Source organism: Mastigoproctus giganteus, chromosome 11 (genome assembly GCF_048544385.1).
Source record: "Mastigoproctus giganteus isolate SK-2022 chromosome 11, ASM4854438v1, whole genome shotgun sequence".
NCBI lineage: Eukaryota > Metazoa > Arthropoda > Arachnida > Uropygi > Thelyphonidae > Mastigoproctus > Mastigoproctus giganteus.
This window is the reverse complement of record NC_143585.1, coordinates 36,791,883-36,858,839: the sequence shown is the minus strand read 5'-3', so window position 1 is coordinate 36,858,839 and position 66,957 is coordinate 36,791,883. Positions and strand designations below refer to the sequence as shown.

General features: G+C 37.0%; 1 protein-coding gene across 2 annotated transcripts; it reads right to left on the bottom strand.

The window, feature by feature from the left end:
* Window positions 1–6,705: 6,705 nt before the first annotated feature.
* Window positions 6,706–63,640, bottom strand: LOC150077911 (regulator of G protein signaling loco-like). 2 transcript variants are annotated; one of them, XM_090384826.1, is made up of 12 exons: window positions 63,318–63,640; window positions 41,060–41,213; window positions 33,319–33,405; window positions 25,240–25,386; window positions 20,860–21,115; window positions 17,852–18,024; window positions 15,945–16,145; window positions 12,037–12,234; window positions 11,727–11,820; window positions 11,119–11,258; window positions 8,889–9,117; window positions 6,706–7,354 (listed from the first exon to the last, which is right to left on the bottom strand). In XM_090384826.1, exons 2-12 carry the CDS (start codon window positions 41,177–41,179, stop codon window positions 7,227–7,229), a joined length of 1,773 nt encoding a protein of 590 aa, XP_090240952.1. In that variant the 5' UTR covers window positions 41,180–41,213; window positions 63,318–63,640; the 3' UTR covers window positions 6,706–7,226. The 2 variants fall into 2 exon arrangements, with proteins under 2 accessions (XP_090240952.1, XP_090240951.1); XM_090384825.1 differs by lacking the exon at window positions 63,318–63,640 and adding an exon at window positions 44,569–44,757.
* Between the last annotated feature and the right edge of the window lie 3,317 nt (window positions 63,641–66,957).

Here is a 66,957-nt window from a genome sequence, read left to right as displayed (position 1 = left end):
GGTCATAACCTGAAAAGATATCAGTCATATTGCATGATGGAAGAGAAGGGGGGTTGCCAGAGCTTTGCTCTGGAAACTAAATATGGGTTCCACCGCTTCAAGCCTCCAATAAGCAAATGTAGTATTGCACCAGTTAATGAGAGTTATCTATCATCTAGTGTTTCCTGGTAACACAGAGTGGGCAGCATTCCTCCACCATGTGGATGCCATACCTCTGTCCCTGATTATGTTTGGTTTGCGCCTGAGTGGTCACCTCTAGTATATTAGGCGTCGTCTTTCGAGACTTGCACGTAGGGCTTATACCCAGGGTTTCTAACAATCTCACCATCGTGAAATTGAAAGTAGAGGATTTGGTTGTCATAGAACGACCGGACTTCGCCGAAATTCACTCCACTTGATTTGAGTGTCACCTAAATATTAGTTCCAACAGCGTTTTAGACACCTAGATATCAAGCCCAGCTTGTCATACCTCTGAGAGTCTCTAATTGGATTTTAGACTTAACATAAAATCTTTTCGAACTTCCTTCCCTACTGTTATCATCAATATCCAACTATCTGAGATGCTTTTATATATTTTTGGATTGAAGATCAATTTGAGCGTCCTTCATATAGTTAGATATTTATTTTTGTCATCCAAGGTTTTTTAATTTTGTCCTTTCCGTGATGTTCCTTGAAAATTAACTCCTTTATTATTTCTGGCCTCTCGTAGTTAAATTTTTCTCCTAGGCATCCACCCTCGTTCGTGTAAATCTCTGTAAAACATAAAATAAAAGTATTGTTTATACTCTCACGGACAACCACATCAGAGGAGTTTAAATAAAGTATGAATACAATAGTTATTAGCAATTAGCAGTCGCGCGAGCTGCAGTCCATCAGAGCATGTGCTACTGCAATGCTGCTATGACCACTCGACTAGGTACGCGTTTGAAATCTCTGTAAGGGCCAGTTTCAGGCCTGACACTTTACCCGAATCAACAGAACCGCCGAGTTCATTTTCGTTCCTTGCACTTAACATAAACGGTTCTTTTAACTGTTATCACTCACTTTCACTTGTATGTTACAGTTAAGAGATAATACACTTCAATAAGTTTCAATATATATATATATATATATATGACCACTCGATATATATATATATATACGGCGCAATATGGTCTAAGTCGCTTATGCGCTTAAAACTATAACAACCAACAAACCTCCACTTTTCTGGTATATACAAATTTGTATATATATATTTCTTCCAAGTGAATCAAGCACTCCACCATCATTACAGAAGGAAAGTAAATTTACCAAAGTAACATACTAAAAAAGCTATTTTTGTCGTTTAAGAAATAGAGTTATAGTTGTTTTTTGCAGTTCAGAGCTCATGTGGATTATTTCCATTGGGTTTGCGTTTCCACTTTTAATGACAAAATTCCCTGAGGAATAGGAATAAATAGTACGCTAATGTGACTGACTGGTATAATGGATGATGAGCGTTTTGTATAAGCAGGCTCAGGAAAGATACTCAATTAATTTGAAATTTAGATTTTTTCTGTCTTTTCCTTTCCATCCTTCAATTTCATTTATGCAAAAATAGCAGTTGGTGACATCATTGTTTGGCTCTCTCTACACCATGGAGATGGCAAATGGTGGTGATATTTGGCGTTTATTTTTAACCAGTCTCTGAGACGCGAAATGCAACTAGTACAGCATCTACGAGAGCCCATTTCTTGTCCTGATCACCTAATTTTCAGCCAAAATAAAGTTCATATGCCTTCTTTAATAGAGGCATTATACAGTAGATCGTCTATGAGATTTAATTGTATAATCAACCTACAACAACATAACAAAAGATCACTAGTGAATTAGCGCAACGACGTGACATTTTAAAAGCACGTTCAACTGATCCTGACAGTAAAATTATAAAAAGAGCACGAATTTATTAATATGTAACAGCAGTAATTCACACACTTGTAACTCTGACTAACAGACCTGTGTGAGATGGTTGTTTTTTTGGGTGTTAGAAGCGTCAGCAACTTCAGCATTAGCATTAGTAGAGGCACATGGTGCAAGAAAGCAAGCTTATACAGCGTCAGCCAAAAAAAAAAAAAAAAAAACATTCCCATTTCACTGATCCATTCAGTCCAAATGTTTGTCTAGTTCTGCCTTGAATTTATTTAAGCTATCAACTTCCACAACAACAACAGATGGAAGTTTGTTTCAGCAATCAACGACCCGCTGGCTAAAGGAAAATTTTCGCACATCTATTCTACAACTCTTTCCTCAGTTCGAATCTATGCCCCCTCGGGTTTGTAATCTGAGCAAGAGGAAGAATCTCATCAGCATTGAGTCTGCTCAATCCATTCAAGGCTTTATACATCTCAATCAGATCACCTCGCAGGTGCCTAGTCTCCAGAAGCTGCAATTTGTAGAACTTAAGCCTTTCATCATAAGAGCACCCCTTTTTGCCCTTCACCAGTCTTGTTGCCCCCTTCTCTGTACTCGTTCTAGCAACTCTACATCTTTCCTAAAATGAGGATTCCAGACCTGTACGCAGTACTCAAGGTGTGGCCTGACCATTGTCTTATACAAGGGGATAATCGCCTCCTTATCCCTCCTCGCAAAATTCCTATATATCACTGACAAAACCTCATGACCCACTCTTGCAGCCTGACTGTACTGTAAGAAAACTTCATGTCTCACTGCACAATTATCCACAGGTCTCTTTCATTCTCCACTACCCAGAGTGTAACACCACATAGTTGGTACATATCTCTGGGATTACTCATATGCAGTACTTTGCACTTGTCAATGTTAAACTTCAGTTGCCACTTCTCAACCCATCTACCCAACTTTTTCAAATCCTGTTGCAGCAGCATACTGTCATCACTGTTATTAACAACCCTGCCAACCTTTGTATCATCTGCAAACTTTTACATTAAGCTTGATATACCTTCATCAGTATCATTGATAAATATACAAAAAACAATGGGCTTAACACCGAACCGTGAGGGACACTCTCTGTCTTCTCCCACTCAACCATCCTTATCCATTGTAGCAACTTGCCCTTAATGCCATACTGCTCCAATTTGTACAGTGGTCTTCCGTATGCAACAGAATCAAAAGCTTTCCTGAAATCCAAGTATGTATATGATATCAAAATTATTTTTTGCATCCAGTTCCTTTGTGACCACATTAATATCCAATCAAATTGGTCAGACAAGACAAACCCATGCTGTGTCTGAATTATTACGGCTGTCTTGTCTAGATAACCCTGCAATGCTTCTCTATTTTCCCTGGAACAGAAGTTAAACTATCAGGTCTGTAATTACTGGTATCACCCTTGGATCCCCCTTTGTGAATTGGAGATACATTTGCACATCTACATTCCATGGGGACATCCCCGAGTCCAAGGATGCTCTCATATTTAATTCTAAGGGTTTTCTTGCTTCCTCCTTTAATACAGTATAACTGGATAGATCCCATCTACCCCAGGTGCCTTTCTTATGTTTAACTTCAACAATTTCTCCTCCACTTTGCTCTCAGTTATTACAAAATCATTTAACTCCCTATTAGTGTTTGATAAACATCTGGCCCTCTCCTCGTTGATTAACTCCTCATGTATGAATGTAGATGCAAAATACCCATTTAGTTCGGCAGCTATCTGAGAATGATCACCCACAGTCAAACCATTGATATCAGGTGGACTCTTCCTTTTAGAGTTTATATAAGTAAAGAAGTCTTTGCTGTTTTTCTTTGCAGCCTTTGACAAAGATTTTTCATAATCTGCCTTCACTTGCCTAACCTGCTTTGTGAATTGATTACAGACTAGCTTGTATCTATACCATAGGCGTCTGCGTCACCTGACAATTTATGTGCATCCCATGCATTTTCCTTCTCTTCCATGGGTCTCATTAGTTCATCTGACATTCATTTGGGCCTGAACCTAGAGCAGTATTTCTTAGTTGGAACAAAAAGCCTAGTAGCTTCCAAAATTACTTCCTTGAATCCTTCCCATTTAGAATTTGCTGTTGGTAACATCATCAGTTGGTCCCACTGTACAGAACCTAAAAATCTCTGAGACCACTGTAGTCGCCTTTGCGAAAGGAAAAACCCTTCCCTTCACCCTTGATGGTAGTTACATCTTTAAGTAACTCTCACATCAGTACACTGTGATCACTGCCACCTAGTGCTTCCTTTATCTGTAAATTTTTATTGTATGAATAATCACTGGTGATAATGAGATCAGGAGTGTTGCTCTTTCTTGTTGCCTCTCTAACAAGCTGTTGTAGAAAACAATCATCCCATAAATCCACTAAAGCCTTGCTAGTGTCCACGTGACCAACCCACAAGTTCCAGTCTACATTTGGGAAGTTAAAATCCCCCATTATAAGACACTCTGATTTATTGGCCCACTATTTCTCTGTATGATTGTTCATCGTACTCATCAGAGTCATTAGGCCTATAACAAACTCCTACCTCATTTTTGCTTTCCCAGTGCTTATGTCACATCAAACTGACTCGACACTGCACTGTCCAGCCTTGTCGACTGGATGTACTTTCTTGAATTTTATGTGTTTCTTAACTAACAGCATAGTCCCTCCTCCCTTCCTATCCTGTCTATCCTTTGTACTCCCCAAATTCCAATTCTGCATCCCTTATATCTGAGTGACACCAGGTCTCTGATATCTCAACAATATCCGCCTTGGATGTCTTAATCAGCACTTCAAATTCATCAAATTTGTTTACTATACTGCTAGCATTAGTGTACATGCAAGCATATATGCACCTGTTCTTACTCTTAGTTACTCTAACACAGCCCATGTATTTACTTGTTTCATGACCCCCAGTAGTTCCTGAAATCCCCAGCAACTGGCTTTCTGGACTGCTGCTCATTCCAATAGAAACAGTGCAAGAATCATTTCTACCTCTGTCTACCGCGGCTACCGTTAACCTATTAGTTTGTGAATCCCCCAAGCTAGCAGTTTTCTGACCCACCTAACATTGCCTCGATAGCATCAGCAAATATTCTTGCACCCTTTCTATTTAAGTGTGTCCCATCCCTGTAACAACAATCTCTCCTGTTAACAAGCACAGACCACGCTGTGAAAAATTCTACCCCATGAGCCCTGCACAATCTCTCCAGGGCTGAATTGATTTACAAGGCTGTCATCATATACTTCCTCCTATCGTGTCTGGGCAGGATTGCAGACACTTTCAAATTTAATCCTAACTCGCGACTTTTTTTCAGCATTGACCTGTACTTGCTTAGTAAATCCGCAGATCTCCTACACTTAATGTCATTAGTGCCAACATGTACAACGACATCACCTTTTATGCCCTTAAAAGATGATATCTGCTCTACAACGTCATCAAATTTTGCCCTTGGCAGACATACCCTGGTCCTATTCCACCTATCCCCTTTGCACAATATACTGTATTTCCCATTTCCCTGATAATTGAGTCACCAACAATAACTAGCTCCTGTGGTACCAGCGCATTCTCCCCTGAAGGTTGCCGCTGTGTTGCCTGGTGCATAAGAGTGTGTTCTGGCATTGAGTTGGGCAGCTGAGAACTTGATGGGCCCCTCATTTTAATTCCTTCGATGGCATCCACCCAACTCTTCAAACTCTCATAGACGCCCATCAGAACGCTGAGTTGGCGCCTAATTTCTTCACGTTCTCTGCCCTAACACACACAAAATCCTCCATGGCTAGATCATGTCCTGTTCGAGAGAGATCCGCAAACATGTCTCATTTTGAAAATTTTTTTAGACTGTGATGCGTTGGAGAATCGTCCCTTACTGTTCTCCAGCGAACCACAGCACTTTTGCCACTTTGCACAAGTTGCTTTGTTGCTCTAGTCTGGGGCATGATTTCCGTTTAAATACGTAGGCAATATTGTTCCGTATATATTATGTCTGTAAATTGTATGTGCTCTTGGTCAATTTGCTGTCGATATGGTCATGTTCTGTGGTCGATGTGCTGGAAGAAAAACTGAGTTTTTGGAAGAAGTCCTGTCTGGGTGATTTGCTTTATATATATATATCCATCTGATATGCGGGACAGGTGGCGTAGAATACAAACTGATCACTGCAGCAAGCTCTAGAAAATTCTTTACTTCAGAACTTCTCAATCAGTAGTCTAACTATAAGATGAACAGATATACTAAAACCAGACTACGTGAAAATTATAATATGAAATATCTTGTGAATTAAGAGTTCTGTCAAAAAAACACAGATTGCACATTCGAAATCAATGTCAAAAATCCTCAAAATGCACCGTATTTATATTGAAAAACATTTCATGGTTATTCAGTGTTATTTGTTGAATGCAGGAACACCAACACTTTCTGGGTAATTTATTTTTTTTATTTCTCTTAAATCTACTGTTTCTGTACATTATGATTATGTAACACAAACTGGTCACTGGAAAAACATACTTTACATTCTTTTAACAGTAATAATAACCTATTTATCAGTGTATTTCTTTCAGTGTGAGAAGCACAATCATTCTTCTCAGCTTAACATTTTATGAAAATATTACTCTTGCTACTCATTTCAGTGAGTTTCTGAATTAATTTTATCTTATTAAATAGCAACAATGAATTTAATAAAGATTTAATTAATAATAATTAAACTATAATAAATAATATATACTAGATAGTTTACAGATAAGCATTATACTCATTAAAAGGTTCAAATTTTGAATTATTACTAGCACTTCAGTAAATGAATAGCTTCCAATGTTCATTCAATATTTGAATTTTCAGCAGTTGTAGCCACAAATCATTTTTTTAAATTAATCGTTTATTGCTTTTAAATATAAATCCTATTATCAAGAAGTTTCAATTTAAGTAAATAATCTGGCGATATTTGTATTTCTATAAAATTGTACAAACTGATATTAATTTATCTTTATTTGTTGTATTGTACGCACTTATTTAAATATTATTAATATTATTTAAATATTAAAAGAGAATTAGTTATCAAGCTATCAAGTGATTTTGTCACTGGGGGTCGCCTTGGTCTTTTGCAACAAAAAATATGCTGTAATGTTATCGTATGCGTTGTTTGTATTTATTTCGAAGTCAGTGTTTTTATTATTATTTTTTTTTTTTCATTTATTTACAACTACTTCTTGAAGTAAGTTTTAGTTGATTATTTTAGGCAACAGATAAATGTTTCTGTTATTATTATTATTATTCTTTTACGATGCACACACAGGCACATATATTTCAGTCTGTTAACACATCACTTTTTCTGTAGTCTGAGAGCTCATTACTTTTAGAAATTCTGGCAATTCGCAGTTAATTTCCGTTCCTCTTTGGTCATCGATGCGGCTCTGAGCTCGATTCCATACCTCAGACAAGTCTGAAAAAAAAAAAAAAAAAAAAAAAACTATTAATTACACATTCAAATATATCGTACACAATTCGTAATACTGTATATGAAATGTTTGATTTTGGAGTTGTTAACAAACTGAAAATAATTCATTGGTATTAAAAATTATGTACAAATGTAACAGTATTGCATACCAAAAAAAAAAAAAAAAAATTGAAACTGAAGCAGATTAGCAGCCATTATTTAATAAATTAGCATGAAATTTGAAGTTCGAAACGAACAGTAAATGCTTTTATTTAGGATTTACATTGATTAATATTTACTAGTAAAATTATTGTTTTTTTTGTTAATTAACCAAAACTTGGAAGAAAGATTTCATATGAACTGAATGAATCTAGAGTCAAATTCATGGATATATGAACACGGTACCTCTCGTGCTACCGCTATGTCCAAGCAGTTTATTAAATGCTAAAATAATCAGCTTTACAAAATGAAAATCAAATTCACTTAATAAGGTAATTTCCTTTTTGTTTTTTTCTTTTTTTTAGCTGAGCTAGATATAGTTCGTATCTTGAGCACTGAACTGAAACTACAGTAAAACTTCACTAATTCGGACAATTTCTGAATTCAGCTTAGATTTATGGTTATATTTTATAATTCTAGCATCTCCCCTCCCTTTACTCCAATTTACTAAGGTTCTACAGTAGTTCCCTATTTTTCGGAACTTTCCACGCTGCAAATTCAGACTATCAAAATGCCAGAATAATTACTGTATTAACAGTAAAAAAACAATAATAAAATAAAATAAAATAAAATAAAAACAAGTTTGGTAGCGTACATAGTGCTTTAAATTTTAAGTGCGTTTGATTTTTATTTCTTAAATTAATTTATTATTTTTCGATTTCCTATGATTAACAGATGTGAAAAGTAAATAATAAATTAATTTGTTGGCAGTTAATTACTAATTTTTTAACTAATAATATATAAAAGTATGTTTTCGAGTCACGAATTTTTATTTCCTCTTGGATTTTAATAACAATAAATATAACACTTATTTCACGTTTCTATTGCGCATACTGTAATCAACAAATAGTAATAATAATTCATGATTTATATATTTAGTAAACTGATAACAAAAAACAACGTCATCAAAAAAGCACTTTATATGCACGAACCGAGAATATTTATTTTTCTGGGCATCTACCATATTGCCAATTCATTCATCCAATCAGCGCACAGCAAAAAAAACAAAAAAAAAATGCCCATTGCTTTAGCTACAATATACGATATGTGGATAGCCTATGTAATATGTATTAAAAAAAAATTCTGGATTTCTCTGTCCGATTTTAATGAAATTTGAAATGATCGACAAACCTTTCTTTTTAGAAAGAATGGAAAAGAAAATACCTAAATATAAATAAGTCCCAAGAAGGACTCAAGAAGTCCAGTTATAACAAAAAATTTAAAATCTGAAAACAGAAAATCTTATCATCTAAGTGCTTTTAATATTACAATATATATTTGTATACAAGATCGAATGATGAAAGCAAGCCATTTTCCTTACCCGTTGAATCTCTAAAACTCATCGGTTTCCTTGGGGAGTGATGCTGGTGAATTAATTTTTCTGGTAACTGTATTCTTATGCCCATACCTTCATGAATAGAAGCACGATTACTGTACATTGATCTTCCTTTATTTTTTGCCTCTTTGTGAAGGTTTAAGGAGTTTCTCCTGACCAATCCCAGAAAACAAGACTTGTCATCTATACTCATCGAAGATATTCTTTTTTCCAGCTGTTGGAATTGCAAAAAAATTAAACACTATTTACAAGCTACAATACTAATAACAAAACTAGATTATTATCAACGGAAGACATGAGCTAATTATTCCAGAAGAAATCCCTGTTATTCTAATATGTGGTTATAAAGTCCTTTCTCAACTTTAAAAATTACTAACTCAAAATAATAAACAATAAAAAAATTGGTCGAAATTTGAGGACCTGTGGTGGTGGTTGAGCAGTTTTAGAGAAGCACCGTAGTAGCAGTCTCATTTTTTTTTTTTTTTTTTTTTTTGACAAATGGACAATTACTAACCTTTAGGAGAGGCTATATTCTAGAAAGTAGTGCAATACCGGGACAACTCGTTGCAAAGGAAAGTTTGTTCTTCCGAGAAAATTAAGACCATTCTATTACCTACGCAATTTAAATCCTGGTTATTTAAAAAACGGGTTAAAGGAAAAGATAGTACTACAATCATCTTTTAAAGAAAGAAATATTATCCTTTTTTTTTGCATGGATTCTTAAAGACAATGAGATCGTTGATATGAGTGCCAGATAATAAAAATAAATTTAATTTTTTTTAATTTAAAAAATATTTAAATGTAAAAATTTTAAAAATGCCTTTAATAATAAATAAATAAATAAACATAAAAATAATCCCATGAGATATTAATTTCATAGCCCCAGAGAGAGATGAAGTACTTGATAGAGTTTATCAAAGTTTGAGAACTGTCAAAAAATTTGCTGATTGGTGATTCTGTTTAGCGGACTGAACTTCTTGTTGGCAGAGTCAAGGTGAAACAGCATGAGATTCCTTACTTGTCTAGGAGAAGGATGGTGATTTTGCTTAGGATGTCAGTTGCTTTGTCTGTGAATACTTTGGAAACGAAGGTGATGCTAGTAGTAATTCTTCTGGTGCTTAGAGCTGTTAGATGAAAGGATAATCGCACAGCAATGTAATATACCGAGTGATATTATGAACTGGGTTGTGAAACGTTCGATAGCTTTTTATAATAATTGGTTTTGATAACAATCGTACTCATATTTTTAAAATTAATTGTAAATTCAGTTTTTCCTTAATTTCATTGCCTGAAATCTCGGTTTCGCAGTGACCAATACAATTGTAGTTTCAAATTTTTAATGTTAAACGCATATGATCACTCATATGCGTTCCTTATATATATTTTTCTTTTTTTCCAGTTAAAATTACAGTCACTTTTCGAAGTGCTTTCCGTCTTTCAGAATTCGGTTTCCAGCGCTCTGGTAATTTTAATATTCCAGTTTTGAAATCTTCCTACTCCTTTCGACACCACTTTAGGATTCCATTTTTCATCTTATCATTCGTCTTGAATTTCTTGCCTCCTTTCAGCAGTTCAAACAGATGGAAGTCACAAGATGACCAATCGAATCTGAAAGGAGAGTGGGAAGGAATAGTTACCCGAGTTCGGCCATCGTATTCGCAGTTTCTTTACCTCTATCGTTGTAAAGAAAACAAACACTCCTGGACAGAAGACCATGTCGCTTTTTCCTAGTTTCAGAGAGTTTTTTTTTTTTTTTTGTAGGAAATCATAGCAGTATCCAGCATTAATTGTATTCTACCTCTTTTAACGAAATCGGTATGAATAACAACTTTAGCACCACCATCTTTGCTGAGACCAGTCCCTGGAAGTTTTTAATGTTCTTCATTCTCCACTCTTTCGCCATCCTCCTTGAATGACTGCATCTTATAAAAGCTAAGAACCGTGACAGGCACGATTTACCCATACTGTGCTCGAAACCTCGGATTAATTTCAAGCCCTCCCTTACAAAAGAGTGACAATAATGAATTCTTCTGATGAACTAGAACCATGTACATGCGCCATCTTGTTTGGTACTGACATAGGCTGCTGTGACGACTGAACAACTGTTCTTTCATAAAGCCTACATTATAACGGAAAGAACTACATGAAAAAACATGATAAAAAAAAAGGTCCAATTTCAGCTGTTAGCATTTCTGTAGTATTCTATTGTGCTCACCTCTTCATTAAATATTTGCTCTACATCCAGTATTCCAAGGTCATCAAACTGTACAGATGACCTTCCAAGTGTTATATTATGGAATATCTGTGTGGTTACATCATGGCGGTCTCTTCTGGGATGCCTGATTTCAACAGATTCTATGAAAGAAATATATACATAATTAAATACGAATAATAGTAAATATAAAATAAAATTTTTAAAAAAAGTTTTAAATAGAAAATAAAAAAAATTGCTTTACCAACTACGTCTAATAGTAAATCGATTCTCTGAATACAGTATTATATTTGAATTTTAAGCAGTCATTTCTCAAGAAATGGTAAGAAAAGAAAAGAAGTTTTCAAGAAAGGCTACTCTTTGAAGAGGGGGGGGTGGTTTCCAAGAAAACCAATCAGCTTTCTAAAAATCCTAAGAGAGTAAATTTACATGGGAGATATTAAACCACAATCAGTCATTCTTTTTAGAACCAATTATAGCCCGTAAAGTGTATGCCAATGTGAATATTAATGAGCACTTGCGTTCGTAAGGGGAAAAAAAAGTTATCCAATTTCTTTGTTGCGGTAAAAAGAAAAGAAGGGCAGTTATTTAGAGGAAAAACGTCGCCTTACCGTGACTAATGACACTGTTTGTGCAGGCGGTGACTTTCTGGCCATCTGCTACATCGACAAGGACTTCATTATGAATGCTTTGGTGAGTGCCCACCTGGAAAATACGAACTAATGAAATTTTCCTCTTATTACTTTAATTTGCATTTTAATTGAAGGTTTTTTTTTTTTTTTTTTTTTTTATCTAACAAGCTGCAGAACATTTTTGTGAACTGCGAACGTAATTCATTTTCTGTTGGACGAACAGAGAAAAAATGTCTAAAATACACAGTTTTCTTGGAAATTAAATATTAAATTACTGCCGATATCTTACCATATTAAAGACGACATCATCAAATGTGTACCCATATTTTTCCATCACTGGCTCTACCACTTCTTTCCAAGTTCGTCCTGGTTTAGATTTCACTGCTATGATCTTCTTAATAGGAAGTTCGATTCTGAAGAGGATCTTTTGCTCAACGTGAAACTCCTTACATGTCGATAACGAAATTACAGTTTTGTGATCGATACACTACAAGAAGTAAAGTAATAAAAACATAACAGTGAATATAAGTTAATAAATGATAAAAGTGCTATCGAAAAAAAAAAGTATAAATATAGGGTCATCGGAAAAGGTGTCCGTGAATTCCCTTTTAATTATATTCGGAAATATTTGATCGATTTCTGTGATCGTAGCAGCAAACAGTGTGGTAACTCACTAAGTTTTATTTGAAACCTCAACAATGACTTTGGCTGCGCCATGAGTGTGCGCAGCCACTCAGTTTCATTTAACATGGCACTAGCAAATTCAGTACGTCTGGGACGGTCTTCAGGTTTGATTTCGTGTTTGAGTTGAACCTTGTATGCATGCAGTCTCAGTCATTTATGAAGCACATTCTGAATGGTGATCTTTGGAATGCGAAGCTCCAGGCTGCGACGATCGATGGATTTCTTCGGACTACGTAAGCGAGACTGTCTCAAGCGCTCCACATTCTCCTCAGACGTTGGTGGTCGTCCTGGAGATTTCTTAATGTCTACACTCAAGGAAACTTCTAGGCATTAAGAAATCTCCAGGCCGACCACCTCGGACGTTTCCTTGAGTGTCTACACTCAAGGAAACTTCCAAGCATTAAGAAATCTCCAGGCCGACCACCAACGTCTGAGGAGAATGTGGAGCGCTTGAGACAGTCCCGCTTACGTAGTCCGAAGAAATCCATCGATCGTCGCTGCCTGGAGCTTCGCATTCCAAAGATCACCATTCAGAATGTGCTTCATAAACGACAGAGACTGCGTACATACAAGATTCAACTCAAACACGAAATCAAACCCGAAGACTGTCCCAGACGTACTGAATTTGCTAGTGCCACGTTAAATGAGATTGAGTAACTGCACACACTCACGGCGCAGCCAAGATCATTGTACAGGCGTTAAATAAAACTTAGTGAGTTACCACACTGTTTGCTGCTACGATTACAGCAATCGATCAAATATTTCCGATGATAATTAAAGGGGAAATCACGGACACCTTTTTCGATAACCCTGTACAGGGTGTTTTTGAAGGGGCTCATCAAAAAAAAAAAAAAAAAAAAAAAAAAGTCATAAAAGTCATAGAAAAAGAAGTCATAACTCGGAAGGGATTAGGTCCAGAAATGTTTCCTTTCCGAGTTATGACTTTTTCTTTTCAATAAGTAAGACGTACTCAGTAGCAAAAATTACAGACTATGAACTTGTCTGAACTTGCTTTTTTTTTTAAATCACTCCCTATGAACTTGCTTTTTTATTTTTTTTTTCCATCTTCTCAGTAGAACACGCTCCCAAGGTTTGATGACACTTTTCAAAAATACTCTATTTACTTTCACCGTCCAAAAAAAAATTAGAAAGCTTTGTTCAATATCTAGTAGGGTTACCTTTTGTCCGAATTAGAGCGGCACCTCCGTAGCCAGGTGGGAAGGAGCAGCAGTGCGTAGCACACGCTTCTTGATTAGACCGGGGTTCGAGCCCGTCATCACCAAATACAGAGGATGCGGAAAGGTCAGGGAATGACCACCGCATATTCCCGGAGCAATATGGCCTTAGTTGCTAATGCTCCTAAAAACCAAATAACAACAACGAATTAGAGCCTATACACATCGTGGCATGGATTTCACTAGGCGTCTGAAGTAGTCTAACTATCAGGATATCTGTGAGCTGCGGTATTGTGGTTGGTAGGTAACTGAGAAGCCGAATTGCCGTTTCCAAACAACCCAGACATTTTAGGATTCAGATCTGAAGAATTAGGCTGATAGATGTTGGAAATCTTGATAATGTTCCACCGACCATTCAGATACAATTTTTTGCATGGATAGTTGCATTGTCATCTTGAAAGAACCCATTGCAATCCCTGTAAAAGCAAAGTATTACAGGGTGAAGTTGGTCCGATACAACAGAGAGATATTCATCGAAGGTAACACGACTTTCTAATGGTATGAGCGGACCCACTTCGTACCAAAGAACATACCCCGTACTACAATGATATAACCTCCAACCGCTTGAATGATAGATAGTCTGAATGCATGGCTTCATGCAATTCCGCCACATTTTGACCACATGCTGCTTTTCCATCGTTCCATAGTTATTCTTAGCGTGGACAGCCACTGGAGTCGAATCATTCGATCTTTTAGAAAGACGTGGCTTTCATATAGACACGCCTACAAAATCCCAAATTCTTCAACTCCAGCCGCATAGTTCGGTTGGAAATGGATCTTTCTTTGCCTAAATTGAATTTTTCAGTCATTTTCTGCACATTGAACATTCTGTTCTGAATTGGTCGAAAATTGGCTTTAAATTCTGCAGTCTCTTGGAGTACCGACTTTCTATCCCATTTTTTTCTTTTAGATTTTTGTATTTTAAAGCATTCTCCTTTCGGCTTCCACTCATTGCATACTTTTGAAATGGTTGGTTTCAACATTCTAGTGATTTCCTTTGTTTTCTCAATTTCACTTCTTGCTAAACATGTTCCAGCAATAACACCATTTTGTAAATCGTAAATATCACCTGTCCTGTCCATGACTGGATCGATTAAGAAGCCCCAGAAAAGCGTATGTATTTTATCTGATACCGGTACTTAAGAACTTGTGCTCATACTATGTGACAACTTAAATTTGCATAACTTGCGTATAATTATCTGCCAACGCGAATTGCAAATGGTTTATAATTTATTGGCTAGTGAGTGTTCATTAAAAAAAAAACATCTAAGAGTACTGTATATTAAAAAATCTTGAAAATGTTTCATTATTGTTCTTCTGAAAAACAGATAGTTTCATTATGGGAAATTAATTACTTATTTTATTTATTATTATGTTAACGGTTCCCAAGCGGGACTTATATCTGTATTATGACTGCAGAAGCATGGGTTAACGGACCGATATGCATGTTGTGTGGCCGAAAAACCCGGAATAACTTTCGGGATAAACCAAATTCCCTCTGCCTGAGATTAGCCTCCATTGAAAAGGTCTTGAGAAATTCCTCCAGTCGTCGACTAGAATGGAACCCCGACCTCTCCAAACTGGTGACTTGTCAAAAACACCACACTCACAGACGACAGGACTAACATATGCATTACTTTTCCTAATACTGTATATGATTACGTCTCCTTGAGTTTGTCGCGAGAGACGAAGATTGGTAAAGTGTATCGCCACATAGAAAAGATTCAGGAATATTGCTGTAGACAACATTTTGTTAGTAGTCGAGTCGAAAAAATATAACACACCTGACAGGTATGCTCACTATCATGTTACCACGACAACAGTCGGTGGAACTACAGTGGCGTCGACACATTACTTAAAAAAAATAAAACAGGAGTCTATTAATGACTTTCATCTCATTATTTCAAGATAAGGAGATAAGATTTTCCCTTATAATGCCACAACATCAATAAAATCACGCAAATAAACAATTTAGTATGGATCTAATTTAAAAAAAAAGCCAGAAAAGTATCTAAAGTACCTTTGAAGGAAAGGGAAGAAAAGCTGATTATAAGCTATACATTTCATGCTATCAGTTGTATTGTCTTACAAGACCCAGAATTTTCTACGGTAGCTTGAGCCAAAAGTTAATAAACACAACGCGGACAAAGAATATAAGGATGACCTCAAAATTCAATTGAGTAATTTTAAAGCAATACAATGACAAAACCTAATTCAGCATAGCATAGCCAATTGCCTTGTTCAAACTACAATAAGGTAATTTGTCATCTTTACTTACTTCTTCAGAATCATCCGGGTACACGTCAAAGAGAGTATATTTTAAACCCCTTCGATCCAGCAATTTAAATACGACTTCTCCAACCGTTTCCTTTGTTCCAGCTTTTACCACAGTTGTAGAAAGATCTGGGAGAATAACCCGACACAGATGGTCATCATCGCCGTTATTGGGGAACGAGGTCAGTTCTGGAGATCCTAAAGACTTAAAACGTGAATAGTTAGGAAGAACATTTTCTCGGGAATATATTATTTCATTTTATACAGAAAATACAGCTGTATTTATCCTTTACATGCATGTATTTACCATTTATTTAAAGCAGACTAAAATTAATATATTTTAAATATTTTTTTTAAGCTAAAGATTGTCCTTTGAGTATTCGCTACATCCACGTGTGACCTTCGTATAATACCTGGATATTGAGTGTTTTCCTCTTTCCATCTTATTCCCTCTTTTAACCATGTACTTGTCATGTAACGTCTGGAATGAACGGTTGCTAACCAGAGGCGAGATTTCTATATAGCACGGTGATTTTAAAAAGTCTATTCCCCTTTTAAAAAGTTGACAATTCAAAAACTACAGGTCGAATCGAAAGACGGTTTTTGCATTTTAAGAAATTAAAAATTAGTTCGAAATTTGGCCACAAGGGATCACACACAGCGATTAATTTTGAAATGAAAAATGTTAAGGGAAATTTTCAGAAATCTTTGTTGCCGGTCAAATCTCTACGTGTCCACCATTATTTTCTGATAAGCGATCGACGGGACATTGGATTTTCCACAGCTAGTGATGGGCATAATCGAGAGGTCAGAATCGATTATAGCAAATCATTCGAATGATTCATTCGATTATGAAAAATAAATGTCATCCAGAACATTAGTTCAACTGTCCAAGTGTTCGTGAATTGCGTGTATTCTATGGTCGATTTGCCTGGGGAACCTTGCTATCTACGTCTGAGACCGACTGTCTCAGCTACGGAGTGAAAAAAGCACATAAAAGTTCATTGAGTCATTGGCGGGATTCGAAACCGGGGCTTTTCTAACCCGTGTGTGTGAAAGACGGTGATGGTACCACTGTGCTACCGCGCAGACTTCGATTAAGGAAAAATCATTCTATTATAATTCTATTATGCCCATGACTTTCCACCGATGCCTTCAAAATTTCCGACGGAATGCTTACTACCTCCAGAGAGAGAATGCTTCCTTCAAATTTGAAAGAGTTGTTGCCCCTCACCAATTCTTTGAATCACTTCTTGCGATGATGATGATGATGATGATGATGATGGATGACCACATCTAGACTTAGGAGTTAGGTAGCCTTCTTCAAATACGGTTCTTCTTGAACAAGGAGGTCTTCAGACGTTTTTCTGTCTTTGATACTAATAAAATTTAATTAAAAGTGCTTTATCAAGCTTTTAATCTTGACGACGAAGAATACGACTACTATAAGAAAACATTCGAATTCTTCGATCTCCGAGTCATTCCTTTTTATATTGAACTCAAAGCTAATTTGTTTACTGGACTGAATAAATCGCTTGGTAGTCAAAATTCGCCCCCTGGTAGTCAAATTTCGAATTCGTTTTTTTATGGTTTAGAAAAGCTTCCTAGCATACCGATTGCAATGTAAAAAAAAAAATGGTTTTTAATAAAAGAACTATAGTTTTCGAGTTACAAATTATGAATTATTTTTTGAAAGTGGGAAAGAACTTTACAACCACCCTGTACATATTTAAGAAGAATTGTTTCTTTTTTATTTTTAACTTTTTTGAGTTTGTTGTGAAAATAACATTATTTTTGTCATAAATTACCGTATTAGCGAAGCCAGAAAGGACCATTATTTCTAGAGTTGAGAGAACCATTATTGAGTTTTAGAAAGGCAGTGAATAAGTAACGCAATAATCTACAGCTTACTTCTTGAGTTTTCTGGCGTCGATAGACTCTGACAATTCGTTTCCCCTCAATGACGGGAGAAGGGGTCGTATCTCCTGAGTCAGATGATTTCTTTTTCTTTGCTGATTTCCTAAATTCGGAGTTCCTAATTGATAATCTTCCATCTTTATCCGTTTCAGATGTTATCAGCTTTCCTACAGAACGATATCAACGAATAATACTATCAAAGCTAGTTTTTAATATCTTGACAATTTTAATAATAATTATTCTTTTAAGATGAATTCATTCTGTCCTTTACAAATATTCATAATGCTGTTCCTATTATAGCCAATGTTAACAAGTACATGCTTGACCATATCGACCACAGTTGAAATTAGCAGTTAGTTTCAATGCGGTGGTGTTCTGGTGTGGAAATCAATCCATTTGACCAGAACTGTTAGCTGCACTGCAACAAGTATAGTGTAACTTACGTCCTCATACCTTACAGAAGTTGGTGGAATTAATATTGCAACAAAAGCTTTTGGAAAACTACACATACTGATGAAAATATTAGAAACAATATTTCTGAGATTTTTACCAATATTTTTAACATGAAAAAAAAATTAAAGATTTATGTTAGGAATGGAAAATCATTCTCTGCTAGACATCATGATCTTGGTGATATTGTTATGAACAATTTCTGCTGGAGGTCTCAGACTAAAATTGAAGATCGCAAATGACTAGATTTATCATTTTTTTTTTTCGAAACACTGTCCAATAGAAGAAGTAAATCCAGCAAAAAAGCTTATTAAAAATCAGATGGCAATTAAACTATTATAACGCTACCACAATATTCTTGTTGCTTCTGAAATGTATAAGAACTTGTATTTATATTCTCTTTGAAATTTACTGTGGGTGAAGTACTTTTAACGTATCTTCCCACTTGCTGAAATAAATTATTGATTAAGCCATAGTAAGTTATATTGTAATTAAAAAAAAATAATAAGCTGTTTATGGTTCGCAATTCCAAAGGAAGGGTGCTTCCTTTATTAGAAACTGATAATCATTGATAGAAAGCATTATTAAAATTTTCTTATGGAAACTTTTAGAATGAATTTTATACCTCTTTCTCTCACTTTGTTAATGAAACTTAATTTCAAATTTGGTGCAATCGATACTGATAGTCCGGTTTACGTAGCAAACCTGTGGATTTATTGTTTCAGATGATTTCGTAAAGTTGATTAGATAATGGCACGAACACAAGGAAGTTTGCTAACATTCGATAAGAAACTCTACTTCCAAATCGAAGCTGACAAATCAGTCGTATCAGTCATGCTCTGTCATGTGATCCATTAAGAGCCACGAATCAATGAGAAAAGGAAGTTGGACTCTCCGACAGATCGAACTGCGCACATGCCAGTATCATTTTGTTATCAATAGGAAACCATGAACTTGGTTCCAAAGTCGTCCTAGCCACCCAATTTCACTTTGCCCTCATGGGCGTTATAAGAATAGGGCACTATGAGGAGCACATTTTTATTTTTGGTTTTGAGACGACATTGATTTTTAAATTGTCTCATTTATCGCAACATTCATAATTGCTTTTACCATATAAATGAAATAAAGATGAAAATTTTAATTCATTTCCACATTAAGTTTAATTAACTTGCGTATAAACGAAATATTTAATTATTATAAACAAAACATTGATCTATTTTCTAAATATTCACCATTTCTTCCTGTAAGAAAAAAAAAAAAGTGGCTTATGCCTTGATTACTGACATTGCAAAGATAAAAATTCCAAAAATATAAATTAACCCTGAAATTTTTAAATCGAAGACATTAACAGTCATTTATCTGCATAATGACGTCTCACGTGCGATCCATACATCTCGGAAACCCCTCGGGTACCCACCAGGGGTTCCCGAGACCCTTTCAGGGGGTACGCGAGATCAAAACCATTTCCATAATAATACTAAGACTAAGACTTTGGGGTTCTCAATAATTTTTAAGAGTGTAAAGGGGTCCTGAGACCAAAACGTTAGAGAACCACTGTTCTATACAAAGTGCCATAAGTGTTTACGTATTAAGTAGTCTTGACTTGTTTATTTTATTGTCTCACTTAGGCATGCAATACTGTTGTGCTTATGTAATTAGAAAGGAGTGAATTCAAAGACTCATCTAGAGAGAGAGAGAGAGAAAGATAGAGAGACATATGCGGTGGAATAATTCATCATCATCATCATCATCAGCCATTTTCAATCCACTGCAGGATGAAGGCCTCTCCAGCAACTTTCCAGTTCCTTCTGTTTTGAGCACTGGCCATCCATTTACTACTCAAAAACTCATGAATTTCATCTATCCATCTCCGCCTTTGTCTTCCAGGTTTTCTTCTAGCTCCTCTTGGGTACCATTCTGTTATTTTCTTAGTCCATCTGTCATCATGTCTTCGAGCTATGTGTCCTGCCCAAGACCATTTTAGCTCTATGCGGTGGAATAATTAATAAACTGCAACTGATTATTTTATTTTAATGTTACAAAAACAAATTATTATCATTAATAATAAATGCATCTTTATTTATTAAAATAAATGTAAAAAATTAAAATAAATATTAAATAATAAAAATATTAATTTATTAATAAAATCTATTATTATTATTAAATAATATATTTATTAATAAATTGAGCTTTGTGTAATAAAAATTCGTATGTTAATTAATAATTAATTAATATTATAATTATTTAATAATTTATGACAATATTTTATAAAATAAAAAATTGCTACAGAAAAGCAATTTTTAAAAAATTATTTCTATATCACAGCTTTTTTGAGTAACTTTTAAATCTTCTCTTACTCTATTATGCCAGTTATAGCTATATTATTAGTTATATTATATTATATTATATTATATTATTAGTTATATTATATTATATTATATTATATTATTAGTTATATTATATTATATTATATTATTAGTAAGAATAGTTTACACGTTCTTCTGTATATCGTGAAGAGTCTGTTTAAATGATTTTACTTTATTACCGCTTACCTTTCTGCCAAGGTAGTAAGGATTTTCGTTTCTTTTCTTCGTTTTCTTCTTTTTCTTTATTGTTTTTATTTTTCTCTATATATTTAATCTTTAATCTATCTCTACTTTTACTTCTATTTCGCTGGGATTTATTATCAGTAATCCCATTATTTAGAAAAGGCAGTGGTTTTCCCTGTTTCTCAGCCAATAAACATTCGTTATAGAGATCAGACTTGAGGAAACGTTGGTAAGAGTCGAATTTCATCAGATTGAAAATCTACAAAAGAGAAGAAATAAATGAATTATTAATTTTCCCAGTCACTTCAATCATGTAAAACATTGAAATACAGTAGTTGTTAGCGTTTGCTTTGTAAGTGATACTATTTACTTGAAACGATGCGGTTGCTGTGGCAACAGCTGATTGGTAACTCATGATATTTTTAATTTTTTATTATTTTGTGGTATTCTCTAAAGGAGCATAGGATCTAAAAATGACTTTCCGTTCATTCTTAGCCCCTAGCAACCTATGTGACAAAAAATTTTCATATTAAGCACCCGAATAGTAATTCATCTGTTGTTCTTGTTTTAAGAGCATCAGCAACTATGGGCATAAGGCTTCGTAGATACTGTCTTAAATTGCGAGAGTTCTGAGGTCGATTTTCTGTTTGTTAGGAGAAAAACCCGAGTTTTTCGGGAGGAAAACCATGCTGCCCTCGTCTGAGACCAAATAACTCAGCCACGTTGTGAAAAAGGCCCATAAAAATTCTACATGTCATTAACGGGACGCGAACTCAGGTCTTTTCCACCCAGTGTGGGGAGGACAGCGATTCTACCAACTCTGCTACCCACGAAGGTATTAACTCATTTGCTGTACTGTGTATCTTATGTCTGCAAATTGCATGTGTTCTCTGGTACGTGTAGCATAGTGGTATCATTACCGTCCTCCTCACACGGGATGGCCAGAGTTCGAATCCCGTCGATGACGCGAGGAACTTTAATGGGCTTTTTTCACTCCGTGGCTGAGTTAGTCGGTCTCAGGAGTAGATAGCAAGGTTTTCCCCCACAAACTGGGTTTTTCTTCTAGCAAACAGGCAAATCGACCAGAGAACACACGCAGTTTACAGACACAGTAAATATATGGGTAGATGTAATCGTTTACGGGGGATCCTAATATCATAATTTGTTTACATATATAGTTATAGTTATTACCCAGTTTATTAGCAAAACAAATTATAATAAATATAATAAGATAAAACCAGTAGCTTTCGGGACGCGTTTACCTTTGTCAACTGACAAGTTAATACAAATTTTTGAATACACTACAAGCAAAGTGTGGCACGTTAATCATGCGTCATTGTTGTTGCACGGACGTGTGCTGCTTCTACGCCACTGATCATCCAGCAATAAAACGGTAGTTTCCAGGATGGGATGTAGACGCATGCCTTTCTGGCGATTTAATGCCTTAGGATTGTTTATTATGTTGAGTGACTCTAGCCATAGGCGGTGGCGAAAGTGTCGTGAGTGGTCCACTATCTCAAAGTCGCGTTTGGGGGTCAAGATCGTGGTTGGTGGCCCAAAAATGTTCTGCGACCGCGGACTTGTCAGTTTCGGCAAGCCGGATTGCTCTGTCGTGTTCCGTGAGGCGATCCTGGAGACGCCTTGATGTCTCCCCTATGTAGCAACTGTTACAGTCTCTGCAGGTGATACGATACACCACATTGCTGCGTAAGACAGGTGTGACAGGGGTCTTCACGTTGGAGACAAGTGACCGTAGGTTCCTGCAGGGCAATTGCACACATTTGATGTTGTAGCTTCTAAGGACCTTCGAGATGCGTCCTGACACTCCTGGATAATACGGAATGTAGGCGGACGATATACCGACCTGCTTCGGAGGTCTTGGGTTGGATGTGAGTTCTTCTGCCTGCAACAGGCATCTGCTTAGTACATGGGGTGGATAACCGCATTTGGTTAGGTCCGTCTTCACACGGGAGATCTCGTTACGCCTAATTGTGTCGTTGCTGGAATGGCTCCAAGCCCTGGAGAATAGGGTGCGGGCAGTGCTATTGAGATGGCTTGGTGCGTGGCCGGACCTGTAGTTGGTGAATTGACCGCACCACATGGGTTTGCGGTATACTGAGGTCTCTAGATGTGGGCCTACGCGGTGTACCAGGACGTCTAGAAACGGGAGCGAACCGTTCACCTCTGATTCTATGGTAAACTTGATGACATTAGACAGGGAGTTGAGATATTCCAGCAGTGCAGTTTCAGAACCCCGTGGTATTATGGTAAAGATATCGTCAACGTATCTACACCATGTTGTAATAGGTGTAGGTGGGTTCTGGTGTATCTGCTCCTCTAGGTCTTCCATGATGATGTTAGCTACTACGGAACTGACAGGGGCACCCATAGCAGTGCCATGTACTTGTTTGTAGAGTGAGTCTTCAAAGGAGAAGACGCTGCTTGATAAGCATAGGTTGAGGGCGGTACAGATGTCATCAGTGGATAGTGATGTCCTGGATTGGAGACTTAAGTCGTTCTCGAGGAGCCTTCTGGCGCAGCGCACGGCCTGTTGGACGGGAACTGAAGTGAATAAAGAGACCACGTCAAATGCGCGTAGGCCCACATCTAGAGACCTCAGTATACCGCAAACCCATGTGGTGCGGTCAATTCATCAACTACAGGTCCGGCCACGCACCAAGCCATCTCAATAGCACTGCCCGCACCCTATTCTCCAGGGCTTGGAGCCATTCCAGCAACGACACAATTAGGCGTAACGAGATCTCCCGTGTGAAGACGGACCTAACCAAATGCGGTTATCCACCCCATGTACTAAGCAGATGCCTGTTGCAGGCAGAAGAACTCACATCCAACCCAAGACCTCCGAAGCAGGTCGGTATATCGTCCGCCTACATTCCGTATTATCCAGGAGTGTCAGGACGCATCTCGAAGGTCCTTAGAAGCTACAACATCAAATGTGTGCAATTGCCCTGCAGGAACCTACGGTCACTTGTCTCCAACGTGAAGACCCCTGTCACACCTGTCTTACGCAGCAATGTGGTGTATCGTATCACCTGCAGAGACTGTAACAGTTGCTACATAGGGGAGACATCAAGGCGTCTCCAGGATCGCCTCACGGAACACGACAGAGCAATCCGGCTTGCCGAAACTGACAAGTCCGCGGTCGCAGAACATTTTTGGGCCACCAACCACGATCTTGACCCCAAACGCGACTTTGAGATAGTGGACCACTCACGACACTTTCGCCACCGCCTATGGCTAGAGTCACTCAACATAATAAACAATCCTAAGGCATTAAATCGCCAGAAAGGCATGCGTCTACATCCCATCCTGGAAACTACCGTTTTATTGCTGGATGATCAGTGGCGTAGAAGCAGCACACGTCCGTGCAACAACAATGACGCATGATTAACGTGCCACTTTGCTCGTTGTATTGTATTCAAAAATTTGTATTAACTTGTCAGTTGACAAAGGGACACGCGTCCCGAAAGCTACTGGTTTTATCTTATTATATTTATTATAATTTGTTTTGCTAATAAACTGGGTAATAACTATAACTATATATGTATTCATTCACTATGGACCCCAGTACTCCAGGCCCATTTGTTACCATCATAATTTGTTTTTTTTTTTTTTTTTGGTAGATTTGCCTCTTTTGCCGGCGAAAAACCAGAGTTTCCGGGGATGGGGGCCGCCTTACCATCTCCGCCTGAGACCGACTAACTCAGCCACGAAATAAAAAAAGCCCATTAAAGTTCCTCGCGTCATCGAGGGGATTCGAACTTGGGCCTTCTCCACCCGATGTGGGGAGGAAGGTGACGATATATTGTGCTACCCGCGCAGACCCACCTCTGTGACAGGGAATAACATTACCGAAGCTGTATAAACCATATGCAGTTTTGAACATTACCGTATTTTTGGTACATAGGGATTCATATATTCTCGCCATGAACTCTCTACAATTTTGAATAATTCTACTACGAAATATTAAAAGACATTTGTGGAATTATCTCGGCCCAAAAATCGTTTTATAAAATATCTCGTGATGAATTATTAAAGAAATAATTTCTCCCCAATTTTCACATAAGCACAAAGAACTGTAATAATAAAATTTAATATGTGAAATTTTTGAATAAATAGTACAATTAAAAAAAATTGCATACTATAAATGTATTCATAAAACTTAATGTTTTAATATCACAAAATATGCATCATTATATTTAACTTATGTTAAAATTGGTAAAACTGAATATACCAAAGCCGTACAAAAATTACACCACTATATTTATCAGTAAGTAAATATTATTAATTAGGATAGTACAGCCAAGGAATGCTCTTTATGTAAGTTGGAATTAAGACAACGGAATCCCATTAAGTTCATACCTGTTTTTGTGCAGGGGTGAAGAGATCGTGAGTTGGTGCTTCCAGTCCCTCTTGTACTGTCTGACGAGCACCGCTGTCCACATTCACTGGTTCGGTGGCCCCTGGACGAAGATGTCGTGTGTAAATTTTTTTCGCTTGGACTCTCATCTAAGTTAGAAAAGAAAGGGAGATAACATTTCCTGTGATTAAAAATAAACTCTACCGGATGTCAAGTCTTATTCCTATGCAGGTATTGAATTTCAATTAATACTACGAGATTTTAAGTGGTACTTGCTTTTATGTTTCCTTTTTTTTTTTTGCAGACATTGTTAATAATAAAAAAAATTTGTCGATTTTTCCTTTTATTATGAACAACAATAAAAATTAATGCTTTCAGGAATAACAGAACAAGCTTGTAGTTGAAAACAAAATTTTAACAAATTATCAGTGTTATGCCGATTGGAATTGTAGAAGTTTCAATATTCTTACAATTTCAATCTTCCAAATCTCTGATAGCAAATTAAAAACTATGCTGCCCAACATAATCGTGTTTCCTTCGAACACTGTAAATCTTTGAAATCTAGGAACTCATCTTGACACTACAGAGAAAAGATACTTACTGAAACCTAATGCGGCTGTTGTTGTTGTAATTGGGTTTTAGGAGCATCAGCATATACGGCCACAATGCTCCGTATATACTGTCTGTAAATTGCGTGTGTTCTGTGGTCGATTTTCTGTTTGCTGGACGAAACAACCCGACTTTCCTGGCGAAAAAACTGTGCTACCTCGCCTGACACCTACTAACTCAGCCACGTCGTGAAAAAGGCCCATAAAAATTCCTCACGTCATTGAAGAGACTCTCGTCATGCTTTTCATAATCCTGTGTGGGGGGTGGAATTTAAGCTGTTAACTTATTGTATCTTCTCTTTTGTATTATATTAATTTATATTTATTTTATTATATATATTTTTTTTTTATCCCCTTTTTTTTTTGTTTAACCCCTCCCACTTTAACACCTGACTTGATTGATCTCAGAAAATCCCAGACTCAAGGGGACCTCAATTATATTAGGTATTCTTACACTGGACTGGCTGAGTTTCGGAATGACAGACACACACACACATGAATGTAGAATATAACATTGTTTATTGACATATCATATATAAGAAAACTTGCAATAACATTTAACGGAATACAGTATTTAGTTGGAGACTTGTTATCTTACTAACGTTTAAATGTGTATATATCGTGATATCAAATAAATCATTTCACCAACGATTATCCATTTCTAATACATATTCTTATATATTATAACATTGTGTCTCTTCATGTTCTACATAGGCTTCGATGGGTCATGGTATTCACCTCAAGCAATCCCTCTCTCTCTACTCCTAAACAGTCCGTATAAATGAACTACCAACCATCAGCCAATGAGCTGGCTAACAAAGTCATCAAGAGTTCGTTTTCAAAAATTGTAAGGAAAATACATTTATTCAATCAAACATTTCCTTATAGCCAGGTTAACAGTCAACATTAATCAACCAAATTAAATCGTACCCTTCCAATCAATTAATTCCACAACTCCTTAATAGCCTACCTGTTTAATCAAATCATACTCCAATCAGATATATTCACCTTAAATCAACATTAACAATAATTCCAAATTCAACTTTTAACTTTACACTAGTTAGGAAACCTTTACCCAATCGCTAACAATTCTTAATTACTTAATAGGTCATTTCGTTCTATCAAACATTAATACAGAACTTCACTTCCAATTATATACTACTTACACCTTAATTACATTACTCTTATGCCACCCTCTAGTCTGATTATCTTTCTTTATGTATTACATTAGTACAGTACACTTATATATATATTTATCACTTAGACATCCTTCCATAACTATATAGCATTCTCCTATAGTCCTGCCCTTACTAATTTAGGTTCATTTATTCTCAGAAAACTTCCTAACACTTGCGTGATTTTCTGGGCTTTTCTCCTTGCCCGGTTTACGTTCCTGTCTGTCTTAGGCGTGGACTGGAATGCAGAAGGTCGTCCATCCGGGGATCACGGTAATCTTTCTGATGTTTCCCTACCGGGTACTGCGCGGCTGGATTTAATTCAGGATCCTATATTCTTTCCTAGCCTGCATTTTTTTCCGTGGACTGAGGTGCTTTCCGAGTAGGCCAGTCGCTCGACAGCTCATTTGATTAAACTTTACCTCTAGAATTCTCAGAGTGTGTTCCTCCTTTCTCCCTCCATACTGCTTCAATATCTACAAGTGAACATTCCTTCCTACTCTAGTCTTACCTAGAGTTCTTATCACAATTCTCCCGCTACTACTTCCATCTGCCCCAGGACTGCATCCACCACCCAAACTAGATCACGACTCTTTCCGAATCACCCCAAAACTCAACTCCTCGAATCTGCCCAGTATCAATCTTTTTTTCAGACCCTTCTCTCCGTTCTCTCAAAAATCCCTCCGCTTTCTTCCTGGCCAATCGTTGACTTCCACATCCTTTCCTTCGTGATTCTTATTCGTCTCCTTTCATTTTCGTGGGCGTGTTTTTTTCATCCTTTATGTCCGAACTTCCGTTGGACTAGAAATTACGAGATCATTCTAGAAGGTAAAACGTAAGTTCCGGTCAACTAAGAAAGTTTCAGGCCTTCTTTGTGACCTCACAATCACATCCATTACTACGTCGCCCACACCTGCTAGTAGTCGCACCGTGAAATTTTTAAGAGGGCCACTCCCGCACTCAGTGCCCTTTCTATAGAGTATATGCTCCTGTCTTAAGTGGAATTTGTTTCGGTCTATTACTTTTACTGACTCGCTTAAGGAATCCTTTACAACCGAGATATAACTAACTGGGAGTGTCTGGAATAACCTTCAAATTCCAGTGTTTCCTAACCCATGATATTTGAGCTGAAAACTAACTACTTACACTACAATTAATTCTCCCAATATTTAACAAAATTTTATTAAATTATTGTAAGGATGGGTCCTTACACCTGTGGTCTGTATTTACTCCCACTCTCAATACCTTTGCTTCCAGAAACTCACACCACACAGAGTCTACTCTTCCAGGCATAATTTCTGACTCAGCAAAAGCTCTTTTCACGCTCAGGCTGCTGATAAGAAGCATGACCCCACCACCCCCTTCTATCTTTCCTAATTACATTATACATACCATAGTGCAACCACTCATTCCCAATTTCCGGGTGGCATCACGTTTCCGTTAGCCATGTTTATGTCAACATTAAAGTAAAAGTAAAGTGCAGCCATTATCAACCCACTGCAGGGTGGAAGCCTCCTCAACAATTCATGCCGAGGGAAATGGACCATAATCTGCCACGCTGGTCCAGTGCGGGTTGGCAGATCGACCGTATTCAGCAGTCAGGGGCTTGAACCCCGGTCTACTCAGAGAGCGTGTGCTACTGCACTCCCGCTCCTGCCCACTCGGCTACGGAGGCCGTATGTCAACATTAGTTTTCCCTAACCAGGAGGTTTCGAATTCACCCTTTTTATTGACCATACTTCTGACAATACTGTAGACACAGTTAAGATTAAGTATTCTTCTGTAGTTTACTATCCTGATATCCCACTTGAAGTTATTTCGTCTTGTTTCCTCTAGCATTATCTTCCCGCTTATTTTAAACGTTTCCACCCTCAAAGCATCTTGCGAACATCGGCTGTTGCGGCAGCAAACAAGAATTCTTGATGTGTGCGAGCATTGCTCTCACCCATATCATCAGATAAACGCGTGTAAATTTTTCATAATCCTGTGGTCTGTATTTACTCCCACTCTCAATGTACCTTTGCTTCCAGCAACTCATTGTTACCTTAAGGTTGTGGTGGCCTCAGTGATATTGGCAAAAACCCTTGCATCAATCACCTTTGTTCAAATGAATACTGTTTCTAGAAAATACAACAGACTCCTTTCTACCTACAAGTGCGGCCCACGCTGATAGCCTTAAGCTCCCTAAAGCCCTGCGACCACTTTATTAGGTCCACCGACCATTTCATGAAATAGAGCACTTCAGTAACAGTATCATGGGTTCGTACCATGTGGCATAAAGCAGGTAGGGGCAGATACGTAAGGACACTGCTATATGTATACAGTTCTTTGCGAAAGATTTAAAGGAATATGAGTGAACCTACTGTGGTGGTGATGGACCACACAGCATATTGTTATCAGTTGGCCAACACCACTTTAGGTATTACAGATGTGTCATAGAAAACAGTGATTAATAGTCGTAATAAATTAATTTCATTTCTGTTATTAATTTCAAATATAAAATTAAAAATACGAATAGAGAAATAAATTAACATAATGTTAATTTGTATACATATAGCAGTGTATACATAAACTGTATACATATAGCAGTATCCGGAAGCAAGATTACATAGCAAAAAAAAAAAAAAATAAATAAATAATAATAATAATAATAATAAAATAAAAAAAAAATACTACCTACTTCACCTGTACATTCCCTTTAACAATTTGGCTAATCCTTTCTTAACTTTATTTCTGCTTACGAAATTCCTACCAAGATTGTTGCCTAGAATGTGATCTGTACAAGAAAATTACCTACGTAAATCATGTAATAAAATTGTTCTAGTCGTCTTTAGCATATTAAGTAGGGTGTATTAGAGTAAATCTCACATTAAGGACCACTGTTTACTTTTTAATTCAATTATTTTCTACCCTTTTCTTAAAAGTTTACAGCATCGATATTATTACACTGCACCGTAAACTGTAAAGAAAGTGGTAAGCATGTGTAGAGTACTCCCGGTCACGAAACTAAAACTTACAGTAATAGCAGTGTGCTACTGCAGCAGGATCTAGGAAAGTTGGGCAAATGGGCTGAGAAGTGGCAACTGAAGTTCATCATTGACAAAAGCAAAATACTGCATATGGGTAGAAGTAACCACAGAGGAAAGTACCAACTGTGTGGTACTACACGTAGGTTGGTAGAAAATGAAAAAGACTTGGGCGTGATTGTGCAGTCGGATATGAAGTTTTCTGAGCAATGCAGACAGGGTGCCAGAGCAGGTCATGAGGTATTATCAATGATATACAGGAATTTTGCTAGTAGTGAAAAGGAGGTGATTATCCCTTTGTATAAGGAAATGGTCAGGCAACACCTTGAGTACTGTATACAGGTCTGGAGGCCTCGTTTTAGGAAGGATGTAGAGTTGTTTGAGCGAGTAGAGAGAAAGGCAACAAGATTGGCGAGGGGAACGAAGGACTCCTCTTACCAAGAAAGGTTTAAGTTCTGCAAATTGCAGCGTCTGGAGACTAGGCACCTGCGAGGTGATCTGATTGAGCTGTATAAGGCTTTGAATGAGTTGAGCAGGCTCAGTTCTGATGGGATTCCTCCTCTTGCTCACATTATGAACCTTAGGGGGCATAAATTCAAATTGAGAAAAGACAGTTGTGGAATAGATGTGCGGATAGAATTGATTGTTGGACTAACTTCCACCTTTCGTTGTGGAAAAGTTGATAGTTTAAATGAATTCAAGGAGGAACTGGACAAACGTTTAGAGGGAATGTACGGTATGTGTGAAATGTTTTTTTTTTTTTTTTTTTTTTGGCTGATGCTACGATAAGCTGGCTTTCTTGCATCACATGCCTCTACTACTACTAGTAGTAGTCATAAGTGACTACGTAACATCGTTGTTAGTGTTGCTATTTATATATGAGGCCTGACGTAGCTCAGTGGTCAGGAGCGAGAGTACATAGCACGCGTTCCTTGAGTGGACCGGGGTTCAAGCCCGTGGCTACTAAATACAATAAATATTTGTATTTACGATTTATTGTAAACTCTACTGACTTGGTTGTAGTGCCGGAGTATAAACAGACATTTAATTAATTAAATACAGGGTGCCTATAAATTATTCACCTGATTATGAAACTCGATTAAAATTTTATTGTAAAACGGTTTGTTGCACTTAAAGAATTTCTTATCACACAACTGCACTTCAATAAACTTCCACACTCTTGTAGCACGTAGAATACCAAGACGGTAGCCGATTTCATTCAATCCGGCGATTTACCTCTGTGACGTTGTTGACTTTTTTGCATACGTCTTGTCCTTTGCGTTGCCCCATACGAAGATATTCATAGGCGTGCTATTCGAGGAACGAGGAGGCCACGGAATGGCACTATCTCGGTCCATCCAACGGTTAGGAAATTTTTTATTGTGGAACTCGAGTACGTGCAAGGTCTAGTGTGGTGGTGCCCCATCTTTCTGATAGAACACGTGGCTGCATGTCTTCCAGCTAAAGCGCAGCATACAATTCGAGCATATCTAGGTAATTTGAGGAGTTCACATTCCTCTCGTTGTCGTCTGTCGTGAGGCTTAATTTCCTGGAGCATTTGCATTTGATAAGTATAAAGTTTTTTCAGTCTCTTGAGTATTACCCTGTGCAATGTTGCTGGGGTTATTGCAGCTGCAGACTTTCCCGGATTTCACAGAACTTCGGGTAAACACTTCCTTAATTTCCGAAACTTTATCCGTAAATACACTAGACATACCTGCTCTTTTCTGGTGCAGCACATTTCCTGTTTCTTGAAACTTTCAACCATCGCCTCATTGATCGTTTTTGTAGGTGGATCTTTCTGAAATTCCCTTTGAAAACGTCTTTTTACGGTCACTGGAAATTTGGTATTCCACAGAAACACCTCGCAGTTGCTACATTGTCACCATTTTAATGCTGTCATGTCATAATGCTTGCTAGGATCAGGACTGCCAACTGCACGAGAAAAAACTCATCGAGTTGCTTTGATAATTGCAGCAAACAATTTTAAGATAACTATTACAATAAAAGTTTAATTGAGTAACACCCTGTGTGTGTGCAAGACTCTTTCTTTCTTGTCGCCATTTTAATACTACTGCAAATTTGTTCTTCTGTAAACGGTGCCTCAGTATGGAAGCGCATTTGCTATGAGATATACAGGTAGGAAGGTTTACTTTCAGTAAACACACCGTTATTTAAAATTGGACCTGGAAATTAGACAATTTTTTATTATTTGAATTATCGAGTTATACTCCGAAATGTACGGGTATATAATGTCTCATTAGATTATGAATTTGATGTCTGTTTTGTACTCGGCGTATAAGTCAATCTATAGTTTTAGAGATAATTTTTGGATCTTCGACTTTTGAAGATCCAAAACTTCCAGTTGGTATGGTCTAAAAATTATTTCAAAAACCATATAATCGCCGAACTCCCCACACCGGCTGGAAAAGACCTGAGTTCGAATTCCGTCAATGACGCGAGAAATTTTTATGATCATTTTTCCACAACGTTAGTTAGTCGGTCTCAGGCGATGGTAGCATGGTTTTTTCTCCCGGAAACTCGGCTTTTTCGTCCAGCAAAACACCAAATAGACCTTGGAACACTATTTAGAGATAAATATTATATACGGCGCAATATGGCCTAAGTTGCTGATGTGCCTAAAACCCTACAACAGCCAACCAATCTGCAGTAATCATCCTTTAATGATAACACACCACGTTGGTCCCTTCTTCCAACTTTTAATTCCTAATGTCCTCAAAATTTGACAAGTAATAAGACGGATAATGGTGTCAACCAACTATAATATCGATTAGTTATCTGCCGATCAACTGTCACTACTGATCTTCGTCTTTGAATGTGTCATATTTTTGTTCCCTCCATTATCGATTCTACAATAGAGAAGTCTACAATTTCAGTAGCGCCCTCTACGAAATTCAGCCAACCGTGGATTTGCACGTCGTAGAAGTCATTGCACAGGAACAGTAATAAAAATCTTGACCTCGCCGGTAACTGCTAAATGACCTTGAATTTGACACCTGGTTGATGCTGGCCTACCACCCCGTGTATTATAGATGTGCTTCAAAGTTTTTTTATTAGCGGTCTATCGGTAATAAATTGTATACTCTTGACAAGTGAGTCTGTTTTCGCATCGATAATTAATTATAAGGCTTAATAAGCACTAATTATAAGTTAACAGCCGGTTTTTCATTGACATAAAGAATAAAACAGGCACCAAGTTAATTAACAACTCTGTAATTAAGAACTATATAAAAGTATCGGTGACTACTTACTTCTTGCTTGTCTTTTAACTGGCGATACCGTTCACATGCAGTCCAAAACACAATGTTTTCATCACTAAATTCTCGTTTCAGAAAAGCCTAAAAACAGAAATACAAAAAAAAATAAATAATAAATATGTTTCGATATATTGAAAATAAGAAAATGGAAGAAAGATGCAAAAGAAGAATTAATCGTTTCGAGGTGGAGGGGGGTGTATTTTCTTGAGAATTAGGGATGTATATCCCCGAGATATCTCTAGCTTCGGCTCTGTGTGATTGAATATTTTTTCCGTCTTTCTTTAAGGTGGGGGCATATTCTCCCTCTGCCCACCCCTGAATACGCCCCTACACCTACCCAATAGGACTACCCCTTTTTTTCTTCAGATAATCAGAGTCTTGGACACAACAACATTTTGAAAGCGTGTCACAGGAATGCTGGTCTATGTTGACGCCACCGGGATTCGTCAGACCGAGACAGCGATATTATAATTGTACACTGTAACTGTACCTTCTTATGTTTGTTGACAGAAGTGGAACCTGGTTCATTCATCAGCTGCAATATCCCATCCTTGACAAGGTCTGATGAGTTGCGTGTTCTTAAATGCTCCCTTGATTACCGCTGTTGTACTAGGTTGTCACTCGACTGACTAGCTTTTCTGTTACCCTGCACAAGTCTTGTCAGCATCCGTTAGCCTCTAGCACCAATGAACTGTTTCCGACCACAAGATCGCCGTTGGCTGCATGTTATTTGATTATTTTTATATACCATCTCAGTGTATTGAGATTGGTACTTGTTTCATATCCACTTAAATCTTTTGTCTTGCCCGTTTTCGCACTGAATTGCACATATACAGAAGAATTCCTTCGTCTTTGCTTACTTGCTTTATATCTCATGGCATGATCATGTGATGATGTTACTGAAGGAGTAATCCATTTCATGAAAAGGGTAGGCATACATACTTAATAAATCGTCCTCTCAATGTATGTAATATAATATACTTATACTAACACATGCTAGAATTTAGAGATAATCAAGTAAAGGGTTCTTGTTTAGAAATCGAAGTGTTGTCGAGGACGTTGATGATGGAGCAGAGGATTGTGTTTTTAGCTGAAATAAGAAAAGTTCGGGTTTTAAACGGATTCAAGGATTTATTGATGTATATTCGGATAGCTGGCATTGAGCAAGATTCGTAAAACTGGTTATAGTTATTGTTGGGTTTTAGGGGCATTGGCATCTAAGGCCATGTTGCTCCGTGTATATTGTCTGTAAATTGCGTGTGTTCTGAGGTCGATTTTCTGTTTGATGGACGGAAAACCCGAGTTTCCGGGAGAAAAATCTATGCTATTCTCGCCTGAAACTCAACGTTAAATTCCTCCCGTCATTGACGGGATTCGAACTCTGGTCTTTTTCTCCCGGTGTGGGGAGGACGGCAAACCTACCAACTGTGCTACCCACGAGGCGTCAAACTGGAAAATGGACTGTAGTATATCACCATCAGCGGAACGATGGGAAATTTTTACGATTAATGGAAGACAGTCATTGAGGCAAAAAAGTGTGGATGAAAGAACTGAACACAACCTCGATATGTTTCAGCATTAGTTGAAAAGTTAGAAGAGAGAGAGTCATTTATTATCACACATGGTTGCCAAATAGGAAACTGGCGCCCTCGTGAGTATAATCACTGCCTCATAGGTATAATCACGAATTTTTATGGGTCTTTTTCACAACGTGGCTGAGTTAGTCGGTATCAGGCTGTGGTAGCATGGTTTTTCGTCCAGAAAAGAGCAAATCGATCACAGAACAGACGCAGTTTATAAACATATTATGTACGATGCAATATGGCCTAAGTCGCTGATGTGCCTAAACCCCTTCATAGTAACCAAGAGGAAACTGGCCATCCAACTAGAAAATGGCCTTAGGATCATAGCGGATTTAGAATGCTTCGGGGACTCCCTAGCAGAAACACTTTTTGGCTTTCATATAGTATAAAAATACACAATTTTATATACAGGAGTGGACAAAATAACGAAAACGCCTACGATAAAAATTACAAGTTTGCACTAATATGGTGTTGGGCTACCCTTTTCTTTTAAAACAGCTTGTATTCTAGGTGGAATAGATTTAAATAAATCTTGTACTGTCTTAATAGGAATATTGGATCATTCTTCATGGAGGAACGTTTCAAACTCCTTGAGTGATGAAAGTGGAGGAAATCTCACTGTTCTCTCCAAATATGCTCACAGTGACTCAATGACGTATAAGTCTAGTGATTTGCAGGCGATGAAGATGCTTAGCCTCAGTTTCATGCTCCTCAAACCAAATTTGGACACATATGGCTGTGTGCGTATTGGAGCATTATCATTTTGAAATATGGCATAGTTTATGCGAAACAATGTTTGCATCATGGAATTAAATTGGTCAATCAGAGTATCAAGATAATTAGTGACAGTAATTCACCCGTTGTGCGTGGTGTTAGGACCTAAAGAATATCAAATTATTGGTGCCCAAACCACTGTTGATCCTTCTGCATGTTTGACGGTTGGCACATGACAGTCAAAATTATGCGCTTTCTTTGGCATTCATCAAATGTAAACTCTCCCTGATGTTGGGAAAAAGTGTGATCAATGATTCATGTAAAATTTTGCGCTCCTTACACCATTGCATCCTCTTGCTAGCGTTACCATCCGTAACGAGTGGCTTGGCAATAGCGGCTCTGCCATAAATTTCAGCTCTATGAAGTTCTCGCTGAATTGTTTTGCTAGAAACAGGATTGCAGAAGCTCACGTTAAGTTCTGCAGTTATTTTTGACTCAGTAGTTTTTATTATTTCGGGCTACAATCCTTTTCAGTGTCCGGCAGTCTCTTTCAATCAGCTTCGATTTTCTGCCACAAAATTCGTCCTATAAGAGTTTGTTTTTTCCTTACTTGGTGAATGCAGATATCACCTTGGATACAGTTTCTCTGGAGGTAAACAGAAATTATCTAATAAAATTTTAAAGGTAGGAATATTCCTTCTCGAGATTACTGTATACTATTAATTTAGTACGAAAATTTCAATAAAGTAGGTCTGTTTTGTAAGATAGACGTTGTTATCTAAAAGACATTCTTCAAATACGAGATTCCAAGAATATTAAGATGTGGTGAAAATCAAATGCATTCACTTGAAAACAAGATCACAGCTTTGCTTCAATAATCAATTCGGTTCTGGATACGTAAACTCTCTCTGATATTCTACTAAACTATTGTAGCATTATGCACATACGTTGTTTGGTTTCATGATAAATTAGTTTACTGTGAGCAATGTCTTGAACATACATAATCCCAATGGAATGTCAACTAGACGTGAATGAACCCAACTTGGTGAATTGTGTGAACAAAGGCGAATAATATCACCTGTTAGCCTAGCTACGGATACCACGTATCTCTAGGTATCAGTTGCTGATGGCAGTTTGTATTATATGCTGCATTCAGTTATGCGGATCAAAGGGAAGCCTTGCATATGTTAATTTTCCAAAATTAGACGTATCTCTTAAGTTCTAAACTTATTAGATGGGTTATATTTTATGCATATTTGCATAATCTGTGATTGAGCAATTATGAAAATAAATGTACAGTTTATGCAAAATTATAACACACTTAGAAAACAGTATATTCTGATACTCTGTATATTGTAGGAAAAGACATGGATTTATAATAAGCAGTACGGCGGATGAGTTGAGGGTGAAGAAGTTTGTAGGAACTTATTAATATTTGACTTGAATATCTGTAGATCGCATTTTCTAATTATACATAGGAGGATGATTTTACCAGAAAACAGATAGAAGGAATAAAGTTGATGTTTGGAGTTGAACTGCGAATGGATACTGACTAGCGAACAAACAGGGACATATGAGAGAATATCTCCCCCCCCCCCCAATACATTAGTTATTGGATTAAAAAAATAAAAGGAAAGTAGTCTTATTTTCAAAATTGTTCCATATTAACACTCCTCATTTACTATTCCGATTTTTAAACATCGGCATAAGGGAAATACCAACCCGTATCAGAAGTTTTAGGCTCATTTAAGGGCGCTTGCTCAAATGTGGGTACGTTATTCAACTGCTCTCTGAAATAAAGAAATGTGTTGTTGTTTTGGATAAGTTTTATAATCTAGCTGACTAATGATTCTGGTCCTCCCCTTCCTTGAAGAGGGGCGGTGTCTTACTGGCTATGGATATCCGGGTAATTGCGGTTGGATTTCCTGTTAATGTAAAATCTTTCAAGAAAAAAAAAAAAAAAGAATAGGTGAAAAGGGTGTCTAAATTCATTATCAATTTTTAAGTAGTAGCAACAAAAATACACAGTTACATGTTATCATACAGCATTTAAATTAAATGTTTTTAAATAAAATATTTATCATAAACGAATAGTAACACTATTCCTAAGTGGATAGGTTGTCGTTTCATAACTTTTGGCAGCATAGTGCGTTGTGATATTGCAAAAGTTTATATTACATGTTTTTATCCTCCAATATTAAATAAAAGGGAAGAAGGATAGGTAGCCTTTGAGATATACTGAGTACATTCTTCCTGTTCTTCCTATAAAAAATAGAGAAAGAGTTGTTGCTATTTCATGTGTTACGTTCTTCCAGTTTTTTAACCACTGAAATTATATTTAGAAGTGTTTATTTAGCGATGAATATTGTCGACTTCACCTCATTCTATTTATTCAATTATATGCCCTCAATATTTTATCTATGGTTGCTGTTATTTAACCGCGTCGTGCCTTGCTGATGACTCCTAGTGTCTGCTTTTCCTTGAAGCTTCAATTTCCCGTTTACTGTGAATTAAACGAGATAGAGGTAAAGAGCACTGAGAAGAACCAAGCAGTGCACACGCAGGAAAATAACTGCCTGTGGAATATCTTTCAGCTACCTTTTAATATTATCGCTTTTGTTTTATTCATTGTTAAATTAAAAGATTTATTAATTTTTAAACAATTTCTAAAAAAAAAAACCTGAAAGTTTACAGTAATTCTTGAACTGGAAAAATAGGAACTTCTATACGTATTTAATTCTTGAAACTAACAAAATGATAAAATTTTAGTTTAATTGTTGAAACAGCAAAAAAGAAAAATTTTATACAGTAATTGTTGAACAACAGTGACAAAAAGATAAAACTAGTTTAATTGTTGAAACTCACAAAAAGTTAAACATTATTTTATTCAATAAAACTGACAAAAAAGATAAAATTAGTTTGTGTTTAAATTGGCAGGGGGATAAAATTAGTTTAATCGTTGAAATTGACAAACTGATAAAAAGTACTTTAATTGTTGAAACCGATAATAAGATAAAATTAGTTTTTAATTGTTGAAATTGGCAAAAGGATAAAAAAACAGTTTAATTGTTGAGCAACAATGACAAAAAGATAAAAATAGTTTAATTGTTGAAACTCACAAAAAAGATAAACATTTAATTGTTGAAACTGACAAAAAAAAATAAAATTTACATTGAAAATGGCAAGAGGATAAGATTAGTTTAATTGTTGAAATGACAAAAGGATGAAAATATTTTAATTGTTGAAACTGACAAAAGAGAAAAAATTGTTTATAATATAGTTGGGAAAGAATTACGTGGTTTCTATCCATACGGTAAACTTTATACTATATATAAATTTTACAGTAAAATAGTTTAGTTGTTGAAACTGACAAAAATATAAAACTAGTTTAATTGTTGAAACTCGCAAAAAGATTAAATTTTTAACTGTTGATACTAATGGGATAAAATATTAACTCTTGAAATTCATGACAATGAAACATTTTTAATTATTGAAATTAATGACAATCAAATATTTTTTTAATTGTTGAAATTAACAAGAATAAAAGTGATATTAGTCGATTTATTGAGTGATCTGTTATATGATTCCAGGAATGAATCAGCTAAACTTAATAAGACTGCTCTTAGAAGTTCACAAATGTTTACTATAGGTAACTATTTCTCGGTGCTTAAGTCAAGAACATTTGTAAACAAATTATTTAGGCCGAGAACTTTTCCCCGTCAAGTGTTTACCATATTATCGCTACCGCCGTAGAAAATATGAGAATTTAGTAGAAAATTGGTCCTTTTTATATTTCATGGCCATGTTAGCAATGTTTTTGTTTCAGGGCTTACGTCATAACTTGTGTGCGTTGTAGCTTGTAGCTTTTCACGGTGTCTCTCAGCACCATCCATCCGTATACCATCATTCATCAATCTGTTGAGTTCATCAGGTAATCGAAACCGCGTAAGGAGCGAAAATGAAACGCGATCATCCAGCAGCAAGGTGACAGAACGTTGCTCAGGAGGTCACAAGGTCAACTGATGACGTAAGAGGGCAGTTTATGAACGAATACAGCACTTATCTTTGGGACAGTAGAAGAGAGAGAGAACAAGGAATTACTGAAGCAGTTCTGCGTAGAAGCCAGTTGTGTAATGGTGCTCGATTAAAAATAAACAGACTTGTAGACTGAAGGGTAGAAATTAACGAAAGAGATTGAACTGAAGACACAGTGAAAGAAGTAAAAATAAAAAATAAAAAAACAGAAATAAATGAAAGAGAAAAATTATAGACAGAATATAATTTAGGGTAGGAGAAAATTAATAGAAAGAGAGACGAGGAGCGAAAACAGACAAACAAAAATAAATAAAAAGGAAAGAGAAAGGTGAAGAGAAGGAGCAAAAAAGCGAGTAAGCTAGAACGATTAAGAAAGAAAGAAAGAAAAATAAGGAGAAAGAGAGAAAAACAGAGGGGGAGAGAGAGAGAAATACAGAGATATTGAGACAGAAAAATAACAAAGAAGCGAGAAAAGTGGCGAGGAGAGAAAACAAAACATTTTAAAATAGAAATTAAGATAGAGAGAGAAAGAGGCAAGAGAGAGAGGGAGAGAAGCAAATAGAGATAAAGAAAAAGAGAAGCAAACAGAGAGACAGAGAGAGAGAGAGAGAGAGAGAGAGAGAGAGAGAGAGAGAGAGAGAGAGAGAGAGGAAACAAATAGAGAGGGAGAGGATCGAAAAAAGAAATAGAAAGACATTAAGAAATCGAAAAAAATATAAAAAGAGAGAGAATGAAGGGAAGAAACAAATGGGTGTGCATAAGAGAAAGATTAAGAAAAACATATAAAAATAGAGAGAGAAAAAGAAACAGAGCGAGAGAGCAAGAGGGAAACACAAAGAGAGTGGAAGAAACAGATAGAGAGAGTTATTTTTTGGAGCATTAGCAACTAAGGCCATATTGCTCTGGGAATATGCAGTGGTCATTCCCTGACCTTTCTGCATCCTCCGTATTTAGTGGTGACGGGCTCGAACCCCGGCTTAATCAAGAAGCGTGTGCTACGCACTACTGCTCCTTCCCACCTGGCTATGGAGGCGCCCGAAGAGAGAAAGAGAGAAAGAAAAGAAAAGAATAGCAAGATAGATTAAGAAATGGAAAAAAATATAAAAGGGGAGAGAGAGAGAGAGACAGAGAGAGACAGAGAGAGGAGGGGAGAGAGAATGAAGGGAAGAAGAGAAAAACGGGTGTGCATAGGAGAAGGATTAAGAAAGAAAAACATAGCAAAATACAGAGAGAGACAAAAAGGAAGAAGGAAACAAAGAGAGAGGGAGAGAGTAGAAGAAAGAAACAGAGAGAGAATAACAAACTAAGGAAAATAGAGAGAGAGAGAGAGAGACTAACAATGTGAAAAAAATAGAAAAGCAGAAAGAAAGAAAGAAAGAAAGAGAGAGTTACTGAATACTTACTGTAAATGCAGCCAGACCGGAGGGATCTTGCAGAAGGACTTCGAAGCTGGTCGCCCAGTTAATCACACCAGTCGAACTCTTTCGGCGAGAGTTCCTCCCATAGTGGCTAATTACCATCATGGTCACTTTCACTTAGCTCCCCATAGGGCGTTCTCTATAGATACAAACAAAAGATAAATCATCACCCAACTGTGTTCAATGTTCCAAAGTCTCAATTCGACATTAGTTATGAATCCCGATAAATGACTGTTAATAATTACCGTTAGCCAGAAACGTTTATGATTCATTAAAGTTATATATACAGTCAGCCAGCCAATAAGAGAAAGTGAATGACCTAGACATGAACCGAACATTATCATTTCCTCCGTCAGATGGCGCAGTTATTTGGAACCTCGTTTAAAGGGAAATGCACTGCCAAATTAAAAATATATCAATAGATCGTTGTATGTGCGTGTGTATTTGCATAACTCATTATCATACCTATATTAGCGTAGCCGTAGATAATTGCAGGTATACCCCAGAGGGCTGTTTGAAAAGTTTTCTCTCTGCTAGACAACATTTACCAGAGATGTCTCGCCCCTCTTGTTAATTGTGCAACACACAGGGATGTGAGGGGGGGAGTAAGCATCGTGTCTACAGCTGACACCACGAGGACAATGGGTCGTTAAATCACTAATAATGATCGAATAATTATGTTCAAGTACAATCCAACGCTCTCTTGTCCTTGAGACGACTCCCATTCTTTGTGAGGATCATGCATTTCCGATGAGTTCCTTGTAACACTGCTGGCATGCTACATTAAAGACGCCCATCGATCTGTAGCCCAGCACGTATACTTTCCCCACAGTGAATTAATATTAACCCCGATCCCTATTATGTGTCATTACAATTCTGGTGCAGTCACGATCACTGTTAGCCAATAACTCTCCTTTCTCCCCCCCCCCCCCGCTCAGTTGCTCTCCAAACATTCCCAAATTAACATTTCATGTATTTAATCCATTACCAACTGTACTCTCCCACGGTACAGTTAGTATTTATTTCCTATTTTGTTTTTTATTATTTTTATTCTGGTTAATTTTAATTTTATTATATTAAAAGGAAGCTCACAGTAATTTCTTTTATAATTTCGCTACACTTATTGTATTTAATCTGTAAAGAGCTTAATCGTTCGTTCAATAAAAATTCTTCATGGTGGACATCAAATCAGGCTTCTACAGTTGGTTTAGATCATCATTATCTTTAAAGTGAGTGCCATGAAGATCAGACTTGAGGTTTCTGAAAAAAATAATAGCCATTTGGAGCCAGAACTGGCATGCAGGGAGTGGTTTAATTATTTAAATGCACATTGATGAATTTTATCCTGTGCAATCCGGGCTTTATATCCGGGTGCATCGTCATAGAGAAACAAAACCCGATGGCCCAACTGTCCTTTTCTTTTTCCCCGCCTCGAATTTCAGCTTTTAACTTTGACATATGGCTGACATAATATTCTCCAGTTGTGGTTTTAGGTGCGGGGTAATCAACTAACAACAATCCTTTTGTGTTCCAGAAAGCTGAAGTTAACACTTTTACAGCTGATGATTGGATTTGAAACTTATTTTTCGGGTGTTGGAAATCCGTTGTACTTCCACTTCATGCTTTCTAATTTAGATTGAGCATCACGAAAATGTGTCCTCGTGGGTAGCACAATTGATAGAATCCTCCCACACCGGATAGAAAAGACTTGAGTTCCAGTCCCTAACATGAGGAATTTTTATGGGCCTTTTTCATAATGTGGCCGAGTTAGTCAGTCTCGGGCGAAGATAGTATGGGTTTTTTTTTTCTCCCGGAAACTCGTGTTTTTCATCCAGTAAACAGAAAATCAACCACAGAACACATGCAATTTACAGACTATATACGGAACAATATGGTCTTAGTCGCTGATGCTCCTAAAATCATAATACAACAACAACAACAACAACAACATAAAAATGTAGCCAACTTTCATAACCAAGTCACCAAACGGGATAAAAATCTATCTGGATTAGCAAAAATTAATTTTAAATTATGTTTTGATGATTCCATTCTCTGATGTTTGTCGTGAATGCAAAGATTTCTGAGAACCCATCTGGGTTAAACTTTGGACATTCCCAGATGCTCATATATTATTATTAAAATGCTTCCATGAGAAAGATTAAGTACTTTTTTAACTTCAGACACTTTAATTCTTCTGTTTTCTTAAATTGTTTCTTCAACTATTGCAATTATTTTAGATTTGATTGCTTCAGATGGCCAATCTGACCTTGGATTATCCTAAACTAACTCCCGTCCTCTTGAACTCTATCGACCATCTTGCAATATTAGCATAACTGGGTGAAACTTCTCCAAACATTCATTCTTTCAAGTATTTCCGCCCTTGGTCAAAAATCTGATTACTGAACGATGCTCAATTTGCTGGATATTTATTCTTCTTCCACCTACTAACGTAAAAAAAAAAATAATAATAAATAACAAATTTCAGAAACTGCATAGGACATTGACATAAAATTTTTTCACGTAATTTTGTAAGACGTTATAGCTACCCTGTTCTTAGAACCTTTTGACCACCCCTCTAATGACGAATAATTGTTTTAAACATATGGGAATGTTAATCATTCATTTTATATTAATTCAAATTCAAATATTAGTTTTTTTTAAAAAAATTAATATTTCAACTTACTGAATTAAACATTATCCGGTGGCCTATAAGCAGACATTCTAGACAGCGGGAACGCCTTCAAATATCTTGTTAAAGACCCCCATCAGTAGCGCCCTCCAACATGTACTGCTGTTAGGAATGCGCATGTTTATTTATACCCACACATTCTCATACCTTTGTATGTATCTGTGGTGTAAAGTCAAAGATATAGGTCATTAACCCCCCAACGAGCATAATTGTGTGAAAACGTATTACACGACTTGTGCGTTCATTTTTTAACGCTACTGTTTTTGAACGTCATCTTGTGTGCAAAGGATTAACTTGAAAGATTACTGAGCATCTTTTTTTTTTTTAATGCTTGCTTTTACCATATTATAACTATTTTCCACAACTAATGACATTAAAGATCACTAAAAATATATATAAAAAAAACGACTTTCTATACCTGTGACGTCACAGTTCATTGCAACTGTCAATAAATGCAACTGCAACTTGTTTACTTTTGCGTAAACCGAAATAGACAATAGTTGCCACTCACTTTTGGCACCATGCCAAGTTTTTTTAAGTTAGAAAGTTGATATTAACGACTTTGTATACCTGTGACGTCACAGATCATTGCAACTGTCAATAAATGCAACTGCAACTTTGTTTAATTTTGCGTAAACCCAAATAGACAATTTACAAAGTTGCCACTCACTTTTGGCACCACGCCAAGTTAGAAAGTTGATATTTACACAATATGATTTGTTTTCTATATTTTCGTTATTTTAATTAATGTAAACGTTCATTTGTCGCGAATAAAAGTTTTTATTTATCATTCAAGGTTACTTACCGAACTCTGCTCTTCCGAAACTCATCTTTGATCTGCCTCTAACAATCTATTGGTGATCATCGCTTCCTAAAGCATGACTGACAACACTTTCTTCATCCGAAAACTGAGCCAAACTATTCAACAAGCTTGTCCTCTGTTCACGTGCCACAGTGCGGTAAACTGCTCGACACCGGAGTCCCAGAGGAAGTGTGTGCTGACGTTTCCGGCTTACAGAATCAGACCGTAACGGAAGAGCCTCTCTGACGTCACCAAGTGCCTGGAAGACTGTCCAGATGAAGGGAGGGAGAACAGAGACGCGGTAGCTTTGGGAGTTTTGCAATTAAGGAGATTGGCCTCACCAATTCAGCATGAATGGACTTCGTTAACTGAGAGGAAATATACAGTATCCATAGAGGACTGCACAGATGTGCGACACCTAGGCAGGGAGAAAGGGAAATAATAGAGTGGAGAGAGAGAGAGAGAGAGAGAGAGAGAGAGAGAGAGAGAGAGAGAGAGAGAGAGGGAGAAAAAAGACCGAATATAATAGTATCAGCTCCGTTAAAAATATTAACTGAAAGAGGATGAAAAAATAGAGAACAAAAGAAAGAGATGTAAGAGAAAATGAAATAGAAATGTATGGATAACGGATAAAGATCCAAACTTAAAATGGAAGAAAAACTAGAGAGTGAGAGAAGGGGAAATAGGGAGAAAGAAAGTTAATAACGATTAATATTATTACGTAGGATGGACCATATGTCCCTTTATGGAGAAAAGATGTAGCTTATGGAGAAGTAAATTACTGAAAACAGTTTGAACAATTCGTTTAAATATTACAAATAACGTTGTGTAAATGTAATATTAATATTGAAAAAGCAATGTGAGCATAGAATTGACTCCAAAATTTAAATTTTGAAAATTATTTCTCGGTAAACTGATTGTGTGCCCCCTATATTTTAGGTATGAAAGGTGCAAAGGAGAAACATGAAGGAGAGAAAGATAGAAAGATTTTGGAAGAATGTAAGAGAGAGAGAGAGAGAGAGAGAGAGAGAGGAGAATATAACAGAGCAAGATTGCTGAGAGAAAGATGAAAGAAATTTACTCCCATAATTTATCAAAAAAAAAAATGAAATGAAAAAAAGAAAGAGAGAGAATCAGATTTCAGTATGAAGACAACAGTTTGAGAGAGAGAGAGAGAGAGAGAGAGAGAGAGACGATAAGGAGAACAGAGAAAAAGAGAGGGACAGGCAAGTATCAATATGAAGACGGACAGGCAAGTATCAATATGAAGACGGACAGACAACGAGTAAGAAAGAAGAGTGCGAGAGAGAAGCTAGTGTCATTATGAAGATAGACACACTGAGATCGAAAAAAAATACAAGTATAGAGAGAAAGAAACAAGGGACAGAAAAGACTGACGGATAGAGAGAGAGAGACAGCAGACAGACAAAGGAAAATAGACAAACCTAAAATGTGTGAACTGAGAGAGAAGACCGACAGAAACAGAAAGACAGAGAGAAAGACAAGTAAAGATGGACAACCAGACAGAGAGAGAGAGAGAGAGAGAGAGAGAGAGAGAAAATACCGACATAAAGAGACAGCTAGACAGAGAAACAGAAGTGAAGATGGACAAACAAAACAGAGTAGAAGAATGTGATTGGGAGACAGAAAGATATGGATAGAGAGAAACAGACAAGTGCAAACGGACAGACTGACAGAGAGACATAGTGAGAAAGGGAGAGAGGAAAGATAAAGAGAAAGACGAAAGAAAGAACCAGACAGAGGAAGAGACAAGTGACGACGGACAACGGACAGACAGAAAAACACAAAGAATGTGAATGACAGAGAGAGGAAGAAAAGAAAATAATGCGAATGATAGAGAGAGGAAGGAAGAAAAGAAAAGAATGTGAATCATTGTGAGAGAGTGTGAAATAGAGAAAGAAACAGAGAGACAGAGAGAGAGAGAAAGGGAGAGAGAGACCAACAAATAGACAGAGAGAGAGACAGATAGATAGATAGAGAGAGATAATAGGCAGAAATAAATAGATAAACAGAGAGAGAGAGAGAAAAGAACGACGGAAAGAAACGGTGAAGAGGGGCAGATAGAAAAAGACAATAATAATGTGAGTGATTGAGAGAGAGACAGACAGAGAGTGAGAGAGCAACAGATGTCAGTATGCTGATAGACAGAAATACAGATAGAGAGAATTGTCAATGTGAAGAGACAAAGAAAGATAAAGACAGATATAGAGACGCAAAGAAAAAAAGAAACAGACAGGTAGACAGAAAAAGACAGACAGACATACAGAGAGAGAGAGAGAGAGAGAGTGAGTAAGCCAGACATAGAGACAGTGGGTGGAGAACAGAAACGAAAAGGAAAATGCAAACAAAATTGAATTGCACTGTTGTGTTTTTTGAAGTTTAGCAAACTTGAAATTCTTAGTTGTTAAAATTCACCCGAAGTTTCTCAAGTGTCATTTCTTAAAATAAATCACATCTGCCAGGTATGAGTTCAGTGGCCATTATGCCACATATCGATATCGGATTCTTCAACCATCAACGCAGGAACAGTAATTCGAAGGATCTGATGGAATAATGTGATCGCCAACAGACAGCAAAAGATTGTACTCATTTTTTATTTTCAGGCTTTTGGCAGTGTATAACAAACACTGAGCCATGGGCGACCATAAATCAAGGTCATATAATGGCAAGGTCATTGGTGCATGAACCCCGCGAGGTGAAATATTTAGTGTGTGTGTGTGTGTGTGTGTGTGTGTGTGTGCCTGCGTGCGTAGGCTTCGAGAGATGGAATAGGCGAGGAGTACATAGGGATCGAGATACCCCTCAGCAACTTGTTTCTGCCTCTCGCGGATGACAACTCCCACCGTACCCACCCAGTTACGTCACCAGGCGTCCTTATAGCTCGCGTGCTTCTGATAGAGAGTACCAAACGCACGTGGGAGAGGTTTAAGTTCCCTCCGAAGGCGCCACTCGTCATTGAATAATTAACAGGGTGGACTGGTGGAAAGGCCGAAAGAAACGTCAAGCGAGCATTAAGAAGGAGAAACCGCAATTATACGAATTTCAAGTAATTATGCTTTGTCTACAATGATTAAGTGTTGACGCCGCCTTGGATTTTTGAGATGATCCTATCTGACTTAGCCCTACAGGAATTTATGCGCGAATGGTAATTGCATGATTCATGCGTTTCTACGGATTTATAATTATTTATACGATCATTTGTAAGGAGGATATCCTCTTGGGTAACACGGTTGTATCGCCGTCCTACCCACACACAGGGTGAAAAAGACCAGAGTTCGAATCCGGGAGAAAGTTTCCTGGGCCTTTTTTCACAACGTGGCTAAGTTAGTGTCTCGGGAGAGGGTAGCATGGTTTTTGCTCCCGGAAACTCGGGTTTTTCGTCCAGCAAAACAAAAAAAGTTTTTTGCATGTTATCTTCTCTTTACAGTATCTACCCAAAAACCAAATGTCATCCTACCATCTTGTTCCAAGAGAGCCACCCATGTAGGGCTTTTGTTTAAGCCGATAAAACCAAATCTACAGTATATCTGAGGGGACTCCAGGACATCCTGACTTGAGTGTATTTTTATTTTAATCTGCCATCTTGAAACTAGAAGACCACCACTCAGATTGTAAACTCCACTCTCGTTTAGAACTCTTATGTACAATTCGATAAAAACCAATTGACACGATATGGATGGTGTCCTAGAATGTTCTGACAGGAGGATAAAGTCCAATGGGAATTAGACTTTATGTCCAATGGGCTTTTGCTTGAAGATGGCAATATCTGAATGGCATAGTTTTCTATAATGAGGAAGGTTGAAGCAGGAAAATTACTTTCAGGATAAAGAGTAGGAATTAGTAACATTCTACGCTGCTTTTTTGTCATGTCTTATGCTTGACATTGGTAATCTTGATGCGTAACAAATAATTCACTATAAGACCATCTGATAACAGAACGCAGCGCAGTGTACTTGGCATTGAATAGAGCTAGCAGGAGCAGATAGGCTTAGAATCTTAATCCCCTTTACATAGTTGATCCATGGAGATCAGAGCGATGTAAAGTCTGAACCATCCAGTAAGAACCGGCACAAGTTCTCTTTCCTGTTATTATAAAGTTTGACCATGGACGGATGTTTTAGATATTTCTTCAGATATTGCTCCTAAAAGCGCAAAGACAGAAGACGTGCTGCCAAGATAATTACGATACAAATCTGATTCTAAATAGTATTTGTATAATTCAAAAATGAATAATAGAACAGTAGAATCCTCGATAATCCGCACACGTATAATCGAGAATCTACTTTTCTGAGATTTTTTTTAAAGTTTGCATCTATCACGTAAACAGAAAATAATTGGTCTTTCTACTGACCAAAGACTTCAACTCATCAATATACGTGAAAAAGGTGCCAAGGGGTCAACTTCAATTACTCTATTCCACTTTCCACTTTTTAAAAATATGATGTTAGAATTTGCAGGGAAAAAAATTAACATCATTGTTTTCTTTTTTTAAAAACAAAATACAGAAAACAAATTTTATGTCAAATATTCTCGCTCTGTAGTATACGTTTATAAATGAGTACACTATTTACACTGAGTGGGCACTTTATTAGGTACACCTACACATGAAATGGAGCACTCCGTCAGTAACAGCATCACGTGTTAGTATTAGCATTAGCAAGGGCACATGATGCAAGAAAGCAAGCTTATATAGCATCAGCCAAAAAAAAAAAAAAAAAACACCCCTTATTTCAGTCGCTCCAAATGTTTGTCAAGTTCTGTCTTGAATCTGTTTAAGCTATCAACTTCTACAACGACAGATGGAAGTCTGTTCCACCAATCAATTACCTGCTGGCTAAAGGCAAACTTCCGCACATCTATCCTACAACCGTCTTTCCTCAAATTGAATTTATGCCCTCTCAGGTGATTATTCTGAGCAAGAGGAAGAATCCCATCAGCATTGAGCATGCTCAAACCATTCAAGGCTTTATACACCTCAATCAGATCACCTAGCAGATGCCCAGTCTCCAGACACTGTAATTTGCAAAACTTAAGCCTTTCTTCGTAAGAGCAACCCTTTGTTCCATTCACTAATCTTGTTGCCCTTCTCTGTACTCGTTCCAGCAGCTCTACATCCTTCTTAAAATGAGGCCTCCAGACCTGTATACAGTACTCAAGGTGTGACCTGACCATTGCCTTATACAAGGGGATAATCACCTCCTTATCCCTGCTAGAAATATTCCTGTATATCATTGACAAGACACCATGAGCTACTCTTGCAGACCGTCTGCACTGCTCAGAGAACTTCATATTTGCCTGCACAATTACCCCCAGGTCCATTTCATTCTCTAATACTGTCAGAGTTGATACGTTACACTGGGATTACTGCTTCCCATATTTAGTACTTTACATTTGTCAATGTTAAACTTCATTTGCCACCTCTCAGCCCATCTGCTCAACTTTTCTAGATCCTGCTGCAGCAGTCTACTGTCATTAGTGTCATTAACATCCCTGCCAACCTTCGTATCGTCTGCAAACTTGGATATTAAACTTGGATATTAAGCCTGATACCATCATCAATATCATTTATAAATACAGAAAACAACAATGGACCCAACACTGAACCCTGAGGGACTTCACTAATAACATTAGTCCACGAAGAGCAGTGTCCATTGATTACCACTCTCTGTCTTCTCCCCCTCAACCATCCCTTTATCCATAGCAGCAATTTGCCTCCAATGCCACACTGCTCCAATTTCTAAGATGCAAATATATGATATCAAAGTTATTCTTTGCATCCAGTTCCTTTGTGACTACATCATAGTATCCAATCAAATTAGTCAGACAAGACTTCCCCTTAACAAACCCATGTGATGTAAAGCAGATGGGCAGATACGTGCGGATGCTGTAATATATGCAATTAATTTACATTTATTTGTATATTATTTACTTATTTATTTGATAACATACACTACAATGACAATGTGTCACACCAGGGCCACCCGGAATATTCTTCATCTGCCCGAGTGTATTATGTTTGTGAATTGCGTGTGTTCTCTGGTCGATTTGTCTCTTTTGTTGGACGAAAAAACCTTGCTATCTATGCCTGAGACCGACTAACTCAGCCACTGAGTGAAAAGAGCCCATTAAAGTTCCTCGCGTCATCGATGGGATTCGAACCCGGGCCTTTTCTACCTGGTATGGAGAGGACGGTGACAATACCGCTGTGCTACCGCGCAGACTCAGATGTAGGTACAGTACTTACTTAGTTTTATAAGAAATCTGAGCTGCTATTTACAACGTTCTTGTTGAAAGATGGAACTTTTAAACTGACCTTCTCATTCGCCGAAGGGAGGTTGGCAAATGAACACACAGAAGGAGTAACCGAAGTCATTATTTCTGGTTGATGAGTGTAAAAATTTCCCTTGTAATTGAGAAGAGTACTTGGATCGATCAAAGATTTTAAGAAATCGTAATAAGTAGAATCTAAACTAGACTTAATAGATTTAAGTTCATTAGGCACATCCGAACTCGAATGGGGTTCATTTTATTTTATTTTTTATTTTATTTTATTTTATTAAGAAAAAGATACACAACAGGTAACCATTAACAGTGTATCTGAGATCAGATCAATAAACATAATAACAATAATGTGAAATCCTACAGGACGATAAACATTGATATAGATTCAAACAATAAAAGCATATGTACAAAAGAGGATTGTATTAAGTTAAGTTACCGGTAAAACAAGTAATAATTAATCCGTTAGAGAATAGAAAAATAATATAACAAATAATAAGCTACAATAATTAGATGTGAGCTAGTCACTTTGCAGTTTAAGTGAAGAGGCAAACTTGTGGATGGAGTTCATCAGTGATTGGGAGTTGTCAAAGAAGTCAATGCGAGAGTCATTTGCTGATTTGCTGATTCTGTTCAGTGGACTGAACTTCATTAAGTCCGTGTTGGCAGAGTCAAGGCGAAACGGTGTAAGGTTCCTGACTTGTCTACAGGGAGCATTGAAGTTTATTTTACTCAGGATATCAGATGCTTCATAAATTCCAGTGATTACTTTGGCTAGGAGGGCGATGTCAGCAGTAACTCTTCTAGTGCACAGAGGCCTTAGATGAAAGTAATCACACAGCGATTCATAATACACTGAGTGATAGAATAGAGGATTGCGGTACGTAAGGTAACGGATAAAGTTTTTTTGGACTGCTTCAATTTTGTTAGTTAAAGTCTTTGTGTGAGGATTCCAGATGGGTGAACTGAATTCAAGGATTGGCAGAACAATAGTTTTATAAAGGATAACCGCATATCTGTAGTTTTTGAACTTGTATGTGTTCCGTTTGATGAATCCCAGTGTTTTGAATGCTTTGCTGGTGATTTTAAGGACATGGGCATCGAATTTAGCACTGCTGGAAAAGAGAATCCCTAAGTCGTTAACTTGGTCACACCTTTCGATGATCACAGAGTTAATACTATACTCCGTATTCATTAGTTGTGGAGATCTGCAAGATGAGAAAGAGATAACTTTGCACTTCGAGGGGTTAGCAGACAAGCCATTCAGAGATAGCCACAGAGAGAATTTATTGAGAGCACATTGAAGTTGTTGAGAATCGGTAGTCTCCTTCACTGCTGAGTAGATCTTAAGATCATCTGCATAGAGAGCAACTTGAACATTGGAGGTGTAGATGAAAGAAGGAAGATCATTTACGAAAACAATGAAGAGAAGAGGACCTAAGGGAGAGCCTTGTGGTACTCCGCTTAGTGGTATAAAACAGTCTGAGTTCACTTGATCGATGATAACGCTCAAGGAACGATGCGTAATATAGCTGCGTAGCCATGAGAGCAAAGGGTCACGGATGCCATACAGCTTAAGTTTTTCCAGAAGTTGTTCGTGCGGGACTCTATCAAATGCCTTAGATATGTCTGTGTAGACTGCATCAACTTGTAGGTGGTTATCAAGAGCTTCAGAGGTGTATTGCCAGAAAGGAAGTAAATTTGTGACTACTGACTTGCCACTGCAGAAACCATGTTGATTCTGATCGATAAAAGGCTTGAAGAATTCGAAGAGATGTTTGTGCACTGCTGTGTCGAAGAGTTTAGCCAGGCTGTTTTGCAAGGTTATGGGTCTGTAATCGCATACGTCATTTTTATCACCTTTTTTGAAAATAGGAACTATATTGACCTGCTTAAAGTGATTAGGATACTTCCCCAGCCTGAGAGACAGGTTGAAGATCCGCAGTATGAGGGGTTTCAATGTAATGACAGTCCTTTTCCAAAATAGGCCTGGAATGTCATCTGGGCCTCTAGTATAGTCATTTTTCATGCTTTTTAATGCCGAGTTTAAATCTTCATCAGTGATAAAGAGATTAATGAGGATATCATCTTTAACAGGTGTGAAGTCAGGAAATGAGGCAGGTCTCAATGTATCATTTGTTTGAATTCTAGAAAAGTGTTTGGCAAACTCTTGAGCAATACTGAATTCGTCAGATAAGAGAATTCCATCTGCGTTTCGGAGTTGTAACTTTCTACTGGTTATGTTCTTATGCTTCATGAAATTCCAGAATGGTTTGATATCTCTGTGAGTAAGCAGACTATCCTGAACTGACTCTGTATACAAGTTGTAGGAGTTTAATATGAGAGTTTTCACTTCTTTGCGGAGTTGGCTGAATATTTCATAGTATTGACTGTCACCTGTTTGCTTATATTTGTTTCTGTAGAATTCTTTGGATTTAATTTTACGTATTAGTTCACTATTATACCAGTGCGGGTAGGTAGAGCGTGCGGTAAGATGGGATTGAGGAACAATGTCAGATATAACTGAATGGACACAGTTAATCAGGTTGTTGGTGAGCACATCGATGTCATCCATAGCGTCAGCGAGCTGCTTGTCTACGTTTCTTAGAGCTAGGTTGAGCAGAGGCCAGTCAGCCTTTCTGAAATTGAATCGAGGAGTACGGGAGCTGCATTTGAAGTTATGAGAAGTCACTGTGATGTCAAAAGTAATAGGTGAATGATCCGAGTGAAATATGGGGTTGTCGGTGTGAACATCTATATGAGTAGAGGAAAATATTAGGTCGAGGTAGGCATTTTCTCTGGTTGGAAAGTTGCAAATTTGTTCCAGACCATAGCTGTGAAGCATATTAAAGAGAGCCCTAGTCTGCAGTGATGGAGAAGAAGATTCTAAATTGGCCATTTGACAGTTAAAGTCACCCAAAACCATTGCTATGTCGGCAGATTGAATTAGTGGGAAGATTGATTCCAGCGAGCTTTCTAAGTACTGGAGGTCTATATTAGTTAAAGGAGGTGGAAAATAAAGCAATACTATTAAAACCTTTAACTTGCCAAGATGAAGAAGGCAGTATACTGATTCAATATTTGTGAAATTTGATGCAGTTTCACAGAGTATATGGTTAGAATGTATAATAGCTACTCCGCCTCCACGAGATCCTCTGTCCTTTCTATGGATTGTATATTGTCCATCTATAATCTCCTGATCATCAATATTTATGGAGAGCCAGGTTTCAGTGAGCAGGTAAATATCGTAAATATGTGAGCCTTGGATTGCTCTGAAGTGGTTTAGGTTGCTAATTATACTCCTGCAATTCTGAAGGTAAACACTGAACAGTTGGGATCTGGGGATTCTATGACGAGAGGAGAACGTAGTATGTGTAGATAGCAGGGTATCTGATTGCTATGCCGGTGGAGAGGAGATTTTGGACTCCCTTGATGGTCTGTCCGTGAAGCGTTTTACTAGAGCCCCTGATAAAAGGGATCTTAGATTCAACACTTTTTCTGTTTGTGATGGAAGGCATGTTATTATAAAAGATGAGTAGGCGGGACATCGTGTCTTCAGAGAACGGACATCTACTCCGAAACCATATTCTTCTTTAATTAGGTTGATAAGATCTTCAGATTTAGTGGAGGGTCCAAGTCTAGAAAGAAAAATTCGGTCTTTTGTGGGAATAATTGTGATATTATACTTGTGTTTGAGTAACTGAGATTTTTCTGCAGTAGTTACATTCTGTGTTTGATGAGTTATGGCTGGAAGCTTGGAGAAAGTACCTTGAGATATAGATGCTTTAATATTTTCTGACGGTTTGTTCTGTTTTGATCTTTGGTGCGATATTTGAGACTGGCAATTAGAAACAGGTTTACTCACTGTGGCGGCAGATCTACAGACAGGTTTGCAGACCTCATTAGATGTGGCAGCAGTTATTTTTGCATATGTTGCCTTAACTGATTTTGAAGAGGATTCCGCTTGGTGACTCTGAGCTTGTGAAATAGAAGTACAGACAGAACTGTTCCGCAGAGGAGAGTAGGTGGGAGGAGTGGTTCTATTTACATCAGAAGAATCATCTAACAGAGTCTGTTTGGCAATAAATTGCTCAGTTGAATGACTTGAATCATGAATGTTAGCAGGCTTGGGCAAGTTAATATTTGCAGCAGTAGAACTATTGAGGCCGGTGGAAGGTGAAGATCTGGTCTCAGTACTGAGGGCATCGTCAGTTAATGAAGAATTCGTATTCACTTTGAGCCCATTGGTGTCGAGAGTAGGTTCAGAATTCTTCCTAGCTTCCCTTAAGTGGCAAGACATAATTGATGTCAGATTTTTAATTTGGGCGTTAATGTCAGAAATTTCAGCCTGTTGATTAGTTAATATTGTTTTTATACCACAAATCTCCGTGTATAGCTCGCTGTTTCCTTCATTGAGTGTATTAGAATCCAGGAGAATTTCAGAGTTTGCAGTATGAGGTGCGCTGATTAGATGAGTTTGAATGAGGATTTTCTGCATAGTGTTAAAGAGTAGTTCCTGGAATTCAGTTGATTGCAGAATACCAAAGGTTGGATTCATTAACAGTAGCAGAAGTATAACGCTGTCACAAATTCACTACAAGAAATACAGTTAATATTGAAGTCCAGTTTAGAGATTATTAATCTCATCGAAGACAAAAGATCTTGAGAATTCGACATAAAAAGAATACACAATATTCAAGAGTAATTCGTTATAGTGACCAATTATTTCCCACTTTTTTTAGAGTTTATCTGACATTTGTTGAACCTGCGCTTCGAATAACGAATTTTAACAAACAAATAAATCATTAAACTCAGGAAATTCTTTAGAAAAAAGCTGTAACTAAAGCAATTTTTATGAGTCTCTTTCACAACGTGGTTAAGTTAGTCGGTCTCAGAATGGTAGCATGGTTTTTTTTCTCCCAGAAACTCGGTTTTGTTGTCCAGGGAACAGCAAATCGACAACAGAACACACGCAATTTACAGACATATTATATATGACCCAATATGGCCTAAGTTGCTGATGCGCCTAAAACCCTACAATAACAACAACAACAAGCTCTATACTAAATAGTCCTAACAAAGTCAAACCTGTACCAGACAAAAAATCTAAAGAATTTGGAAGCTAAAAGTAAAATAAATACTGAATAATAAAGCAAAGCAAATACGGTGCTGTTTCTCGTATTCTGTCTATTTTGTGAACTTCTTTGACCGTTTGCTCATCCCGGAATATAAACAGAAAATTTATTTATTTTACTAAATTTCGGATGGTTCTAAAATCAATTTGTTATGATTTTGCGACGCGGAAATGACGTCATTTGAGAAAGAAAACAGAATCGGGAGAATATATCGCGCAAAGGATCATGGGAGGTGATCTTGGATGTGCTTAGAGCTGGCATAAATCAGCTGGTTGTGGAAAAAACGTTTATGATTCGGGGTATACCACTTAGGTGGCTTTGGCTAACTATTGCCACCCGTGGCAGAAACATTTTGATAACTAGAGAAATGGATATCTTAAGGGCAGTGATCTTGGATGTGTTCAGAGCTGGCATAAACCAGCTCTGAGCACATCCAAGATCATTACATTACATGTGCTTCAGCCTTTCCAGTTGAATCGCATGTAATGTAAACGTTGCAGTACCCGTCTGTATTACTGAAGCGTTGTATATTTCCATCAAGAGGCGAATCATAAACGTTTTTCTGCAACCAGCTGGGTCGGTCAAGAATATTTGAATCGGTTCGCGATTGGGAGATAACAGACTCCAAATTATATGTATAAGTAGAATCTTTTGCTTGTTGTTGACCATTCTCATTAGGTTGCAGAAGGCCTCGTTGGCCATCAAGTTTTCGCGTTTCTTTGCAATTGCGCTGAGTCGGTTGAGCATGGCGAGCTCTAGATCCTCAGTCATCTTGTTGTTTGGATGATTGTAAAAGTTTCGAAAGGGGTCTTCTTCTCGAAGTCGCGTTACAAGTCTATGCAGGTCATTACCGCATGCTTCGTCAGGGTCACCGTCATCGTTGTCTTGACACATCATCCTACATATTTCAATCGTTTTGCCAAATGTCCGAGTCCGATTCATACAATTTACGATATAGTATGAGCTCTTCACTGTCGTCGTTGAACTTGACATATTTCATCTGTGACAGTATCTCTGTTTCCTCATTGCGTAATGGAATGTGCAGCGTTACCATCTCACGCTTGTACTCGTTGAGATCTTGAGCCAAGTCATAGTTTCGATAGCGTATTATGCGTGGATACTGTCGTTTCTTGCAGATCTCGTTAGCGCTGCAGGTGTAATTTGCGACAAAGCATGACAAGAGTAATATGATCCAATGTGATAGTATTATTGTAACAATACAAATACTTGTATTGTTGCAATCATACTATTTAACAAATGGCTACAATCAAATGGGTAATTAGGCTATTGGTTACTCTACCGAATCAACCTTCCAAAGGTTGATTCTGTAGCGTAACAACCTTCAACCTTCCAAAGGTTGATTCTGTAGAGTAAGCAGCGTAATTGTGTTTCCTATTTTTCGCTAACATTGATTCGGTAGAGTAAGTAGCGGCCGTGAGCATAAATTACATCGTTCATGATTTCGGTTCTAGCTGTTCGAAATTTAGTAAGTGTCGTCAAAGATGTTTACACATAAAACATCTTTCGTGCGTACAGGGTACACGCGCGATTTATTTTTACTGGCTGAGTTAGTCGATCTAAGGCAAGGACAGCAAGGTACCACTTCCCCAAAATCTTCAGTTTTTCGTCCAGCAAAACAGGCAAACCGACCACAGAACACATGCAATTTATAGGCAAACCGACCACAGAACACATGCAATTTATAGACAAACACGGGTAGATGAGGTAATTCTCGGGTGGTTCTGAATGATAATTTACATATACAGATCTTTTAACTGGCAAAATTACAGCACTGCCCAATAACCACTTGAATTGCCCGTAGATTGTAGGAGAGTATGTATCCAATAATACACTGAGGAAGATTTGAACTCTGAACAAAGTTATAATGAGTTTTGTTATATGTGTGTGTTGTATGTGGTATATGAGTGCCGGAGGTTGACTCTGTGGCGAGAATTGCATGGTTCCCCCTTGGAAAACTGGTTTTTAATTTCCATAGTATACGTGAAATTTACAAAATGACAAACTTACACCTCACGACCTGTTTCCAGGTTCTGATCTAGCTGATGAGCTGTGTCGTCCATTAAATCCTCCATTAAAATGAACTTGAGACCAGGTATCCATAGGTTGCAAAGTATTCATCCTGTTATCTAACGACTTACTATGTTTCCGTTTACAAAGACATGAAGATTTACGAGGTCTGATAGTAAAGTTCTAAGATTAAATCAGTACAAAATTTCATCGTAAATTTTTGAATTATTTGTAGACGTCCTCACAATAAACCTCTGGTAAGTATTTAGATGTGTGCTTTGGAAACTTCCTTCAAAGTCGCTTTCTGAAAGGTTACTTGGCGCTTTGTCACAGTCCCCAGAATCGCTATTGATGGAACAAACAGTTCTCAGTCGTGGAAATAATAAAATATGAATCTTGATTTAGTTTTCTTTGTTACTCAAGTTCATTGGGTTCATCTTGGCGCATACTTTTCTCATGTACAGATTTTCGTTTGCAATCAGCCTAACTGTAAATAAAAGCATTAAACCGTAATGTTTATTTGCAAATCCCATTTTGTCAGTATTCTATGCGATATTAAACCAGTATAAAAAAGAACATTGAGCAATCAATAATGAGCATTTATACAAAGTACATTTCCAAAGTACTCCAAACTATATCACAATAAATCTCGTAGAGAGAGAGAGAGAGAGAGAGAGAGAGAGAGAGAGAGAGAGAGCGACAGCAAAGCGTGCTCGCACTCTCTTTCACTTTGTGATCAATTATCTTATCTGAAATGAGTTGTGTCAGTTCTGATATATTTAAGTTGACGCGTTTGTGTTCTGTTGAAAATGATAAAATATTGATGATGATGATTGGTGGAAAAAATAAAACACGAAAATTGTCGTTAGCAATGAGACTTTCTCGTTTTTTTTTTTTTTTTAGATTCACAAACCAAGCGGCAAACTTTATTTCTTATTATAGTATTCGCCATATAGTGCAAGGAAGCCACAGGCTTATGCTACCCTGGCAAAAAAAAGAAAAAAACAGTAGATAAAAAACAAATTATATGCTTCCCTCTTTATACAAGTAAGTATCCAGGTGATCTTTGAATTTATTCCAGCTATCAGCCTGAACTACCTGCGAAGGCAACTTGTTCCAGCTGTCAACGGCTCACTAGCTAAAAGAAAACTTCCTACAATCTAATCTAAACCTCAATCCCAGTAATTTGAATTTATAACCTAGTTCGGGAATTCTTTAGAACAGTGAGAATTCCACCTTCATTCATTTTACTAATCCCTCTCAGAGCCTTATAAACCTCAATTAGGTTACCTCTGAGATGCCTGGTTGCCAAGCTCTGTAGCCCACATAATCGGAATCTTTCCTTATACAGTCGTCCTTCTGCCAATCTCACCATTCCAGTTGAGTTTCTCGTCTTTGAAACCTTTCAATAAGACGATTTCCTTTTTTTCAGATGAGATCTCCACGCCTGAACACATTATTCCAAATGTGGTCATACAATTGCCTTATACAGTGTGATTATCTGCTCCCTATCTCTACATGATAGCGTTCGATAAATCATCGATAGTACACTATTGGTTTTCCTGGCTGCCTGCTTACACTGTTCAGAAAACTTCATATCTTCCGGTATCATAACACCCAGATCCCCTTCTTTAACCACTGTTTTTAATTCAGCCCCACCAAGTGTATAATTTATTTGTGGGTTGCTGTTCCCCAAGTGTAAGACCTTGCATTTTGCAGCATTAAAACGTGGCTGCCACTTTTCCAGCTATCAGCCTGAACTACCTGCGAAGGCAACTTGTTCCAGCTGTCAACGGCCTCAAGCCTGTTCAAGTCATCCTGAAGGAGCGACATTAACGACTCTGCCAATCTTTACGTCATCTCCAAATTTTGACATCACACCTTCTATCCCTTCGTCGATGTCATTCATGAAAATGAGAAACAACAGTGGTCCAAGAACAAATCCTTGAGAGACCCCACTCCTGACGTTACACCAATCTGAAGGTTATCTATTAATCACAACCCTCTGCCTTCTGCCTTGCAGCTACCCAGCAGTCCATCTTAGAATCTTACCAGTAATCCCAAAGTGTTCAAGCTTATGCAGTAGCCTCTCATGCGGGACCCAGCAAACGTTAGAGTGGTAATTGTCGCTAGGTCAAATATTCCGAAAAGACAGGTGCAAAGGTAAATTGATGTCAGTTTATTTATTTTTTATTTATATTTTACCACAAAAGTATCATCCGGATAGAATTCGTCCTTGAAAAAATATTAACTTTTTGAAACTATACTCTAGTCAGATTGTTTGGTTTTAGTACAGTTTTAAGTGCATCAGCAAATTATACCATATTGCTCCATATATAATACGTATGTAAATCGCATGTGTTCTGTGGTCGATTTGCTGTTTGCTGGACGAAACACTTCAGTTTCTCCGGGTAGAATTAGTAGCACAAGTGGTAGGATCGCTGTCCTCCCCACACTGGGTGAAAAAGACCTCAGTTCGAATCCTGTCGATAACGGGGGGAATTTTTATAGGGCTTTTTCACAATGCAGTTGAGTTACTCACTCTTAGGCGAAGGTAGCATGGTTTTTTCTCCCGGAAACTCGTTTTTTTTTTGTTCAGTAAACAAAAAATCGGACCACAGAACACATGCAATTCACTGACAATATACACGGAGCAATATGATCTTAGTCGCTAATGCTCCTAAAACTCTACGACAACAAGAACAACCTGAGTTTCCAAGAGGAAAAAAACCATGCTACCCTCACCTGAGATCGACTAACTAAGCCACGTTGTGAAAAAGGTCCAAAAAATTTCTTTCGTGATTGACGAGATTCGAACTCAAGTCTTCTCCAACCTGTGTGGGAAGAACGGTGATAATACCAACTGTGCTACCCACGAGGCCCCTCGCGTCAGAAAAACTGCCCATCCTAAAAGTACAGATTGGTTTAGCTGAACCTTGGTGTACAGTGAGTTAAATGCTTTCTTAAACCACCTATGTATTAAGTAAACCCATCATGTCCCACACACTTCAGTAGAAGGCAAATCAAGGCAACTAACGGTCCCGGGGAGTATGTAGGCATTGCACAGAAATTGTCTGACATCATTAACAGCATGGGCTGGGCATTGTCTTGTCAGAAAACGGTTACGTATCCCTTGAAGAAATGATCAAAAGAAGGTCTAAAGAAGTTTCATAATGCCTATGTAGTCCTGCCTCTTATAGCCATCTACTAAAAGTAGTTTTCTTTGCTGAATGTCTCAACGATGAAATAACATCATCTGTAAATCTCATTAAGGATACAAATTTGTCAGCTGTAGTATGCCTGCTCGTTATTTATCCTCATATAAATGTCAGAGAGTTACGCGCTCTGACATTTGTTTAGGGCTCCAGAACCAGGATGACGGCTGTGGATGTATTCTGCTGGCCAGTGGCGCCAACGTTGACAAAATATCCTAAGATAACGTCTCAACGTGGGCAGCAATTTGCCGAATGGATCATCCAGACTCACGGAACCTGACTATGCGATCCCATTCAACTGGATATACCCTGATATTATACACGAGTTCTGAGTTCTTTACGACAAACTGACTACAAATATTCAGTTTTCCTTCTTTTGCAACTAATAATAACATGTATCAATCTGACCCCTCCAGTGACTCTCTATCGTGCTTATTTTCTCTTCCAACTCGTACATGCTTGATCATTTGCATATAATCACGATATAATGAATTTTCACTTCCGTATTGAGATATGCTCAATATGGAAGTGAATGTGTACCTATAGTGTGCCAATTACACACTATATCTTTTAGGGAAACCAATAAGTAAAAGACATGGAAGTCAAATAAGGCGAATATGGTGGAAATTCAACACTTCCTCTTCAATCCAAAAGTGTGGAAATTCAACATAAAAACAGGCCATGATATCATGGTATTGCCCCATTTTGCAGATAATAAACTTCCTCATCCTTGTACACCTAGCGACGATCAGATGCAACGCCTGTCAGGAGCATGTTAAGATACAACACCATAACCATTTTCTCGAAGAAAATGGTCCTAAAATATTTGTAGAAGACATACCTCATCACATCGTTAGTCTTTGAAAGTTCACGGCATTGTCTACATCAGTTTTTGCATTCTCTAGAGAGTAGTACCAGAATTATGAAGGTTAAAAGTATCATTGAGCTTAAAGGGGATTTCATACGACCCGCAAATCATGTACACGATCTATACATCCTGATCATCTTCCCTTGAAACTACTCGCAAGCTCCATACGCTGATAAAGTGTAGGTGTGCGTGTGTGTTTGCTATTTACTGGACAAAAAAAACCCTAGTTTCTGGGAGAAAAACCATGCAACCATCGCTGGGTCCAACCAACTCACCCACGTTGTGGAAAAAAGTCAAATAAAATTCCTCGCGTCACTGATGGGAATCGAACCCAGGCCTTTACCACCTTGAAAGGACCGTGATTATAACCACTCTACTAACCGCGAGAATTTACACCAATAAGAATCGTTTTCAGTCATTGCACACAGCAACTTTGGAATGTACAGTCTCCACTAAGCATATCTCAATACTGTATGTGGTGTACACTTGCCCTGCTGCTTTCAGTCTCATGGGCACATTTTCAGAATTCCAGTTCCATTTAAAAATTGCTTTACGTTTTCTGTTAACGGAGTCTTGTACCATTTTTCTTTCTCATTAAACTGACCCGCGCAGTCAGTTTAATGACATCTGGTAACTGCATGTTACCTGAAAATTTCACATTTGGAGTTATGTTAACATATAGAGTATCAATAATTTTTTTTATTGACAATGAAATGTGTAGATATTTTTGACACACCCTGTACATAAGGGTGTTATCTGATCTCTATATTCGAAAGACATTTTCCCTGTTGACCCTGGACAAAGGGTAGACAAATAAATTAAAATTTTATTAATTATTCAAATATTATAATTTCTATTAATATACTTTTATTATAGTTTTATATAATATAATTTGTATGTAATATCTCATATAATTTATTATATTTATATTTAAAGATATTTATTTATTAAATCTATATTATATATAATAAATAGTGTAATTTTTATGTTATATAAATAAATATAAATACGGATTATTCAAGTAATTAGCAATTACAGGTATATTTATATGTGATTATTAGAACATTCCTTTTTTTCCCTAATAATAATATGGTTAATGGTGGTTAATATGATCTATGCTGTTTAGTAAACAGAAAACAAACTGGCTGTGTCCTGACTGACTAACTCACACACACACACACGAAATAATCGTTAAACTTTACTTACGGTATACAGCAGGATGCTTTTAAAGATATAATCTCTTTTAGTGTCTTCTGTTCATCCCAATAGTTAGCCACTGAACACCATCAGCTAAGTGCATTCCCAGAACATACGCCTTCCCTTTCCTAGTGCGGTGTTGCCAACACATGGATCGCAAATGTACAAGGTCTTTCAGTGTCACTCACTGGATCTCTACCATATGCAGCTAATTCAGTAAACGTTCTCTTGAAATTGTTCGATTGACTGTTTCCTGCAACACGAGCAAAAACGGAAGTGGAAATAGGACTTCCGGAATAACCACACGAGCACACATACATACGTTCACACCTCTCATTCTCATTTGACAAACGAAAAACCCTTAGTTATACAAAATGCTCTCAGTGTTTATTTCTTCTTTCTTTTTTTCTTTTTTAATTTTATCTGGGGAGAAAGAGAGAATTGCTTACTGGACAATGTCCTTGTTGATAGCATCTGAGACGTTGCCACATGAAAGATAAAACGCTAGCTTCTTCGTAGATGTAGTGAGGGTTGAAGGACGTGGCCGAGACTATATGGAAACATTTCAAGATAAACAGATATTGGAGATCACGTGATAGGAGTTGAACAGCAAATTAACGCATTTCAGAAGCTGTTTTAACTGTTTATAATTCCTTATATAGCTCTATCCAAACAGCACAGTAAAACAATTTCATTATAGTTTTGCAAAATACCGGTACAATTATAGAAATAAAATAATAATAATAATAATAATAATAATAATAATAATAATAATAATAATAATAATAAAACAATTATCACAAAGTTCAAATTAATGTCTGCAGAAATTCAAATCTGGAAACAAAAAAAAGCACGAAGCATAAGCAAAATTATTAATATTCCAGCATTTTTATTAGCTAATAAATTATTAATAGTTCACATTCTTGCCGTGAGGGGACGCATAATCACATTAAAAGCATGAAGTATAAACAAAATTAGAAAAAAAAAGATCAATATTCCAGCATTTTATTTGTTAATAAATTATTAATAGTCCACATTCTTGCCGCAAAGTGGCGCCAATTATTACACATTAAAAGTGAAAAAGATTACGCGAACACCTTCAGTATGGATAAATATTAATACAGTATTGCATTTATTTTATAATTTTATTTCACGAAGAAATATGAAATACGTAGCGCAAGTTTAAATAAAAAATCGCGCTATAAAGTTGAATTATTCAATATATTATTATTAATTTTTCTGAATTAATTATTAAAATACAACTGCTAGTTATCATACGCTGATCTAAAATTCTCAAGTAAAATTTTTAAATTTGTACAGTGCTGCCATCTAGGGACTCGTTTGAAAAATATAATAAACCATTAAAGAGAAATCATTAAGTACTTATTAGTGAAAGCAATGCTCCTTCGAGTCTATTATCTTATATTGAAAAGACTCGAATAGTGCAGTGCATTAGCAGTCTAAGTTCTTTGACTTTGCTTTTTTATGCAGATAAACGTTGCTTATTTTTTTTCTTAAAGAGTTTTCAAAGTTCCAATCGTCTTCTGCTGCTATTTTTGGAAACGAATGTTGATGAGATTGGGTATGAATATGCAGAAGCATTGACAGCAGTTCCAAGATTTTTACGCCATTAGTCATTTTTTTATACGGTTTTTCGAACAGCTTTGGAAGACGATATATCGTTTAACAGCTGAAGTTTCTCCCAGGTATCTCCGAATACTTGCTCAAACTTTGGCAATCTTATCTCTTTCTCTTTCCATCATATGGAAGACTCGAAAATTTTTTTATTTATTTATTTTATTTGCTTATTTTTGGCAAGCTTTCTGCAGATAAGGTTTATGAGTTCCTCGAACAGTTGTCTCGACTTGTGGCTCCATCTATAGTGTAATATACCATCAATATCAGACGACAATAAAGTCAGACGACTATCGCTCGAGGATGTTGATTTCTTTTCTTGTATGCGCCACCAAGTGGGCGTTTTAATATGCAGATAAAAATTAACATTTTCTCTAGGCGTAGACTAATTTAGCTGAACTTTTCTTATTTCGCTCTTGGCATGAGTAGCTAAGTAGGAGAATTAAATAAATACTCCTTGGCTCGTGCGAATAAATTAACTCTCTATTACTCACTAGCTATTAATTCTCGTGGGTTATTACAAAAGAGGTATGAGTATTATGTAACAAAGAACTAGAGTACTGCACATATTCAAAAAATAATTAATTCATTAATTAAAATAAATTTAATTTATTATTACTGTTATATAAAATATAACAATCAAGTTTTGATGCCTAAATCTGAGTCAAGATAAGCAATGGATATTTAATAACTAAAGGTTGATGTCCATCATCGAAACAATAAGCAATTAGTCTTAATTACGAAACAATGCTTGGTGTATGTCTTGATAATTGAGCGGTCGACAACTACAGTTGTTGCATCTGAGAGCTTTGAACATCAAACAGAAGCACGATGAATTGAGTTCGATTGTTCTGGAAAAGCACTTAGACAAAGTAACGTCATGAAGTATCCAGAGATAACTCTCCTTCAAAGTCCTTTTAGAAATTCCTGCTGGCATGGACAGGAATCGTACCTAGACTTTTGTAAACAAGCAGTAAGTTATGTTTATGGGATTTAATTATTTTTGATTGATTGTTTATGGAATTTTATTGTTTTCATTGTTTATGGGATTTAATTATTTTTGATTGATTGTTTATGGAATTTTATTGTTTTCATTGTTTATGTGATTTTAATGTTTTATCTTTATGAGATTTTTCTCTTTTGCTTGATTATTGATTGTTTATTTATGGGATTTGTTTATTTTGATTGATTGCGAATGTTTATGAGATCTGATCATTGTTTTTTGGATTATTCATTGTTTATGAGATTTGATTGTTGTTTCTGAATGAATCATTCTTTATGAGATTTTATTTATGAAATTTATTTGTTTATGAGACTTTTGAATGATTCTTTATTTATGAGAATTGATTGTTGTTTCTAAATGAGTCATTGTTTACGAGATTTATTTGTTTATGGGTTTTGTGAATCATTTGATTGTTGTTTTTGAGCGATTCATTTTTTTATGAGATTTGATTGTAGTTTCTAAATTAGTTACTGTCTATGAGATTTGATTTATAAGATTTATTTCATTTATTTCTAAGATGGATTTCATAAATTTTAAGATGGATTGTTGGGTGGCTGCAGAGATGAAGATAGAAGGTTGTGATTATTCGATATTTCTTCGGATTGGTGTAAAGTCAGAGGTGAGGTCGACCAAGAATTGGTTCTTAGACCACTGTTGTTTCTGATTTTCACAAACAATGTCGAGGAAGGCTTGATGTCAAATTTGTCAAAATTTGTCAGAATGGCTTGATGGAAGAAGACGTAAAGATTGGTAGAGAAGTTAATGATCAGTACCAAGCACCGCTCTTTCAGGATGAGTTGAACAGGCTGCAAGAATGGTCAGAAAAGTGCTTTGTTTTAATGCAGCAAAATGCAAGTTCTTACACTTGGGGAAGAACAACCACAAAATAAATTATACTGTACACTTGGTGGGATGAATTAAAAACAGTGGAGGAAGAAAGGGTTCTGGGAGTTATAATACTAGCAGATATTAAGTTTTCGGCAGCCAGGAAAGCCCATAGTGTCCTATCGA

Excerpts from the sequence above, each read along its gene's own strand:
- LOC150077911 (XM_090384826.1), bottom strand. The coding sequence starts at position 41,179 with ATGATGGTAATTAGCCACTATGGGAGGAACTCTCGCCGAAAGAGTTCG. Across the intron at positions 21,116-25,239 it reads TCACCCCTGCACAAAAACAG|ATTTTCAATCTGATGAAATT; the intron begins GTATGAACTTAA and ends TCTCTTTTGTAG. Across the intron at positions 9,118-11,118 it reads AGCAAATATTTAATGAAGAG|CTGGAAAAAAGAATATCTTC; the intron begins GTGAGCACAATA and ends CAATTCCAACAG.